The sequence below is a fragment of the Anguilla anguilla genome, chromosome 8 (genome assembly GCF_013347855.1).
Source record: "Anguilla anguilla isolate fAngAng1 chromosome 8, fAngAng1.pri, whole genome shotgun sequence".
NCBI lineage: Eukaryota > Metazoa > Chordata > Actinopteri > Anguilliformes > Anguillidae > Anguilla > Anguilla anguilla.
The window spans coordinates 54,871,663-54,931,662 of record NC_049208.1 but is presented as its reverse complement, the minus strand read 5'-3'; the positions used below and the strand labels follow the sequence as shown (position 1 = coordinate 54,931,662).

At 48.0% G+C, this 60,000-nt stretch overlaps 3 protein-coding genes across 3 annotated transcripts; all 3 read left to right on the top strand.

Moving 5' to 3' along the window:
- Nucleotides 1–26,612: 26,612 nt before the first annotated feature.
- nfe2l3 (nuclear factor, erythroid 2-like 3) lies at nt 26,613–35,552 on the top strand. Its single transcript, XM_035431218.1, has 4 exons — nt 26,613–27,545; nt 29,916–30,035; nt 31,651–31,773; nt 32,006–35,552. Exons 1-4 carry the CDS (start codon nt 27,015–27,017, stop codon nt 33,029–33,031), a joined length of 1,800 nt encoding a protein of 599 aa, XP_035287109.1. The 5' UTR covers nt 26,613–27,014; the 3' UTR covers nt 33,032–35,552.
- Nucleotides 35,553–37,795: 2,243 nt separating this feature from the next.
- cbx3a (chromobox homolog 3a (HP1 gamma homolog, Drosophila)) lies at nt 37,796–43,021 on the top strand. The gene is made up of 5 exons (XM_035427891.1): nt 37,796–38,127; nt 39,737–39,876; nt 40,656–40,839; nt 41,100–41,194; nt 42,212–43,021. Exons 2-5 carry the CDS (start codon nt 39,743–39,745, stop codon nt 42,336–42,338), a joined length of 540 nt encoding a protein of 179 aa, XP_035283782.1. The 5' UTR covers nt 37,796–38,127; nt 39,737–39,742; the 3' UTR covers nt 42,339–43,021.
- Nucleotides 43,022–46,472: 3,451 nt separating this feature from the next.
- On the top strand, nt 46,473–51,822 carry LOC118234320 (sorting nexin-10A-like). Its single transcript, XM_035430769.1, has 7 exons — nt 46,473–46,595; nt 48,342–48,390; nt 48,512–48,598; nt 49,096–49,196; nt 49,878–49,976; nt 50,355–50,537; nt 50,977–51,822. Exons 2-7 carry the CDS (start codon nt 48,352–48,354, stop codon nt 51,050–51,052), a joined length of 585 nt encoding a protein of 194 aa, XP_035286660.1. The 5' UTR covers nt 46,473–46,595; nt 48,342–48,351; the 3' UTR covers nt 51,053–51,822.
- Nucleotides 51,823–60,000: the final 8,178 nt, after the last annotated feature.

Here is a 60,000-nt window from a genome sequence, read left to right as displayed (position 1 = left end):
GACCGTAGACAGCAGGCTATTAGTGCGCTGACAAATGAAAACACCAGCGCAGAGCCCCCCCCCCCCACATCTCGTCAAACGCGACGCAGCTGTGCTCCTTTCCGGAAACGTCTGTGGCGACACCGGCAGCGGGACGCAGCGGCCATTAATGTCATTTTAGGGTTTGAGCCTGCGCCTCGTCCCGGAGCGGGCGGACCACCGTGAGCTCTGGGGGCCGGGGGGGGCCGGGGGGTGCTGTCCCGTAGGAGGGAGCAGAAACCAGCCATCACAAGCACTCAGCCTTCCCAAAACCCGCTCATCTGAGCCAGGAACACTGACTGAAACAAGCCGTCCCAAAGTCTCCGTTTTTAACAAGGACCAGCTGAGAATGGGAGCTTTGGGAGGGGAGGGGTGGGGGGCTTGTGGGTTTTTTTTTTCGAGGGGGGGAGGGTGGGGGGGGCACAGACAAGCCTGTGTCTGCCAGACCGTTCCCTGGCCCCTGCTAGAGCACGTTTCCTCAGACTCAGATCCACAACACGGCAGCTCACCAGGGGAAATCTCACTGGAATCTAAAAACAGCCCCAGCGCTCCCCCCCCCCCACCCCCCTGCCCCCCCTTACTCCCATACCCGCCCCCGCCCCCCCACTCTTACCCTCGGCCAAACACGCAGCTGTGAGTAATCAGTGCTGGGGAGCTCGGCCAGTAATACTCTCCAGATGGGGGCTTGATGGACCCCCTAATTGAAAGGGACAGTTTTGAGCTGGGACACAGTAAATCCAGTCCTGTTCTGACAGGAAAGGCCAGTGGAGGGAGAGAGAGGGGAGAGAGAGAGAGAGAGAGAGAGAGAGAGAGGGGAGCAAGAGAGAGAGGTAGAGAGAGTGAGAGAGAGAGGGAGGGAGGAGACAGGGAGGTACAAAAAAAGGGAGAGAGAGAGAGAGAGGACGGAGAGAGAGAGGGAGGGATTAAGGGGGGAGCGAGAGAGAGGGAGGAGACAGAGAGGCAAAAAGAAAGGGAGAAAGAGAGGGGGGAGCAAGAGAGTGAGGGAGAGGGAAAAAGAGAGACAGAAGTTTCTGAAAGGCCCCAGTATCGGGTTCTCCTCTGTTTCGGTTAATCAGAGCTGGTTATTTTGAACGGTGACGTTAAACAGAGTCTGGGTGGAATGCAGGCTTTGAAGGAGAGCAGGCCCAGTCTGTTTAACTCTCTGAGTCACAGAAACACTCGAACCCTGAGCACCAGCTCAGGCAAAAGCCTCACTTTACTTGTATGTTGTTTGTTATTGGAATTAAAACACAAATGTGGATAGAATAAAATGTTCTTGCTCAATTTTTTTGTTTCCTCCATCAGAGCAGTCCCCCAGCTGAGCTGCACAGTCGCTCTGCAGTCCCCCAGCCGAGCTGCGCAGTCGCTCTGCATTCCCCTAGCCGAGCTGCGCAGTCACTCTGCAGTCCCCCAGCAGAGCTGCGCAGTCGCTCTGCATTCCCCTAGCCGAGCTGCGCAGTCACTCTGCAGTCCCCCAGCTGAGCTGCGCAGTCGCTCTGCATTCCCCCAGCTGAGCTGCGCAGTCACTCTGCATTCCCCTAGCCGAGCTGCGCAGTCATTCTGCAGTTCCCCAGCTGAGCTGCGCAGTCACTCTGCAGTCCCCCAGCTGAGCTGCGCAGTCGCCCTGCCACTCGGCTGAAGTGTTCAATGGCTGTGCCCCACCTGGGACTCAAACCTGCAACCTTTACACACCCTGTCTGATTGTGTGTGTGTGTGTGAGAGTGTGTGTGTGAGTGTGGGGCGCGGGGGCTGTTTCACACATCAGTCACAATGACAGCCCCCCCACCTCATCAGACTCAAAACTTTCCATCTGCCCTGTCCCCCCCCCCCGCCCTCCCCCGCCCCTGCACTCTCCCCCCCCCCCCCCCCCCTCCCTGAACGCAGACCAAATGTGCTGAATTACTGAAGGCTAAGAGCAATTATGAAATTCTGCAGCTATGAAGTCATGGGCTATATGGACCCCAGCAGGTGGGGGGGGGGGGGGGGGGGGGGGGGGGGGTGACTGCTCTCAATCACTCTAACAGACCAGGTTCCACAGACCCAATTTAAAATAATGGCCACAATTAAGATTAATGATTAATCCTAACAGGTCACGGCCCCAGCACAGGTTTGGCACCCAAAAATCACACCAACATGTGTGTGTGTGTGTGTGTGTGTGTGTGTGTGTGTGTGTGTGAGAGAGAGTGTGTGTGTGTGTGTGTGTGTGGGTGTGTCTGTGTGTGTGTGTGTGAGTATGGGTGTGTCTGTCTGTCTGTCTGTGTGTGTGTGTGTGTCTGTGTGTGTGTGTGTGTGTGTGTGTGTCTGTGTGTGTGTGAATCCATCACAGAGAGGGAAGGAGAGCTGATCCAGGGTCAGTCTGCATGCTAAATCCATCACAGTCTGATCCAGTATGCCCCCCCCCCCCCGCCTTGGAGAGTAGGCAGAGTTCTGGTGATTTTTTTAGGGGAGGGGGGGCTTGTTCTGCAGGAGCCTCAGCTGTGAGTGCTTATCAGGCCTGTTCAGGCTCCTGAGGGGTTTTGGCACCAGGTGGCTTATGGGTAACTGTGGCAAACAGCAAGCTGTCAGCAGTAAGTGGCTGTGGGGGGGGGGGGGGGGGGGGGGTTTGGGGTTCGGGAATGGGGTGCCTGAGGAGATACAGTAACCCCAACCAGTCCAAATTCGCTCGCTACGTTCCCTCCATATGAAGTGGCGGGGGGAACGGAGGCCAGTAAAACAGCGGGCGGGAGGGAGGGAATCCAGGAAAAACAATGAACAACACAGACGGAGGGAGAGAGGGAGGCAGGGAGGGAGAGATGGAAGGATGGAGGGACGGAGAAAGGGAGAGATGGAGGGATGGAGGGACGGAGGAAGGGAGTGATGGAGGGATGGAGGGACAGAGGAAGGGAGAGATGGAGGGATGGAGGGATGGAGGAAGGGAGAGATGGAGGGATCTGTGGGGCTCCAACCCTCCAGTGAACACAGCTCTGGGTGTAAATCACAGGGCTTTTCTTTCATTTCTTTCATGCGGGGGGAGGTGGTGGGGGGTTCATTGGGGGGGGGCCTCCAAACAACGGCCATGCCATCGGTTGCCATGGTAACGAAAGTCGCACAGAGGCACATGTGGAGAAGCAAATCGTCTACCCTGTCTGCTCCTGTGGCTCGAATATTCAACTGCCTTTCAGGACCAGAGCACTGTGGCATGAAGAACATCACTGCTCTTCTGTTCTCCTTCTCTCTTTCCCTCTCTCACTCTCTCTTCCCCCCTCTCTCTCCCTCTCTCTCTCAGTTACTGTGGTCATTACAGAAACAGCGGAGAACACCCAAACAGTCGGCGAGGTTGGTCATTTGCGTTTAAAAACATGTCGGGGAGCCTGATCCTGCATTGAATGGCGGGGCGATGGCCAGGCCCTGAGGACGACCTGCAGCCGCGACAGACAGCCCAGCGATGGCCGGGCCCTGAGGACGTCCTGCAGCCGCGACAGACAGCCCAGCGATGGCCAGGCCCTGAGGACGACCTGCAGCCGCGACAGACAGCCCAGCGATGGCCGGGCCCTGAGGACGTCCTGCAGCCGCGACAGACAGCCCAGCGATGGACAGGCCCTGAGGACGTCCTGCAGCCGCGACAGACAGCCCAGCGATGGACAGGCCCTGAGGACGACCTGCAGCCGCGACAGACAGCCCAGCGATGGGCGGGCCCTGAGGACGACCTGCAGCCGCGACAGACAGCCCAGCGATGGCCAGGCCCTGAGGACGACCTGCAGCCGCGACAGACAGCCCAGCGATGGCCAGGCCCTGAGGACGACCTGCAGCCGCGACAGACAGCCCAGCGATGGACAGGCCCTGAGGACGACCTGCAGCCGCGACAGACAGCCCAGCGATGGCCGGGCCCTGAGGATGTCCTGCAGCCGCGACAGACAGCCCAGCGATGGCCGGGCCCTGAGGACGTCCTGCAGCCGCGACAGACAGCCCAGCGATGGCCAGGCCCTGAGGACGACCTGCAGCCGCGACAGACAGCCCAGCGATGGCCAGGCCCTGAGGACGACCTGCAGCCGCGACAGACAGCCCAGCGATGGCCGGGCCCTGAGGACGACCTGCAGCCGCGACAGACAGCCCAGCGATGGCCGGGCCCTGAGGACGTCCTGCAGCCGCGACAGACAGCCCAGCGATGGCCAGGCCCTGAGGACGTCCTGCAGCCTCGACAGACAGCCCAGCGATGGCCGGGCCCTGAGGACGTCCTGCAGCCGCGACAGACAGCCCAGCGATGGCCAGGCCCTGAGGACGTCCTGCAGCCGCGACAGACAGCCCAGCGATGGCCGGGCCCTGAGGACGTCCTGCAGCCGCGACAGACAGCCCAGCGATGGCCAGGCCCTGAGGACGACCTGCAGCCGCGACAGACAGCCCAGCGATGGGCGGCTGAGATGGACGTGGGCTGAGACCCCCGCTGACGGACACTCAGCCTCTCAGCCTTTCACCAGGATCTGTGGCTGCCCTCCAGCAGGGGACTGCCGATTGGCTAATATATATGGTCAGGAAGTGACATAGCACTGCGATTGGCTGGGCGGTGGTGTGAAGGTTCTTCTTATGAACAGGGCTGTGTGACAGGATCATGCACAGACACAGAGCAACTGCTGAAACACTGCCCTCAGCAATACAGTCTTTGCAATAACCCAACAGACCCAACCGAACCATGAGCAAACCAAAGAGTACCATGAACCAACCAAACAGAACCATACACAGAATCATGAACATACCTAACTGAACCATGAACAGACCCCACCGAACCATGAGCAAACCCAACAGAACCATAAGCAAGCCCAACCGAACCATGAACAGACCCAACAGAATCATAAGCAAACCCAACAGAACCATGAACAGACCCAACAGAACCATAAGCAAACCCAACAGAACCATGAACAGACCCAACAAAGCCATAAGCAAACCCAACAGAACCATGAACAGACCTAACAGAATCATAAGCAAACCCAACAGAACCATGAACAGACCCAACAGAACCATAAGCAAACCCAGGAGATGCCCAACCCTCTGAATCTCACAGCCAGAACCCGATCGAGAGCCCAGGCCAATCAGAAGAGTGCTATGCGTGGGGTTTAATGATTTGTTGTGTGTGAGGATGGAGAATCTCTCGCACGGACTTGTGCTGAGCTCAAAAGACCAGGAAATATCTGCGTAGATTTCAGCCGAATATAAACACACTCACACACAGACTCCATCTCTCTCTCTCTCTCACACACACACACACACCTCTCACACATACACTCCCACACAGACTCCATCTCTCTCTCTCTCTCTCACACACACACACACACACACACATACACTCGCACACAGACTCCATCTCACAACCACAGGCCTTCTAGGGACCTGCTCTGCTTTTGGATGGCAGAGAGAGATATATAGCTTTTTGGGCTGCATTATAACAGACATCTAAGGAGCTTAGCAGAGAGATGTTTAACAGCCAAACAGTGGAACCAGAAAAATGCCTCACGTTTTATTATTTTTAAATCTGTTAAATCACTCTATGGAAACAGCACCAGAGCTGCTCAGCGATAGGTTAAGAGGAGAGGAGAAGGTTTTAAGGAGAGGGGAGAGAGCTGATCTCAGCTTTTAACAGCCCCCATCCGCCCCCCCGCCCCAGGTGGCACATCTCTCTTTCACCACCAATTTCTTGGTCACCAATTTAACCAAAACACAGGCTCCCTCCTGCCGCCTGTCTCCGGCCAGCCCCCGCCCCCCGCCCCCCCCCCTCGTCTCTCGGAGTGTCCCCCCCCCCTGCCCGGCTCTCGCACTGTGTGTTTACTGTGTGTTTAACATCTGCTCTCCCAGCTCAGACCTTTCAGCAGCTCTCAGCGCCCAGACCACGAGGAGCCCAGGGCCCAAACGCAGCGCCCAGACCACGAGGAGCCCAGGGCCCAAACGCAGCGCCCAGACCACGAGGAGCCCAGGGCCCAAACGCAGCGCCCGCCGTGGGAACTGAGCACCGAGGCCCCGAGGTCCCGGAACACAGGAGGAGGAGGAGGAGGAGGAGGAGGAGGAGGGCCGAGAGGAGGAAGGGACTGGAGCTCTGGAGGACAGGAACAGAGCGTTAGAGGAGAGCAGAGTTCCTGGTGTCCCAGTTCGGCCGGCCAGGCCAGGGGGAACACCGTTTGGCGCTGGACGGACGGCTGACGGGCGGGGCGGGGCGGGTCGGGACGGGCCGGGGCGGGCCGGGGCGGGGCGGAGTGACACGTGTTGAGGCCCGTGAGTTGGCGGGTCTCTCCGGGTCTGTTATTATGGGATAATCGCTCCCATCTGGGCTGCCTGAGCGCACCTCACCTCCAACACAAACACATCCCCCTCATCTGCTCTGCTTACAGCACCGCCATCACACTCTCCTCCACCCTCACCATCGCACTCTCCTCCACCCTCACCATCGCACTCTCCTCCACCCTCACCCTCACACTCTCCTCCACCCTCACCATCGCCCTCTCCTCCACCCTCACCATCGCACTCTCCTCCACCCTCACCCTCACCCTCACACTCTCCTCCACCCTCACCATCGCACTCTCCTCCACCCTCACCATCACCCTCACCCTCACCCTCACACTCTCCTCCACCCTCACCATCGCCCTCTCCTCCACCCTCACACTCTCCTCCACCCTCACCCTCACCCTCACACTCTCCTCCACCCTCACCATCACCCTCACACTCTCCTCCACCCTCACCCTCACACTCTCCTCCACCCTCACCCTCACACTCTCCTCCACCCTCACCCTCACACTCTCCTCCACCCTCACCATCGCACTCTCCTCCACCCTCACCCTCTCCTCCACCCTCACCCTCACACTCTCCTCCACCCTCACCCTCACCCTCTCCTCCACCCTAGCATCGCACTCTCCTCCACCCTCACCCTCACCCTCTCCTCCACCCTCACCCTCACCCTCTCCTCTACCCTCACACTCTCCTCCACCCTCACCCTCACACTCTCCTCCACCCTCACCCTCACACTCTCCTCCACCCTCACCATCGCACTCTCCTCCACCCTCACCATCACCCTCTCCTCCACCCTCACCATCACACTCTCCTCCACCCTCACCATCACACTCTCCTCCACCCTCACCCTCACACTCTCCTCCACCCTCACATCACCCTCTCCTCCACCCCCACCATCGCCCTCTCCTCCACCCTCACCCTCACACTCTCCTCCACCCTAGCATCGCACTCTCCTCCACCCTCACCATCGCACTCTCCTCCACCCTCACCCTCACACTCTCCTCCACCCTAGCATCACCCTCTCCTCCACCCCCACCATCGCCCTCTCCTCCACCCTCACCCTCACACTCTCCTCCACCCTAGCATCGCACTCTCCTCCACCCTCACCATCGCACTCTCCTCCACCCTCACCCTCACCCTCTCCTCCACCCCCACCCTCACACTCTCCTCCACCCTAGCATCGCACTCTCCTCCACCCTCACCCTCACACTCTCCTCCACCCTCACCCTCACACTCTCCTCCACCCTCACCCTCACCCTCTCCTCCACCCTAGCATCGCACTCTCCTCCACCCTCACCATCGCCCTCTCCTCTACCCTCACACTCTCCTCCACCCTCACCCTCACACTCTCCTCCACCCTCACCCTCACACTCTCCTCCACCCTCACCATCACACTCTCCTCCACCCTCACCATCACCCTCTCCTCCACCCTCACCATCACACTCTCCTCCACCCTCACCATCACCCTCTCCTCCACCCTCACCCTCACACTCTCCTCCACCCTAGCATCGCACTCTCCTCCACCCTCACCCTCACACTCTCCTCCACCCTCACATCACCCTCTCCTCCACCCCCACCATCGCCCTCTCCTCCACCCTCACCCTCACACTCTCCTCCACCCTCACCCTCACACTCTCTTCCACCCTCACCCTCACACTCTCCTCCACCCTCACCCTCACACTCTCCTCCACCCTCACCATTGCACTCTCCTCCACCCTCACCATCGCACTCTCCTCCACCCTCACCCTCACCCTCTCCTCCACCCCCACCCTCACACTCTCCTCCACCCCCACCATCGCCCTCTCCTCCACCCTCACCATCACCCTCTCCTCCACCCTCACCATTCGGGCCTCTCCAGCATCTTCCATTTCCGCCCGTTTAGGGAAATTAATCCGCGCTGACGTGGAGACTTTTCACTCCAGGAAAATATGAACGCCAAGAAATAAGATCTGAGGAGAAATCACTAATTTTAGCTTTTACTTATTTATCTTTAGGCCACAATATTTAAAAACATATAAATCCCTTTAAGCAGCCTTGGTGGAATATTGTAATTCTCTTTCATTACCATGGCAACTCCTTCTGGCAGTAACTATTTAACACCCTACAGGTCACAGTACTACAGGAGAGCCATTGACTATTTTACACCCTACAGGCCACACAGTACTGCAGGAGAGCCAGTGACTATTTTACACCCTACAGGCCATACAGTGCTACAGGAGAGCCAGTGACTATTTTACACCCTACAGACCACACAGTACTACAGGAGAGCCCGTGACTATTTTACACCCTACAGGCCACACAGTGCTACAGGAGAGCCAGTGACTATTTTACACTCTACAGACCACACAGTACTACAGGAGAGTCAGTGACTATTTTACACCCTACAGGCCACACAGGAGCCCAAAAAAGGTTTTACACCCCCAGCCAGTTTAAACATGACCTGTTCAGCAGCACAGCATAAAGAGTTCACCTGAAAGAGTTTACTCGCAACTGAGACCATTCACCTGAGAGTGACCTTTCCAGAGGAACAGCCCTGAACCTGTGGCTCAGGTTCAGGTGAAGACCCTACTCACCCCCTCAAAGCCATTGGGTTACTAAGAGAAGAGAGAGTGAGCAAACCAGTCACCCCGCTTACCCCCCCCCCACCCCTGCAATCACACCCCCACACACCCCTACCCCTGACCACCCCCCCCCCCCCCCACACCCCCACACCCCCACCCCCGTTCCCTCCCTGACAGAGAAACGCGTTTAATTACTGCGTGCTGGTTTATTTTAGAAAGGCTCCTGTTAGCTTTCCATCTGTAAACATTATCAGCGTTCCTCTCCCTCGCCAACGGCCCGGCCAATCAGCAGTGCCCTGGAGCTGCGTTTAAAATACCGGCCGACACAGATAGAGCCGGGATAAGGGGGAGGGTGGGGGGGGGGGGGGGGGGGGGGGGGGAGAGGAGAGAGAGAGAGACAGAGGGAGAGAGCTAGCCCATATTCTGGAAGACTGCTCTGGTTGCTTTTATATTCTCTTTTCACATATAACTGCATGCAGCATGTATAAGCACATGGACCCTAAAGATCTGGACCTACAGAAGAGTGAGCAGGAAAAAAGAGTGAGCAGGAAAGAAGAGTGAGCAGGCGAAAAGGAGAGAGGGGGAGAAAAGGAGAGAGGGGGAGAGAAGGAGAGAGCAGGAGAAAAGGAGAGAGGGGGAGAAAAGGAGAGAGGGGGATCTAAGGCAGTTATTCCTAAACTGTTCAGTTAGGCTCTCGGTTTGGACTCATTTAATGACATCTGGAATCACATCTTTAAGTGCAGGGCTGGGTCTGACTCTGGGGAAGTAATCTGGTGTTGGTTTATTTCCAAATCACCCCACGAGTGACCACATTTACAAGGAAACAAACTAACATTAGCCAAAACAAAACAAAACTTTAGTCCAACTAATATTTTCCAAAATTGATTAAATCTGGTAAGATGGCCCACTTGAGATGAACAGAACAACTGCATTAGAAGGTAAAATCTAAAAAGCTTGAGCCCAGTGATATTATATGAATGAATTTTCCCCAATATTGGAACACAGGAAGCCATTTTCTCACTTCGATGCTGAAGTAAAAATATTCCTCTGCTGTATGCAGATGATCGGCTGCTTCTTTAAGCCACAAAAGATTTAAATCTCGATTTGCTGGAACAGTACTGCCAATAAGGACAAAAACCATCGTAATACTGACCTGAGAACAGTACTGCCAATCAGAACAAAAACCATCGTAATACTGACCTGAGAACAGCAGGCATTGCTCTACCTGCGACAACAAATATGCAACACACAACAAACTACACAAAACCTGGGGCTAATAATCAGCTCAACAGGAAAAGGAAGTGAGCAGGGAATTCTGGGCCACATTTAGGCCAGGCAATTCTGAATACGTATACTAGGCCTTAGCTATAAATGTTTAAATTAGATATTGGGCCAACTAAGCTGGTGTACTGGGTCGTACATTGCTTTCTGTTGTAGATTTTGTGCAATAGTTTATGTATGTGTGGGAGAGTGTGTATGTGTGAGTGTGTGTGTGGGTTGGGGGTGGGGGGGAGGGGGGGTGACAGCAGGCAGCCCAGTGACTGAACGCTGAACTGTGAACTCTGACTGAGCCCCTCCGGTCATGGGGGTGGGGGTGGAATTCTGGCACTTTTCAGATGTGACAAGGGTCAAGGGTCTAGGTTCAAAGGTCAGGCCCCCACACCAACAGAACAGAGAGAGAGAGGGAGAGGGAGGGTGAGAAACAGAGAGATGGGGGGGGGGGGTGCTGAAATTAGCCTAAAACTGCTTCTGTACAACAACAAAAAACTTATACAAAAAAAAAGACAAATTATAAATAATCACTTGGCCCAGGCGTACATGCCACCCATCCGTCAGGCAGGGGTGGTTCTCAGCCTTCTCTGTTGTTTGTTCAATGTGGTTTGATCCAAATTTGTTTACTTTTGCTCTGGTTCGTATAACTTAATTTAAGATTCAATCAGGCGGCCGAAAAGCTGTCAGTAGAGTCGTACTTGCAGTACTGGGACTGTGGTCCACCCCCCTCTGGGGAATCACTGCACTCCCATCACTGATATTTGGGCTTGTGTTCTTATTGTACGCCACCATGGATACGGGTAATTAAATACCAGTACTGAAACATAAGGGGTGTGTCCAGACGAAGCTCCTGTCACTCAAAGAAGAGAGCCAATCAGCACAGCTTTGGGCTGGTTTCTGCCCAGCCCCTCGGACTGTATGGTAAACTCCTGGCCTTGGATACACACTCAGGCCAACTGCACATTCAGCTGAGAGTGTGCGATAATTATGATTAAAATCAGAGTTTTAAAGATGACACAGTTCCTACCTCTCTCACACAGTTGCTGGCGACCCAGAGGGGATGCAGAGGAAGGGACCATGCAGACATGAAACATGTCTCAGTAAATATAATTTTTAAAAACTTTTGGTAAAGCCGTTAAAAGTTTTGTTTAACGTCTTGGTTTTTTTTCTTTTTTTTTTCGCTTTGAGTCCAGTTATGATAATTTCCCAGAATTCCCCTAACGCACTTCCTGTGACAGCTGTACTACCGGTCCTCAGGTCTGCCTGCAGGGCAGATTCAGAACAACCACATTCCCAATGACCACACCCAGTTCACTCTCAACCACACCCCCTTCATTCTCAACCTCATCCTCAATGACCACACCCCCTTCACTCTTAATCCCACCCCCTTCACTCTCAACCACACCCATCTACGACCAAAGAAAGAAAGAGATTAATAGAGAGGAGAGATAAAGAGAAAAGGATATTCACAGCATTGTCAAAGTAAATTGACGGACATTTTTACTGTTTTCCCCCAAATAAAATGAGGAACAGACCGCAGCCTGGCAAAGAGGCAAATTCTCAACCCCACCGCCCCCCCGGGCCAACAAACACCATCCCGCTGGCCATGCCTAATTTGGACAAAAACAGGGTGCGCACCAGGTGACTGTAACAGCAACGTTCCACAAACAGGTAAATCTGTCCTCTCCCTGTCGAGAGCGGCAAACGGCTGCCAGCCCACATCACCCCGCTGATATTAATCTGCACACCCGCAGAAGCACTCTTTCAGCAGGCAGGCCGTGAATATTTCACCAAATCATGTGGGGGGGGGGGGGGGGGGAGAGAAAGAACATTTTCCATCTGCTGAGTGTTATTCGAGGGTGCACGTTTTAAAAAATAAAAAAAATCTCTGTCCGAGTCACAGCTGCCCCGTTCTCGTCAGGGGGGTGGCGATTTTGCCTGTGCAAAGTCCAGACGGTAAATTAGGATCAAATTTCCCCTCTCCTCTGGATGCCGAGAAGCGGACGCAGTCTCACTCAGAGTAAGAACCCAGACAGCAAAATAAAATACGTCATTATGTCATAACTCCGCATAATTGAGTTATAACTCTAGACGAGCAGTGTTTGAGCTGACTGGGTTTCGTTACGTTTGTGCGGGAGGCAGGCCGACACCTCCGGAGCAGACGGACTCGTGTCTGTTATTGAGAGTCCCGTAAAGAGGCGCAGTGAAATTCGGCGGCCTCTGGCGGGCCGTTACCCGGACTGTGAAAAGCACTCGTTAAACGTGCTAAAGCAAGCTTTGGCCGGCGGCGACGGCTCAGCAGAAATAACAGGCGTGGGCACGACCGGCGGGCCTCTGGCCAAAACCCGGGCAGCAGGGTAGTATACTGGCGAAGGAGTTGGTCTTGTAACCTAAAGGTCGGAGGTTCGATTCCCCGGTAGGACACTGCCATTGTGCCCTTGAGCAAGGCGCTTAACCTGCATTGCTCCAGTATACCTGTATATCCAGCTGTATAAATGGATAAAATGCCTGTAATAATAAGAGCGGCGGGACCCCAGAGCAGAGGGACCCCAGAGCGACGGGACCCCAGAGCGACGGGACCCCAGAGCGGCGGGACCCCAGAGCGGCGGGACCCCAGCGGGACCCCAGAGCGACGGGACCCCAGAGCGACGGGACCACAGCGGGACCCCAGAGCAACGGGACCCCAGAGCGACGGGACCACAGCGGGACCCCAGAGCGACGGGACCACAGCGGGACCCCAGAGCGACGGGACCACAGCGGGACCCCAGAGCGACGGGACCCCAGAGCGACGGGACCCCAGAGCGGGGCGACCCCGGCCGTGCAATCCGCCCACGTGGAAAGAGCCGGTTCACCGACCCGCCTTTCCAAAGGAAACAGGACGGCGCTCCGAAACAGGACGGCACTCCGAAACACAGGGACGCAATCACATTTCATAAACATCTGCCAGCGATTAGGGATCAAGCCCCAGGCGGCACTATTTCCCTTTTGACCCCTGACCCCCCTCCCCCCCTCCCAAAAATCAGCCGAGGATCTGAGGTATTCTTCATCTCCCCCCGGAAGGTCTTCCTCTCGGGGGGGGTGTTGATTAATTTCCTTGTTTCGAACGCTGACAGAGATCACAGCCCTGCGGTTGGGTAATTAGACGCACAGAAACGCGAACGGCTTTGGGGCTCAAATCTGTTAATTGCAACGCGATGGCCTGGGATTGTGAGGCCACACCCTCAGGAAGAGGGGCCAATCCCTCAGGAGGAGTGACCACGCCCTCAGGAGGAGTGACCACGCCCTCAGGAGGAGGGGCCACGCCCTCAGGAGGAGTGACCACGCCCTCAGGAGGAGGGGCCAAGCCCTCAGGAGGAGGGGCCACGTGCTGGAGCTGCCGCATGAGCCTCATAAAGCTAAGGACAAGCAGCCCATCTCCATCTAACAATGTACACACACACACACACACACACACTCACACTCACACGCTCACGCTAGGGGGAGGGATAGCACCCCTCTGCACTTCCAGCCTACAGATGACCCCGTTGCTATGGCAACAGCTACTGCAGCCTGAGTGGTCCAGGGTCAGGAGGTCAGAGGTCACCGGTCAGGCAGTGGTGACAATACAGACCTCCTACATGCCCTCACACCCTGTTCCCCACAATGCACCTCTGCACAACCCCTGGTCCCCATAATGCACCTGTGCTTAACCCCTGGTCCCCATAAAGGACCTGTAAATACCCTCTGGTTCTCATAATGCACCCATGCAGTCATACACTGTGCAGATTTTGGATAGGATTGTGTGGTCTGATAGGATGTGTGTCTGTTTGTGTGTGTCTGTTTGTGTATCTGTGTGTGTGTGTATGTTTGTGAGTGAGTGTGTGTGTGTATCTGTGTGTGTGTGTGTCTGTTTGTGTGCATCTGTGTGTGTGTGTGTCTGTTTGTGTGTATCTGTGTGCGTGTGTGTATGTTTGGATGTGTGTGTGTGTATCTGTGTGTGTGTATGTTTGTGTGTGTGTGTGTATGTGTGTATCTGTGTGAGTGGGTGTGTGCGCGTGTGTGTATCTGGGTGTGTCTGTGTGTATCTGTGTGTGTGTGTGTGTGTGTGTGTATGGGTGTGTGCATGTGTAACTGTGTGTGTGTGTGTATGGGTGTGTGTGTATCTGTGTGTTTGTGTGTATCTGTGTGTGTGTGTGTGTGTGTGTGTGTGTGTGTATCTGTGTGTGTGTGTGTGTGTGTGTATCTGTTTGTGTGTATGTGTGTGTGTGTATGGGTGTGTGTGTGTGTGTGTATCTGTGTGTGTGTGTGTGTATCTGTGTGTGTATCTGTATCTGTGTGTGTGTGTGTGTATCAGGACAGAGCCCCACAGAGAGCCCATCGCTGGGTGCTTAGAGAGGAAGTGCCTTGTCAGCGCCCCAGCAGCCCACTGTGACTGCATTGTTCCACCCTAAGTGTCACAGTTCAAAGTTTTACTCCTGATGGAGAATTCTTTAACCTTCCGGGTCTATTTTGGGTTGAAGAATATTTGCGGGTCAGAAAGGCACTGCTTGTAATCAGCTCCGATCCCAGTCCTCCAGAAAATCGAGAAACTGTTTGGATAATAATATCGCGTTTCGTCCGCTTGTCTCTGGGGCGCGTGTGATGAATGCTGGGCACGCTGCCCGCGCGCTGTCCTCGCGCGCGGATTTATGCTTTTTCCCACAGCCAGTGTTCCATGCGACCCGCCACAGCAGTGAAAATGATGGATTGTGGGAAAGCTGACAGAGAGCCGGCGGTTAAGTGCAGGGTCGTGATTGAAAGGAATCCGGTCGGTGACGGATACGTTTCGTCCGACTGCCTGACAGTCGTAAATGCGCGGTATCGGAATTCTGCTGCCGTTATGTCAGAAAGCACATGCTTGTAATTAGGCGGAAAGTGAATGACACTAAGTACTATGTTAAACTAAGCAAAAAAAAATAACCCAAACTTTTTTTTTTTTGCCTGAGCTCTGTAGGTTTTCATAGTTAACCAATAAAAGCTTTCAGAACTCCCGATATTATGTATTTGCAAGACAGACACAGAAGTGTTCTCCCTAATCCAGGGGTGTCCAGACTTGTCTGAAAAGGGCCGGTGCGGGAGTAGGATTTTTTTGTTATAGCCCAACACTACGGCACCCGATTCAACTAATTAACTAATCGTGGCTTTTATTCAATAACGTGATAAGTTGAATCAGGTGTCTTAATACTGGACTAAAACAAACAACAACAAAAAACCTGCACCCACCCTAGCCCCGTTTTGCAAAAGGCTGGACACCCGAGCTCTAATCAAACAGTGTAATATACCTCACATTCAACCCACACTCCACTGCAAGTTTTCTGTGAAATTGGTTGGGCAGCGTCTCCTAGTGGACATACTATGCATTTCAGTTTGGACAAGAATCTGTCTGTTATGTAGGTCCCAAGCTATTTATGCTTTTAAATTGTGTATTTAAATAAACACTTTTTGAAATATATAAATGCCTGTATGCTTTGACTGCAAAGGCTCTGTTTTCCATGTAAATAATAGTCCTAGAGATTATATCAGTTAAAATAAATAAATTAACAACTGTACCAAAATGGAACATCAATATCGTTTTGAATATAAAAAAAACACCAAACCCTTGTTCGTGACCATGGAGAAAAACAAAGTAATTGCTGGACTGTTTTTGTGATCAAAAACCAGTTACAAAGTGAACGCAGTACAAAAATAAATTAAGGAAAAATGCAGCGGTTTGTGCTAGTCTATTTGTATTTACTGCGCTAAGCTGTTTTCCACTTCAAAATAGTTTCCATGTGTCTCCGCGACGGGGCGCCAAAGAGTATGCCAAAATGACGGAAATTAGCGTTTTTACCACGGACAAACGTGTAATTCCACTGGTGGGATTCACTCGTGACGTTTGGAGAAGTGAACCAATCAAACGTCGCGTCTTTCACAACATCTGTTGGATTGGCCAGAGTCAGCACGTCAATCAAAGCTCTGTTTTGGTTCTCGGAGGAAAAGTAAGGCAGTCGGTTGTTGGGAGCTCTGGAGGAAAGAAGTCCGTGCTTGAAAACTGGTCGCTGTGTTTAATTCATCATGCCAAATCTGATTATGAAACAAAATGGCTCTTTGCATCCGTCCACATACAAACACATTGATCCTGAATAATAAACCTGGTTGTTCTAAATATTTAGAATAAATGTCTTACGTATTTTGCGAATTTAGTAGCAAATACTTTACAGTATTAATATATACTTTACAAAAACACAGCAGAGACAAAACGACTATCATATATGGCTGCTACATTCGATTATTCATAGCTCCGTTAATAATAATAAAAACTCTAACCATTACAGAATATAATTTCTTATAGATTTTATCATTAGAAGACACAAAGCTGAAACATGTTGGCATTATTTAACAACAGCCTTTATTCTGACTGAAATGTTTTTGCCCATTGATACATATGCTGGAGGCAGTAATGATGTTCACGTACGCAGCAGTATCTGCATTGCAAATCTTGATCGTTTAGCCGTTTAAAATAAAAAAACTCCTAAAATAAAACTCCTGCAATTACACAAATTAATATTTAGCCAATCTGGGGGAAAAACACATTGACCTACGTGTGTATTTATCTAATTTAGATTCCCTCCCATCACAAAATTTGTTTTTGTAAGCACATTCCAATAAAAAAATAAAATTATAACTAGCAATTTAAAAAATGTAATATATAATATTACTGTATACTAATAATATAATATTTATTATTCTCTCTCTCTCACACACACACACACACAGACATATCATTTTAATTGCACATTACCGGAGCAATTAGACACAGGCGTTGTAATAGGACAAAGTACGAGTTGGCATTATGAGGCTTAATTGGCAAGCTTAATTAAGAAGCTGCAGTGCGGTATAAGAGAGAACTGGGTTTTTGTAATTCTAATGTTGGTACACTTCCAGGTGGATCGCTGCCATTGTACCCTTGAGCGAAGTACTTAACCTGAACTGGTTCAGTGAATTTCCAGCTGTTTAAATTTACTGCATGTAAAGAATGTAATCTATGCAAGTCACTCTGGACCTGAGCTCCTTTTAAATTCCTAAATGTAATGTAAATGTAAGAACATGATTAAAATATTTATGTTAACTGCATAAAAATGTATATATATATATATATATATATATATATACACATACACATATATAAAGTTATAGTGTGAAACATAAATAAAGTTGAGTTCTTGTATTTACAAATGTGTTCCTCAAAGTATGAGGCCTACCATTGATTTCTGCACGTTTGGGAGACTAGCGCTCCCAGACAGCCCATTCTGAGAAATGGATTCTACTTCCTTTCAACAACTCGCTAAGTTTGGATCCCAGCGTGCCTTGCGGCACGTCTCGGTTTTAGCGCATGCGTAGAAATGAACAGGCACGTCGGCCAGCCTAAGAAGCGTCACGGGTTTGTTGACCAATCCCTTTTTAATTATATGGGCCGGACTTCTGTAGTGATTTAAGGGACTGGCTGTAATAAATCTGTCCAGAACATCACGTTTGTGATTTAAGTTCGCTTTGTATCGTTATGAAAATACTTGTGGATTAATAAATGCCCGGCCGCAGGCTTTAGATCTACTTGCATGGATTATTTCTTCGCCAGATTTCAAAGAAACCGGAGGCGCTCTTCTGGAGGACTTTAAACTTGATCGCGCACTTAACACTCGAGACTGTTGTTTTTCGGAATCGGACTGTGTCATTGTGATGGGTTCTCCTGGTGCTTGTGGGGATGGAAAGATTATACTGGAAAACCAAGCGTCCTGCGTGTCTGCGTGCACGTAGGAGCTCTCCAGGTGAAAGGGTTTGCCGTGCGCGCGTGTCCGTGAGTGTTTGACAGTTGTTATGTTTGTGGCTGTTGCATCATTTCGCCGAAAAGAAAATTCGTTATGGATGCAAAAAAAAAAAATGAATAGGCTACTCTTCTGTGCGATAAATGTAACCTATCGCCACTGATGCTGTATAAATATTTAAGATTTGTCATTTAAATCCAGTGTTGAAAGGTCGGTGTGTTGTTGTTTGAATACTAAGCACGTAGCGACTGTCCCGGCAGTGTTTCTCTTAGGCCTATAAATCATTGTTTAATGCTGAAAAATGTGAGAAAATAGAGGCAGTTTAGATTCGTAACGGAGGATTCAGTCAGGATTAAATACATAACATGTTCCGCTATGTACATTCTTTAATGGCTCATATATCGTTAAAATTCTAAACTAGTCTGAATTCAGTAGCTAAAGCATATCTATAAACTGTCTATTTACCGTTGATTTAAGTAGGCTATATATGTCAACAACTTCCGTTAACGTCTTGTCCACAATGAATCAACAGAGCACGTGGGCTGTAGCTCAGTTACCGTAGCCACTGTGGAAAATCGCTTCCGTAATTATGATATGAAATTGATACGATAGGTAGCCTAATAAATGTCAAAACTGACGACAGATTGTTTTTTTTTTTTCAAAGTAAAGGATCTAAAGGAAGTCGGAAACACCGCATTGAGTTTGGAGTCTGAATATTAGCCCATTGTGTTAGAGCAACTTTTCAAACAAATGGATAATTCTTACGAACGGATCACTGATGACAGATGTGTTTTGAACTGTTTTCATTACTCATGAGCGCGAGAATCAAAGGGACATGACACTGAAACAAAAACAGGTAGCCTAAATGAAAAAATGGACCAAATTATTAATAGGCCAATTACACTCAATGTATTTAAAAATAATACATGTTAACACAATTGTCGGATTAGCTGAATTGATAGACTCCGGGACAATTTGTATGTAGGCTATTCAGTCCGAACAGGTTTTTTTTTGTGTTATATTTCACTCATCCAAAAGTAATTGCACAAACCTCGCCGGTTAAATTCAATTTATCTTTAACAACATAGATCTCAGGTGTTCAATCTGGTCCTGTTAAAATGCTGTAATTTCTGAGATGGCGATTCAATTATCAATTTATGCTCGTTTTACTAGTATTTAATAGTGTTTATTTTGCTAGAAGCGATACACAAAATGTTTTCCTGTGCACGCATATTTGTTGGTTTACACGTGCGCGTAGTCTGTCTGTATGTGTGCGTTTACCCAAAACAGATATTCTATAAAATATGGGCCTATCTTTTAAACGGAACCTAACATTAATAATCAATTTGATTCATCCAAGAGATGTTTTATAAGCATAATCATAAAACCTCCTGACAGCAAGCAATGGAATTATTGAAATAGCCTAGAACCACGCCTCAGGCACCGATTGAGGCGTGGAGTACATTTAAACCAATCAGATGAAAGGTTGCGAACGCACTCCGGGGTTAAGCTATTTGTCGAATCGCGTTCCTCCTCCTCTGTGATGTCATTTTTCAACAGCCCAATAGAAATCAGAACGAGAGAAAAAAAAGGTATCACGTGTCAGTGACGTTCTTTCCGTTTACGGAAAGGCCAACCCCTATTGTTGAAACCCGCCAATCAAGATATTTTCATGTAAATTTATATTGTCCTGTGCTGTTATTGGTTAAGACCCTAAAGGTATTAGTGTACAGTGCACGATAATAATACAAGAGCCCTGATTTGGATTAGATTTTTTATTAATATATCTTAAAAGCAAATGTGCAATTAAGTATATTATGCATATTATTATACTAAGCCTATATATTGTATGTAGGTTATATAATATTACAGATTGTGACAATTAGGTTAATTGTTGAAACAACCCTACTATTATTAATTTGCTTGAAAATAACTGCATAACTATTACACTGGAAACAGTTTCACCCAGTAATCCCATTTTAGCAGTAAGGATGTAGGCTGTGATTGTAATAAAAATATCCTGTATTTACGATAATACAGAATATCAAAAGTCGTAAAAATTCCATGATTAACTCCAGCAAACCCATATCCATACCTAGAAAATCTATTATTTTTGAATTACTCTAGTTAAACAGTTACTTTGTTTGACTAAACATTCATTATTTTTATTTTCTATATTTCTTCAGCGAACAATTTGCGGCTATAGCCTATTAAATTTGCTAGTTGCCTTTCTAGCTGTCTCATTAAAAAATAAATGGTCTAATTATTGTTCATTGGTGTTCTACTAATCATCCAACACTCTGAAATAAAGTAGTCTTCTGTACGGCCGTGGCTTACATGTTGAGACGTTTTGTATTCAAAACATTTTAAATGTAGCCTATATGTTGCTCAGATTGTTTAATTTCTATTTTAAACGTATTTAAAATCTGCATATATGAAGAGTGCTTGTTTTATGTACTGTATAATTTATTTTGGTTTATAAACCAATATTTAGTACAGAAGCAGACGCTAGCGTCTAGTTTTGACCTTGAACGAAATCGGTATTGGCATGAAAAATCGATTCGCATTTTTGCCTTTAAATTTATTTTTTATTTTTTAACCGAAAGCTGTCCTTCAGTCATTTGTTGACCACACTGTATTAATGAGCCAGTGTGATGGACACGGTTACTGTGACGTAATCGTCATATTGGACAGCAGGTCCTTTTCACGCAGCGGAAAGGGACAATTAGGAGGAGAACATTCCGAAGGGCTTTCCGCCATTTAATCGATATGTGGTTTAATTTATAGCGCATGGCCGCCTCCCCTTTAACACTGCACAGAGCACCCCGTTACAGACATCTATACGATATTTGAAACCCTGGAGCAGGATGTTCACTAAAGAGTGGACTGGAGTTAACCTATCAACCCGTCGGTCTCAGGTGCGTGGGACCGACAGTCTCTTTCCACCAGCAGAGGGCGCTGTGGTTATGATTTCCTGGTGCTTGGTTTACGCTAGTTGGACTAAAAAACTACTGGTATTAAATTGCGAGCGTGATTTCACACATTTTATTTTACTCTCTTTCTCTATACATACACATTCTGAATAGCTTATAAATAGCCATCATCCTACGTGCTTACTGTATGGGTGATGCACATTTAATCTTCAAAACAAAACTGTTCAATCAAACTGGAGACTTTCCAACCCAGTTGGCACAGAGGCGTCGATATGAAAATTGATTTACTGTCACAAACTGCATAGGACTGTTTCATCTGCACATGAATTAAACATTTTTTAAAAAGCAATTGATTCACAAGGTGAACGTGCAATATGAAAGTTAACCAGCAGATGGTGCTATGAACCTACACGAGCAGTATTCGTACAGTCTGTGTAAAAAAAACAAAAAACCTAATTTTGCATGATGTACATTAAAATGTACCATCATTCATTATTACGACCACGGCACTCCACTTAACATATATAATAACCTTAATATATATATATACATAGAATCACCATAGCCACAGGTCTATACAGGTTAAAATACATTGGACACAACTCCTACTAATACAACCAGTCAAAGGTAAATGAGAACTAGCCAACATCACACTCTTGCTGGCTCACACTGAGTACAGCAGGAGTGTACAACTCCAGTCCAGGAGGGCTGATCCGCATGCTGGGTTTTTGTTCCAACCAGTTACCTTAAGTTTGTTTTCTAACAGCTCTGTAAACTAGACTGGTTTACTCCGGTACAAGGGCGCAGTAAAATCTTTAGGGAACACGTGTAGCCTCTGGCTATAGCAGAACGGCTGTTTATGCAAGTTTCAGATCAAGATCATTGAGCTAATTAAATAGTTAAGAGAGAGTTAAGCACAAGAAGTTGGCACAAAATCCTGAAATGTACAGAGAAGGAGCTTAGAGCAAAACAGGGTGTATTCCTAGTTCATATTTCTTCCTGGAAAACATAGCTCGTGTTGCCTTAACTCTATGACAGCAGACTCATATCTCTGTACACACACACACACACACACACACACACACCTGTGTACATGTTTGTTCACTCACCTATGCACATCCTCCTCTGTACACGTAGCACTTACATCCCAGATCTTTAAATCATCAGAAGACTTTTGCAGACTGCCAACTGATTGGCATTTATTATCGAGATAGCAATGCATTTCTTGAGTGCTCAGATGCACTGTAATTAAGGAGTCTGGTATGAATTGCTCATGTCATGTATGGACTTATTCAGGTTGAGGTTATAATTACCATGACACCCAACTAATCCCCAAGTATTTATGTTTTCAAAAGGGTGTCTAATCCAACCAGAGGAGAAAGGCCAATCTGGCTCCAGGCTTTGGTCCAGCCCAGCACTGAAACACCTGATTCAACTCATCAAGGTCTTAAAGACCAGGGACTGAGTAAAACCCTGTATAGCACTTTATTTATTTATTTTTATTTTTTTACTTCAGTCCATGTTTCAGATTTGGGAGGGTTCCAGAATTTTCTAAATGCATTTATCCAGCTAACTCGGTCAGTCATGCATTGGTGAACTGGAGTAGTTTATTTGCTAAATCAGGTGCAGGTACTGGTCTAGAATAAAAACCTGCCCCGACGCTCAGATTGGACATCTGCGTGTTCAAGGAATGCTACCCCGGATCCAGCAGATGGCGACATAATCCCACAACAGCTGCACCATTATTACAATCTTTTTCTTGAACATCATGAATTACGATTTTATTTCTCGGAAGGGAGAACTGGTTCGTCACAATTTCATTCTCAAGAAAACATTCATGAAGACAAAGCAGAACCGGTAAATGCAACGTCACAATCACAGTCAGATGCAATTGTGACGTCATTTTTAAAATATATCACAGACCAGAAACACGTCGACAGTTGCATGAAACCCGTCACATAGCTGCATATAGTGAACATCTCAATTCACTTAGTTGAACACAGGGACATCTGAGAAATTCCTTCTACTGAGCCCCCGTACCTGCGATGCCCACGCGCTCAGGTGTCCCTGATAACAAAGTTCTGTAGTGCACTGACTTCTATAGTATTCAGAGTCCACGTGTTACAGAACTTTGCATTCAGAAACTAAATCATGCTTTGTGCGTTGCACCCTATTTTTATACAGTCTATGGTTGCACCGAACAGGCACATCGCAGCTCGCGCGAGTCTGACACGTTGCAAGAATAAGCAAGAAGCAATAAGTCAAGACGAACTGTAACAGCTGGGACAAGGGAATCACATTTTGATGGACACAACTGCAAAAAAGAGAGATTTTGTACTGATGCAGAATTTACTCTGCAGAAAATACATGTCAAAAGTGACATGTGCACGGAGGACACGTCATTCCATGTGCCACATAACCACTTTGCAGAAAATGAAGTTAATAAATAAAGCACGTTAGTAGCCTACACTCTACGTGATGCAAGATCGCAGCTCCCCATCTAGAACCAAAAAGCTACTAAAATGTGTTACAGTACGTAGCTTGTTTTCAGTCAAAAATTCACCCCAATTCACAAATACGTTCATTACATTACAGTACTGTCTACATAGACAATGGTACTTACGTCAACACAGCAATAGTTAGGCTACATTCGTATCATTTCACGTAAACACGAATCCTTTAAACATGCAAATGCAAAAATGATCTGTCAGTTTAACTGTAAAGAGCTACAGTTAGCTAGCTATCAAATAAAACAGACACTGCATTCTTTACATAACCCTATAGCTATCTGGAAATAGGCTATGCAACAGCTAGCCAAACTAGCTAGCTACTTTTCTGGAAGACAGGTTAGTCACGGATTCAGCGCACGTGCACGGAGGACTGTAGTATCCGCGTGGATAGCACGACGTAACCTGCACGGGCGTCAAGCGCGACAAGTTTTAAATCATGCCATTCGCCTTTTTTGCCGACGTGGAAATTCTGGGATCAGAAACGACCCACCATTTGATTGGTCGGTGAACGTCGGGGTTGAAGGTCATGACAGATGTTGGAGCATTTGGGTAGTCAACCCCCACAGATTAGTCCCCCTACACCCCCAGTATTCTCCACCGCGGACGGACTGAGTGTATAGAGCGACTGGATAGATGTGGCTGTGCAGTAGCCTACATCTGCCAGAATCTTGAATCTGCATTGTATACATTTTTTGTCCAGCAGTAAATTCTGCAATGTTCTATCAGCGCGAAATTCACTCTCTTCCAAGGGAAAAATAATAATGTATTATACGAACTCTACGTTATTGCGTTGTAAAAACGCAACAAAACAAAAAAAACTTTAATACAAACGATATTATCCCAAATGCAATTGGTAAGAGGAGCATTAAGCCATTTTGATTTGTCTGTCAATTATTCAACAAAATTAACTGCAAAAAAAAGAGCAAACTTTGCAATGAGCTTCACTAGAGAGACAACAGAATCAACGTAAGAGCTGTTTTATTCAAATGTTACACCAAAGCCCTGTTTTGTGCAAAAGAGAAAACTATGAATGCTGGGTGTACATTTATTATTATAAAGTGCAATTTTACAGAGCCAAACTGAGTGACTTAATTTAGCTTTTATATACACATTTGGTTAAAGTGCCAAAAACACTGGGCTTTCATACATTAGCATGTTAAAACTGAGCTGGAGTTAAGGCGTGGCTGTATTAGTGTTCTCTGCACAGGTGTAGGTACACAGACTGGGAGACCAGCAGTAACGGAACAGGGCTCACCTATGCTGTAGGAGAGGCAACAGCTGCTCTGGGTAACTGCGGGGACAAACTGCCACACGTCGTTACCTGCTCTTGCCCTGTGGAGTCTCTACCTGCCTGTGTCTGGGTCCTGCAGCTGGAGCTGATTGAGAACTTGATTACCTGATGCTTGATGATGTGCACCTGTGTCCACAGAACAGCCCAAAATGAACAAGAAAAATGCCTGAAGACTCTGCAGTTCTGAAGACTCCCTTTTTTATTATTATTTTTTTTTTTTTTAAAACCTCCCATAGCAGGCTTGCTTGTAGTTTTAGAAATGTAAGTTGCCATGTTTTGTTTTCAGTTTAAGTTTTGTGTTAGTGTGTTTTTCTGTTGTTAAAAAAGCAAAAGTGATCCAAGATTCACATTTTTCATCTGACTGCTTGATGAATACAGAACTTCACTACTCAACTGTACTCTGACTGCTTGATGAATACAGGACTTCACTACTCAACTGTACTCTGACTGCTTTATGAATACAGAACTTCACCACTCAACTGTACTCCGACTGCTTGATGAATACAGAACTTCACCACTCAACTGTACTCTGACTGCTTGATGAATACAGAACTTCACTACTCAACTGTACTCTGACTGCTTGATGAATACAGAACTTCACTACTCAACTGTACTTTGACTGCTTTATGAATACAGAACTTCACTACTCAACTGTACTCTGACTGCTTGATGAATACAGAACTTCACTACTCAACTGTACTTTGACTGCTTTATGAATACAGAACTTCACCACTCAACTGTACTCCGACTGCTTTATGAATACAGGACTACGATTCTACCCTAACCCGGTTGATTTTTTTATGATTACGGGACTCTACTAGTCTAATCTGTTACTTCAACTCTGACAGATAACATTTAACACATTGTATGTGCTAGAGCTGAATTAACACAGGACATTTTACTGTGTACTACTCTAATGTGGTTGCTTTATGAATACAGGACCAGACACTCTCAGAGTTCAGCTGACGGCCGGTCCAGGCTGGACCAGCCTCGGGTAAAATCAGGAGCCCGCAAACGGGTTCTGTTTCTAGGCCGCACTGGGTGGTCACGCTTGGTTTGAGTGGCAGTCAAAAGCACGTCCTTCTGGTCTTAAATCTGTTTCCACAATCCTGACATCGGCCGCCAAACTGTCTGTACCCTCTCACAACTACCACCCTGCGTGACTGTGCCCCTCCAGGAAATATCCTTTACCTTTCTGTAAACAGAATAATAATTCCCTTATTGGGAGTAAATGTTGACCAATATGTTTATTTTCCTTTCACATGGGAGAAACACTGATCAGTCATCTCACTCCTGCTTCAAAATATGTTACAGACAAGAAGCCTTTCAAGTATTATAGCTTTTTATAAGTGTTATAAACATTGGTTTTGAGGCAGGTATAGCCAACCTTACAGATCTGACCACGTTAGACCAGGTATGTGCACGTTTATTTGAAGAATGGTTGCCAAGGTTACCATAACCAGGACACAAAAAACACACAGGGGATATTTTCTGTCTCTCAAACGGATCCAGCACCTGTCGACCCAACTAAGATTCCAGTCTTACGTTATGTAAAAAAAACGGTTGCGCTTGGGGGCAACATTCCATCCCCCGTCTCAAATAGCCTACATATTTTACACCGCTTTGGGCACGTAGTCAGATATTCTATTATTTCTGTAGTTCGTCTTAAAAAAAAAAAAATATATATATATATATATATATATTATCCCACGGTGGAAAACCCTCACGGTGGGTTGACGGCTACTTTGACGGCTACAAGTTAGAGCCAGACAGAAACAAACGACTCCACCTCGTGTCGAATGGCTGTTACGGAACGAGCACGAATTTGTTCTCAGCGAATACGTCTGAACTCGATTATGATTGGTACACATGCATCACGTGGTCCACCATAGCCAATCGGCGTCCGGTGCGTTGAGCGTGGACTTCCACGGAGTGGTGAGCGAGGGCCATGGGAGTCGTTGCGGTTTATGCAAATCCATCCTCGAGTCTCCTCCTCAAGTCGCAGTGAGCAGAGGGGGCAGTTCGGGGATTTTTTTTTAGGAGTTACATATTTGAAAAGAGAAAGGGAAAGTATTGCTCTTGAAATGTGTTGATCGTTTCGAACACTCAGCTAAAATCTGAGCACTGCTTAGTCTACCAGCCTGAGCTGCGAAAAAAATGTGCTTGTCCGAAAAGCATGCCGCAGTGTGGAACTTGTAAAAAGCCGGTAGTCACACAGACATTCTGCCGGTTGGGGTTGTTCTCTTTGTCTGTCTGAGAGCGTGCTCTTTTGTCTGGGTTTTGCTCTTTGTTGCGGGGGAAAGCGGCGCTGACAGGTTGTATTTTTTTGGGGGTCGTCGCTGTATTTTCGCGTATTTAAAATGCTACACATTAAGAAATATTTAACGGAGGGACTTATTCAGTTTACAATTCTCTTGAGTTTAATTGGAGTTCGCGTGGATGTCGACACATACTTCAACGGCTATCTCTCGCCGCTCCTGGAGACAAATATTGGGCCGAGTTCAGCTTACATACAGACACATTTTCACAATTTGAGGGACACTTTGGATGGTTATAGCCTGCACCCGAAATGTCCCGATTTGGACTACTATTTCGCTAGCAGGAGGCTTCTGCACGAGGTGCGTGCGCTGGGCTCGCCCAGGTTCCCCACGCGACTCAGCGCGTGGCTGGTCCACTTGGTTCCTGCTGGTGCAGAATCGGGCGCCGCAGGCCAGAACAGCACCGGGGCCGCGCTGTCAGACAATGTTACCGACGGCGAGAACGGCACACAAACCGACGCGGAAGAGGAAGACAGCTGCACGTTCTACCGGAGAAGGCTGCTGGAAGACGGGAGCCAGTCTTCGGATCCCGAAAATGACACCAGGCCGTGCCCTAGCGAGGCAGGCAAAGAGGTACAAAATTACATCGTGGGGTGCATTTACTCAAATGATAAGTGTTATGTGTATCTGAAACACACTGCTCGGTCTTATCTTGCCGACCCACGCCCAGGGTGGTCTCAGTTTACGTTAGCCAGCTACCTGCGCAACATTCTGCCATAAAAATAGTTGTAGTTATCAAGTACCGCTTTCCGCTAACAAGGTTTCGCTTTCCGTTGTAGCCTACTTGTGAACTGACAGGCTTGTTATGCAACTTGCAAAGTTAGGACTTTCGCCAAGCAGTGCAATTCGAGGAACATGATTGTTTTGCCCCTGGCCCATAACTAGCGAATTCACAGTTAGCTAGCTAACGGTTCTGTTATTTTACATTTTTTTCAATCCACGGCGTTCCCCGCTACCAGTTATGCTTATCTTGGAATAGGCCGAAGTTATTTTTGATTTCACGTTTTCCGCTTTGTTAATTTTGCCCAATTTGTCGGTGCAAAGACCACGTTGGCTAGCCCTACTCTAAAACGCAGAAAAGGAGGAAGTTTGTTTGAAAAAACAGTCCGTGTCTTTGGCTGTCACTCCCGTTCCGGATCTGCACGCCATACAAGTTTCTTTATCGGCTGAACTGAGGATTGCGGCCGAGGTTAAATCCTGTGGAAGACAGAAAACAATAGATTTCAGTCGGTTGGCAGAGTCTGTCCGGAGCACCTGTTGTAAAAACCGTTGTCCTGGCAACAGCAGATGGGTTGACACTTGCTGGAGGTGACTCCGCACATCAACAGGATCAGGGGCTGGCTTTTTTGGGGAGGGGATATTTGATCTCATCCGTTGAACAGCTGTGGAACACCCGATGTATTCCTTCTGTCGATCTTTTTAAAGGCACAGGTGAATAAGCACCCACAGGTAAAATAGTCCTTTAGACTACCTTAATGATCTCTGGCTGGAACAGATGTAGCCTACACAAGACACCAATGAGTAACGGGTTTAACGAGATCTGGCGTCACCATCTGATACAGGCTACCGTCGCACACCTTAGTTTTTAGACTTTTGTGTGGGTTTTGGGTTTTGACGTTGGACTTGCAGGAGCGCAGGCCTCGCGCGTCGCGGTGATGTCATGGTTTGGGGCGGAGCTAAGCAGCTGTTACCTGTCAGCGGAGCCGCGGCTTCCGGAAACGAGCGACGCCCTAGCGGACGTCTCTGCGCAACAGTGCCTGTTTTTCCAGTTGGATAGCTGAGCTGAAATGACACTGCCCCCCCCCCCCATAAGCCTGTAGGGACAGAGGAGGAAAAGTACTGTTTCCCTGGAGACGGTCACAAAGGAGCAGAAGTCGAATTTTCCCTAATTTCCTTACATCCGGCTGTCAGTCATGATTTAGTGAAGCTCACTGTAGTGCCTTGGACTTCTGGTGAAACTGACGTGTCTTTGATGAAGCCGTGATGCTTGTCATCCCTGTCAGAAGGGGTGTGGACCACTGGTTCCACTGAAACGCACCAAGCAAAGCCCTTGAGATGTGTTAAGCCTTAAGGGCTTTTAAATTGGGTCAAATGGAGCAGGTTATGCAACCTGTCCTGTACTTGGATGTTTAATTTGCCATCTCCGACTGTTTGAACGGGTTGAGGCAGGTATTTCAAGCCTGTTAAATGATCCTTTCTTAATTTGTTTAAGCCTGTGTTGAAGTTGCATAACTTTACAGCACTGATTCAAAAGCCCTTTTGCCCAAAAATCTGTCCGAGCAGAAACCTCCGCTTGTGGGTGATGTTTAAAAAATTATTTCATCATCTTCCACGTGTGCACACACAGATACACACACACACACACACACACTTGTGCACACTATTAAAGCGCTCTGCTAACCCAGTGAGACGTTCCTGGCACACCCTTGATGCCACACCCTTTTGCACAGGTGATAATGCGCTCATGCAATCCAGGTGAGGCTGCTGTAGATGACTGCTTCAGCGCCCCAACATGATACTGATGCATGATGATCACAGTGTGTCACTGCTTAGTTAAACAAAAGCATGTACCCACACTGGTGCTTTCTGAATAAGGTTGAGGACCCCTGCTTTGTATTATGAAGTATTATCAACATTATTATTGTTGTTGTTGTTATTTTGCTTCTGGTGATTTCTGTGCATTCTAAGACACTCACACCTCGAGCAACTATGAAAATGGGACGGAAGAGTAGATGGATAGGGTTAATTAGATAAGTGGTATCTTCAGGAAGAGACGGTTAACAGGCGTGTCATCAGTAACAGTGAAGACAGCATCATTTTTGTAACGGAACATATTTTGTGGTGCATTTTGTACATCCCTGACAATATGCAGAATCTCAGGTACTAACCCCCCTCCCCCAAACTGTGCACCCCCCCCCCCCCCCCCCCCCCCCCCCCCACCAGGACACTGAGACGCTGGGAGCGTTGCTGTGGAGACGGGGGCAGGATGACCCCCCTGCTGTCGAGGGAGGGGTCACGGATGCGCCCCTGGGCCTGGACTGCAGTCTCACCCTGGACCCTGAGGTACAGAGATCCCATGGCAACGCTCTTACAAAAAATAATAAAGTAGAAATTTTTATTTAATTCTTTATTTTGCCAGGGAAGTCACATTGAGGTTTACGTCTCTTATACAAGTGAGCTCGGGCCAAGACATCAACGTACATAGTTACCACACTAAATTAACATAAAATATAGACGAGGCGATCAAATGACTTTAAAAAATGTGAACAAATTGATTAAAAGCAATTACGTTCCGTTTCCAGCAAATCTAAAATCATAAAATGAGCAACATCAACTAAATCATCAAGTTTCAAATCTGTTTGCAAGGTATTTCACGTATAAGGTGCAGCGTAACTAAAAGCAAACTTTCCAAACACCGTTCTTGTCTGTGGAACCTCACATTAAATCCTATTTTGTGATACTAAACTATGATATCCATTAGTGTATGGGGAAAGTAACATGCTCCATTAGCGTATGGGAAGAGTAACATGCTCAAGTAGGTTGGCCCAGAATAACCTTATATAAACATAATATCCACTGCATTTGCCACCTTGGTGCCAAAGAGGGCCATTCTAATAGCCAATAATAAGGAGAAATGATGACTGCGGGAACTAGAATTGGTGAAAAATCTTAAGTCAGCCTGGTATGATGTGTCATTATTGTGGAGACATGATGCTGGACTATTTAAATATCACATGATATTTATATCCCCATAATCTGAATGGTAATGGTAAACGTACTGCATTTATATAGCGCTTTTATCCGAAGCGCTTTACAATTGATGCCTCTCATTCACCCATTCACACACACACACACTCACACACCAACGGTGAAAGGCTGCCATGCAAGGTACCAATCAGCTCGTTGGGAGCAATTAGGGGTTAGGTGTCTTGCTCAGGGACACTTCGACATGCCCAGGGCAGGGGATCGAACCGGCAACCTTCCGACTGCCAGACAGCCGCTCTTACCCCCTGAGCTATATCGCCCCTTAATCTAATAAAGGAAGAGACATAGCCTCCATCAGTTTCCCTCTGGCATGAAAAGAAAAACAAGCTGTATTTCTATAATAAAAACCTAGTTTCAGTCTTTTCGATAAATATTGTATGTGTAATTTAAAAGAGGGATTCATTAGTATACGTAAATACTTATATGATGATGCCAACTCTTTGGGCTGTACTTGTAATGTGACCATCTGAGTAAAAACGAGAGCTTTTGAACTTGATCTGGAAGAAAAGACCATTGATTTTGTTTATTGTGCATTCATCTCAAGTTTCAGTTTCAAAAGATTATTCTGGAACACATTAAAAGCTCCTTGTAATTTCTGAAGTGTGTCATCTGAAGATGAAGCAGTGCTATAAATAATTGTGATCTGAAAGTATAGTCACGTGTGGATAAAAAACGGTCCAAGAATAGACCCCTGCAGTACTCCAGTGTTTATAGTAATACTCTTTGATGTCGCACAATCGACCTGTACTCATTGAGATCTACTGTTCATGGAAACCTTGAACCATTCAACAGTTTTATTTGAAATTATTTGTTTAAATTTGGTGATTGAGGAGAACAGCGAGCCGCGCGTTTTCAGCCCTCCATTTTTTGGGGATCCCGTGTGAAATGGCGGCCCGTGTCTTCTATGCGTCAGGGTCTCCATGGAGACGGCGTACCGCTGCTGGGTGAGCTGCCGTCCGGCCTCGAACCCCAGGCCTTCCCCGGCCGGGACGTGGACCAGCAGTGGCAGGACTTCCTGTCTCTGTCCGGATTCGACGTGAGTCACAGAAACTATACTACTATAGTAAATAGTTACCATGGTTACTCGTTAATATATAATATTAGTGTTGTATAGATTATAATACTGATTGCTGACCCCCTGTTCACCTTTCTGCAGCAGTGCTGAGATGAAACGTTACTGAAATGTTGCTGAAACATTGCTGTAATGTCGCTGTAATGTTGCTGAAATTCTGCTGTAATGTTGCTGAAACGTTGTGTTTGTGTTGCAGGACCTGGACGTGGACATCTCCAGTGCCATCAGCCAGGACGTGAGCCTGCAGGACGCCATGGTTGCGGGGGGCGGGGCCTCCGGAGCAGAGCCTCACAGTGGAGCCGGGGGCGGAGCCAGGCGGGTGTTCCGGCTGGAGTCCTCTGACTCCTCCCACTCGTACGGGACCCCGGGCGGGTCGGGCTTCCTGGACGAGGCGGTGTTTGAGCAGATCAACCTGCTGGGCCTGGAGGGCGTGGCCGAGCTGGAGGGCGTGGCCAGCCTGGAGGGGCGGGACTCAGACTCTGGCCTATCGCTGGGGTCGGACTCACGTAGCCCCGCCTCCCCGGACCCCTCGGAGGTGTCGCTGGGACAGTCAGGGCACGAGGGCGCAGCGGGGTGGAGCAGCGATGCCATGGCAACAGACGCCATGGCGACAGACGCGTGGTCGCCCCTGGCGAGGGCGGAGTCAGTCCAGCACAACCACACCTACCCGGCCCTCCCCCTGGCCTACCTGAGGGAGGTGAAGGAGGAGGTGCTGAGTGAGGAGGAGGAGGAGGAGGAGGAGGAGGAGGAAGGGGAGGTGAGCAGGGACGAGCGGCGTGCCCGGGCGCTCTGCATCCCCGTGTCGGTGCGGGAGATCGTGGGCATGCCCGTGGAGGACTTCCTGCAGCTGCTGGGGGGGCGTGGCCTAACGGAGCCGCAGGTGACCCTGCTGCGGGACATCCGCCGGCGCGGGAAGAACAAGCTGGCCGCGCGGAACTGCCGGCGGCGCAAGCTGGAGGCCATCGGCCGGCTGGAGGGGGAGGTGGGCCGGCTGGAGCGCCAGAGGGAGGGGCTCCTGCGGGAGCGCGCTCAGACCGCCCGGGCCCGGACCGGCCTGCTGCAGCGACTCGGCCTGCTCACCCAGCGAATCCTGGCCCAGCTTCGCCTTAGCCCCACCCACCACGCCCTGCACTGCTCCCCCGACGGCCAGGTCAGCGTGCTGCCCCGCGGCCACGCCCACACCCCCCGCAGGGACCGGAGGAAGAAGGACAGGAAGCGCTGACCCCCAAAAACTGCCCGCCCCCGCCCCGCTACGGGCAAGCACCTGCCCCTGTGCTGTGGGACCCCAGTTTGCTGTCCCAACAGTGCTCCACAATGCCCTGTGTGTGTGTGTGTATGTGTGTGTATGTGTGACAGAGAGATTACCTGTGTGTGTGTGAGAGGACCTGTGTGTGTGTGAGGGTGGGGGGGTGTACCTAAAACACTGGACTAAAAACTTTGTTAAAAAATTCTGTTAAAAAAAAAAAAGAAAAAAAAAGATTTCTGATCCAAATAGATTGTGTGATTATATCCTCATCAGCTGTACACCTGGGAGGCTTGGGAGGGAACGTGTGTGATGCAGCCGCTGAAAACCGTTTTTGAGGGCGGCAACGTTAGTTTCATTTTTTTTTTTAATAAAGTAAAAAAACTGAGAAAGAAAACCTTCCAAAAACGGACTCTGGGAGAGAGCACTGAAGCTCTGAAGGTCTCTTCTGCTGCTACGTTCTGATTCCTACACGTGGAATGGAACGTGCCGATCCCACCACCCCGATTGGTTCATTTTGTGTCCATGGTTACGGTTGCCTGCGTGCGATTGGTTCCTGCGTGTTAGCTCTGGTGGTGTGCAGTCGTTGGGGAGGAGGAATTTGAACCCGAGTGCGATGACAGATGGGCGGACAGGGGGCGCTGACGAGCACGTGCTGCGCTGCCCTGCTGCTTTTGATTGGACGGCAAGTCACATTCCCCTCGGGGTCAACCAATCAGGTGCAAGCTGTGGGTGGATTGCTTTTCTTTGCGATTGGTTTGTGCCATTCTTATACAGAGCAGCGTTGGGTGAGGTCTGTCCTGTTACGCTCCCAGGAAATGACACTGGCGAATAAGTGACCTTATTATGTTTGTTGAAGAGGCTGTGCGTTGTGTTTTTTTTCATTTTTTAAATGAATGGATGCATCTGTTATATGCACTGTAATGTACAAATTCATATTTTTGTATGCATTGTAATCTCGTGATAAAAGTATTTTATTCAAATTTGTAACCTTAAAACATCCGAAAGATCTTTTTTTGATTTTTAATTTATTATGGAAAAAGGAAATTGGTTTGTGTACATCGGTTTGTTTTAAAGCACAATAAACAGTTTCCCCACTGAGGTACCCTAAGGTGGGAGGTTTCTGATTGGCCCACACTGGGATTCAGTTTAGGCAGGCCACACTTCTGTTGGCTGTTCAAGGAGGACTGTTGCTTCCTATTGGTGAAAATGACATGGGCGTGTAATTCTATTGGTCCTCGTCCACTGACATCACAGATGTACGTGGAGATCTTTCTGGGGGGGCGAGATACTTCACCGTAAATGTTTGCGCATCAGAACTGTCCCAAAAAAGTCTGTCATCCAAAATCTACTCACTTCGGTCTCCTGCACTTTTTTTTTTTTTTAAAGGTTATCTGTCCAACCAGATTGTCCTATGATTGCTGTGATGTATATCTGTGTTTTCTGAACTAATAACACTGGTCGGTTGGCTTCCATTTCAGCTAGCCACTGAGCTAATTTTACCCAGCTTGCCCACTCGGCTGCTCTGTCCGAACACAGACTGGCATTGGGGTGTTAGCCGTGTTCCGGTGTTTCTGTGTGCTGATGACTGTCGTGGTTCACCTGAGGGAAAGGTGCTTCTCAGCTCTGATAGGCCGTACCTGACTGGAGGTGTTTCAGTAGCGCGTTGCGTTTACCAGGCGCGCTTTCATCCAGGAGGGACTTGCATATGCTGTCCTTTCACGCAGCCGGTATTTACTGAAGCTGCTCAGCTTGGGTACCTTTGCTCTGCGGTACAGTGAAGGGGCCCTGCCCACGGATCGGAGGCGAAACCTGTTCCCCACGAAAAGTGTTCTGGCAACACTGGGGCGACCTGTCCTGTGAAAGAAAAATTAAGTGGGGGAAAACGTTGCCTTTGATGTTGTATCTCGGGCATCGCTTTAAAACGATCACTTTAAAATGGCGGTTGGAGTTCCGATGTTTGGGAGGCTGTGTGTGCCCGTGGCCTGTGAATGCATGCGTTTGTGCATGATGAGGGTGTTTTAGCATTTAAAGGGGAGGGTCTTATCTGAGTGATATGAACTATTTAAACTGTTTGGACACAACTTGACTGTGACCCTCCGACATTGTTGATTTGACTGGTATGTTTATTTCTTTTGTTTGTATTTCTTTTTTTCCTTTGGGGGGGGGTGAGGGCTCTGAAGTAAGTTGTTTCTAATAAACCTCATTGTTCTTTTTTTTTTTGTACTTTATCAAACTGCAAATCTTTTGAGGTTAACTTTGATTTTCTTTAAAGTGGGTTTCATTTTCATGGGTAGGGTGAGGGCAGGATTTGGTGGAATGGGGGCGGGACTCAGTGATGCTCTGATGTGTGGATGGCTTATCCCATTGGCCGAGCCGGTGCATTTCCGATGAGGCCCAGTGGATCTGTGCGGATGTGACGTGCCCTCAGCCATGTTCCTGCCGTCCTGCTCATGTAACAGTGATGATGATTGGTCAGAATAAAAGAGAATAACAATAACCCGTGTATCTGAGCATTTCATTGGCTGGTCTTCCTGGGAATTCAGCGTGATTGCAAACCGCTCTCGTGCCCAACGTTTGGCTGCACAATTGCCTCCAACATTCAGTTTCACTGTTTAAACAAAAAAAGTTTATCTTCACAAGAAGGTGGAGATGTTTCAATCTCACACACAATATCAGCAATGCAGCAAAAGAAATGAATACATACATACATAAGGATCCTTCTGGAAACTACTTCACAGATCACCTGACTTTTGTCCTCAAACCCTGAAGGAGAGCATAGATCGGGACTGCATATGAGAAGAAAAGACAAAAACCTTGATTTTTTTTTTTTTCAAGCCTGTTCATTTATTCTAACAAATGTATCTCCTGTTTTGCAGTCCTGGGTGTGTTAAGTTCCACCCTCCACTTCATGCAGACAGTGTCAAAATCAGGGGTGTCAAGCTGAATCGCAAGGCGGCTGCAGTGTCTGCAGGTTTTTGTGGTTTCCTCTCAATCAGCTGCCAGTTAAAGCCTTGAGAACAAGGTGTTCAGATTCCTTAGCCAATCAATGACTTAAATGAAACACTTGTGCCAAGAACACCCAAAAACCAGTACAGCCCTCCAGGACTGGAGTTAAAAATGCAGAAACGGCTCCCCCTCCTGGACTGGAGTTAAACCTGCAGACACAGCGTCCCCTCCAGGGCTGGAGTTAAACCTGCAGACACAGCGCCCCCTCCAGGACTGGAGTTAAACCTGCAGACACAGCGCCCCCTCCAGGACTGAACACCAGTGCTCTGAACCTCTCAGACATCTTAACACAGTTATATGAAACATGGATTACTGTTTCTTGCAGAGGAGGAAAGTTGCCTTTGTGGACCAGGAGGGATACAGATCAAGGACTGGGCTGGGTGAGGCTGCAATTGCAAGGAACACCTATGGTTTTCGCCTACAATATTAGGCCTACACTAAAAGGTTTTCCAGGACAGCTAGTAGATTTTCAGGGCATTTTAGCAATTTTCACATTTTCCACGACTGGAACACTCTGGGAAAAAAACAGGATGTGTGGGAATCCTGTAAAGGATAAGGCCTACTTAATTTTATATTTTTCTCATGATTGATATCCTATGAAAAGACCAAAATCTGGGTTACAATTAAATTATCCCACCAACAAGTATTGTCCATCTAGCCAATGCCAGGTGTAGCCTAGCCAATATTCACACACTATTATTGTCCAAAAAATCTACTGAGTCAAAGACACATAATGTTGCTTTGGTCTGAATAATTCATCATTACATTGAACCAGACATTTGTACTTTTTACTGAAACAGCTTTATGAAGTGACAGTTATTCAGGTAGTTAGTTATTTATGAAGTGACAGTTATTTATGAATTGACATTTATGCCTTTTCTGATTTATTTTCGACTTGCTTATTCACTACCATGCCGAATGTGCAGTGCCTCCTTCCGGATTTCCTCTATTGCTGCATATTTGTCTCACTGAGTGGTTTCACATATTTACATAAAATGTAATATTGGACTAAGTGAAACTGCGTAAACATGATCATTTCATTTATTTAATGAAAAAAATTATCAAATAGCCATATCACCCATGTGAAAAAGTAATTGCCTCAGTTACTCGATCAACCAATTAACCAAATTGCATTGATAATTACATTTTGCATATTTGCAGCACAAATCTGTAAATGTTGTCACAAATCTGTTCACAATCAGATCTTTTGCTACAAAAATACCTTCATACTCACAATGCCCACCATACTCACTTATGCCACTGAATGTCACTTGATCTGCAAATGCATACTGAACACTTCCCAAGCCAATTTGACATTTCAGAATGTCTTTTTGCAAAAAATACATGTGAAAATTGGAAACATATTTTTGGTTTTAATTCACAAAGCATGATGTATCTGTGAAAAGAGGAAATATGTATTCAGTAATATGTATACAGTTGTACAAATCAGTGTACATCATTTAAATGACAATTTACAAGACACAAGTTAAAAGATATTTGTTTGTGAATAGTAGAACACATTTGTGACGCGTCTCTTATTTATGGATCACACGCAAATTTGTCAACAAAATTGAGACTAGTCTCTCCCCGTGGTACCTTTGCTAAATTACAATTTCTGGAATTTGGTCCATCGAGATATAATAGGACAAATAATGGACGCTCCAACTATAGACTCAATCTCCCATCAGCACTGTAAATATACATAGCCTACGTAACATAGGGGTGTGTCTTTGGCTACGTATATGCGCAAAGCAGTCGAGAAAATGTTGCTGAGAAGTCGCTAACTTGCTTCAATAGCTGGAAAGAAAGGAAAACATAAATACCAGCGTTACTTTGCGTAATCTAAGCAGTTGTGGAATATTTTCGTAAACATATTTATTTTTTATTTTAGTGCGTGGCTACTACGTGTCTTGCTTTACTGGTGAATAGGCAGGACGCGCGAGCTGGTTATCTTGCTATAAATAAAGAGGGTTTTTTTTTTTGGCGCGCGTGCAGACTCCGCTAGGCACGAGGAAAGTGGGTGGTTGCACGGTCTATTGTTAGGCATTTAAAATCCACATTCAAAGGTAAGTGACTTCTTAATAAAACTCCGTCAGCAAATTGTGTTTAAAATGACACGTTGCTCAGAAAGTTCAACGCCCATTGATTTTCCCTTGTAGCTTTGCCAGCGTTTTAAGTAGAAACAAACGTCTAGGTTTGGTACCCAACTAACGTTAGCTACACGAAACACGGGCCCTCCGGTTAGCTAGCAATTAATCTGGTTTACCTTGTGTTTCAGTTTTTGTGCGCTATAGCCGCTATTAATAAAACTGCATCGTTGCATCTGCAAAACTCTTGAACTTTCAAATATTTTGCAAAGGCTACACGCACAAATCAAACAAACAACAATTTAACACGTATACTGGCCAGCTAGCTAACTTAACTGGCTAATTTAGGGGCGAACTAAGTTACAATGAGCAGCGTTAGCAAAATTGGCTTTTTACAGAATTATTCGGATGAGCTCAGTTATTTGCTTTCGATAATACCTCAGAACTGTTTTATTAACGAACTATCGTCGTGCACAACGCAGCAAGGTTATCATTAGCCATACGTTATTTTTTTTGTTGTGAATAACGTTGCCCAACAATGAATCGGTTTTCTGTGTCTGCAAACAGTGTTGAGTTGGTTCTAGAGCCTAGTGGGCTGTAGCTAGCTAACACTGCATGAAATTGTATGGAGGTAACTAGCAAACTGTTGGAAATATATTTTACATTTCTTACGCAGGAATTGTTGACTAGCATTCAGTAACGTTAGGTCGTTGGTTGCCTCTATTTAGCTTGACTCTAGTGAAGGAGGGAAAACCCCTAACAAGGCAGTTTGGTAGGGAAGCTCACCCCTGCCGCTTTTGTTTGCAGGAAACCGGTGATTAGCGAACGTTATTTTGTTAGCTTACGAGCCGGCCGCCGCATCACGTAGCTAAGTGCATTATGAGCCTAAACTGTCAAGCCTACCGTGTTTACTTAAAATATACAGTAGGATTTTAAGGGCTACGCACGCATATTCTTCACGTTAATATCGCCAGTTCAGTGTTGCCGTTCACTGTGTTTGTTGGGGGCCTGTTGGTGGCTATGTTGTGGGGCCTTTGTCGAGTTCAGTCCATGGCGCTGATGGGAGATGGAGTCCACCGGGCAGGTGTAGGCCGCACACTCGCGGCGGCACGTGACCGCCCTATGGGATTGTGTGACTGTAATTTCTCCTCTTCAGGCTAAAACGGGAGATACAGTATGAAGGGGTTGTCACTTGCGCTACTTCTAGTGTGTTTGTTTTGGATGCCGATTGCCTTAATTTGAATAATTACTACTTTTGTGCTGGATGTTTTTTCATTTTTAACAACAGGTAATATAGATGGCTTATTTTAAAAACTGAGTCTGCAAGGATGTGATTGTTTGCATACAGGACTCAGACATGCTTTTTAGTGTACAGTGTTGCATGCAAAAGCATACAGGGTTTTTATTGTTTGTGGGTGAGTTCGATTTATCATGCTGCAGCAGCTCAGCTTGGTGCTGATCCTGGGAGCTCCCCCAGTGGTGTAGAGGTGGCACTGCGTGTCATTTGGGCTTCAGGGCTTTGGGAGTCGGTGATGGCGTGATGGTGTTTGGATGCAGCTGATTGGTTGTCTCTCTCCCTTGTTCCCAGCCTGCCATGGGGAAGAAACAGAATTCAAAGACCAAGAAAGAGACGGAGCCCGTGGAGGAGTTTGTGGTGGAGAAGGTGATGGACCAGCGCATCGTCAACGGGAAGGTGGAGTACTTCCTCAAGTGGAAAGGCTTCACAGAGTGAGTAAGCCCGCACAGCAGCGGCCCCCTCTAGGGGGCAGGCTGTCTCGGCGCAACGCTGGTCCCCAGTGCAGTGGGGTTCAGGGCTGCTCTGGGCGAGCCGCAGGGTCTGCTGGGTAATGGAGCTGAGAAACCAGACAGGTGATTTACCTGTAATAAACCACAGCGACTGATCAGTTAGATACCTGTAATAAAACTGTAATAAATCACAGTGATTGATTGGTTAAGTCCTTAGTTACAGCCCAAACCAGCAGCCCCAAGGGGTAGACTGAGTAACACTGAATATTGTGCAGCTGTTCTGTTGGGTAGCAGTAGTATTTGCTGCTATAGTGTTTAGTAGCAGTAGTATTGTGTAGCTGTAGTGTTGGGTAGGAGTAGTATTGTGTAGTTTTGTGTTGGGTAGCAGTAGTGTTGTGCTGCTGTAGTGTTTGGTAGTTTTGTGTTGGCTATCAGTGGTCTTGGGTAGTTTTTTGTTGGCTGGCAGTGGTGTGTAGTTTTGTCTTGACTAGCAGCAGTGTTAGGTTTTTTTGTGTTGGCTGGTTGTGATGTTGTGTTTGTGTGTAAAGCTGAGTAAGTAGTCTAGCCAGCTGGGTGTCTGTGACCTACCTGCCCTGACTGCACAGTGACTGCACAGTTCAGCTGGGTGTCTGTGACCTACCTGCCCTGACTGCACAGTGACTGCGCAGCTCAGCTGGCGGTTCAGACGGCCAGTCAGCGGCGCAGGGGGACTGCTCAGACGTTTTCGGCTGTTCTGATTGGCCCGTTCGCTGCCCCCTCAGTGCGGACAACACCTGGGAACCGGAGGAGAACCTGGACTGCCCCGAACTCATCCAGGCGTACCTGACCGCCAAGGGGGCCACTGCCGCCGAGGGTGACCCACCCACCCCTGAAGCCATCAAAAGGAAGAGCACCTCCGAGGAGCCCGAGCCCGACGCGGCCAAGGCCAAGAAGAAGAAGGAGCTGGTGAGCTGCCTTCTGATTGGCTGCTGCTGCAGTGAGCTGCTCCCTGATTGGCCGCCTGAGCGGGTGATGGCTGGCAGAGTGTCGTGTATGACGAGCTGTTAAACTGCACCTAATGTTAGCTGTTAACAGGGATTCAGTGGCGTTATGTCTTCTGATCTGTTGTGTCCCACTATGAATTTACGCGTGTGTGTTTGTGTGCGTGCGTGTGTGTGTGTGTGCGCGTGTTCGTGTGCGTGCGTGTGTGTGTGCGCGCGTGGCAGGTTGAGAAGCCACGGGGTTTCGCGCGTAACCTGGATCCAGAGCGGATTATTGGAGCCACAGACAGCAGCGGGGAGCTGATGTTTCTCATGAAGTGGTGAGTCTCACTCACCCACACATCCGTTGTGAGGGGTGGGTTTGGTGTGTGAGGGGTTGGGTGTGTGTGGTGTTTGGGGTGGGTCTGGTGTGTGAGGGGTTGGGTGTGTGGTGTTTGGTGTGTGAAGGGTTGGGTGTGTGTGGTGTTTGGGGTGGGTTTGGTGTGTGAGGGATTGGGTGTGTGGTGTTTGGGGTGGGTTTGGTGTGTGAGGGGTTTGGTGTGAGTGGTTTGGTGGGGGTGGGTTTACTGTGAAGGGTTGGGTGTGTGTGTGGTGTTTTGGGTGGGTTTGGTATGTGTGGGGTGTGGTGTGAGGGGTGGCGTGGGGCTGGGTTTGGTTTGTGAGGTGGCGTGGGTGTGGTGTTTAGTGTGTGATTTTGGTATGTGCTGGGTGTGGTGTTTAGGGTAGATTGGCGTGGGGTGGCTTTGGTGTGGTGTGTGTGTGTGGTGTGTGAGGGCTGGGTTTGGTGTGTGTGTGGTGTGGTGTGTGAGGGGTGGCTGGGTTTGGTGTGTGTGTGGTGTGGTGTGGTGTGTGAGGGGTGGCTGGGTTTGGTGTGTGTGTGTGTGGTGTGGTGTGTGAGGGGTGGCTGGGTTTGGTGTGTGTGTGTGTGGTGTGGTGTGTGAGGGGTGGCTGGGTTTGGTGTGTGTGTGTGTGGTGTGGTGTGTGAGGGGTGGCTGGGTTTGGTGTGTGTGTGGTGTGGTGTGTGAGGGGTGGCTGGGTTTGGTGTGTGTGGGGTGGCTGGGTTTGGTGTGTGAGGGGTGGCTGGGTTTGGTGTGTGAGGGGTGGCTGGGTTTGGTGTGTGAGGGGTGGCTGGGTTTGGTGTGTGTGTGGGGTGTGTGTGGGGTGGCTGGGTTTGGTGTGTGTGTGGTGTGTGAGGGGTGGCTGGGTTTGGTGTGTGTGTGGTGTGTGAGGGGTGGCTGGGTTTGGTGTGTGTGTGGTGTGTGAGGGATGGCTGGGTTTGGTGTGTGAGGGGTGGCTGGGTTTGGGTTTGGGTTCTGAGCCGTCTCTCCGGCCCGCAGGAAGGACTCTGACGAGGCCGATCTGGTTCCGGCGAAGGAGGCGAACACGCGCTGCCCCCAGGTGGTCATCGCCTTCTACGAGGAGCGCCTCACCTGGCACTCGTGCCCCGAGGACGAGCAGCAGTAGCCCCGCCCCTCCCCCCTGCCCCGCCCCCTCGCCGACCTTACGTTGTTTTGTAGCTTAAGTTTTTATTTCTTTTGGTTTGTTTCCGTTTCATCAGGGCACTTGTTCTTTGTTTTTTGTTTTTTGTTTTATTTTTAGAAGGTGCAGAGCAGCTTTTCCATTGGCTGGCTGCGTTTGTACATATTTTAGTGTTGGCATTTGCGTCTGGGGTCGTGGATGACTTGACAGGCAGGGAGATCGGGGGAGGGACACTGAGGTGGGCAGCTTTAGACTCTATTTCCCCAGAGAACTTGAGGAGAGAACCCAGACCTGCCCCATCCTGCCCTGTCCCGCCCCCTTTGTTACCCTCAGCAGGTCTGTGTCCGAACATCCGCACCCTGGTTACTATGGAGACACCAATAACAAAGATTCTGGTGGGCTTTTGGGGGTGGAGCCTGTGGGGGGACTCCTCCCACCACCGTGTTAGAGTCTCATAAAATCCTTGTTTAATCCTCAGTTATTTCAATACAAATCAGTTTTTATTTGGTCAGTATCTGCGCTGTATGAAGCTGGAGTGTGTGCCGGTTGTTTTTTGTTTTTGTTTTGTTTTTTCCCCTTGAATCCTGTTGAAACGGTGGCAGCTCTGTACGTTCACCCTGTAAATATTTTTGCAGCTGTTCAATAAAAGCTTTCTACTGCTGGTTTTATCCACGAGTTCCGCCTGCTTGCTTCCCCTCCGCCCCCTTTTTCACCAAAGAAAAATAAAAAATAATAACCTCGGTAATTTTTCAATTATTTCGCAGATCGGGTGATCGCATAATGCGCTGGCCTCTAAATCGACTATTGGTACGAGGGGGAAGATTTTTATTTTTAGAACGCATCTTGGCCGGGTGGCACAACTCTTAGAAAAATACACACACCCAAGATATGCATAACGATGCACGTCTGTACCAATGTGTCTCAATCATAACATTTTAATGCTTATCAATCAAATCGGTAAACACTGGGTGTGATGATGCAAAGAATTTTATTCTCAACTCACGAATACTCTGTGTCCACAAAACCAATATTCGATGGCTTGGCTGAATACGCAATTCTGATTGGCTCGAACGTGTACATTATTTTCCCATACACGCTCGGCTATGAAGTAGCGGCTGCAAAATTTCAATCGCAGTTCTGTGTTATGCACGTCGGTCTGATCGATAAATAGAGTCGGCAGGTTTGTAAGCTAGCAAGCCAACCGCTACAGTATTATGGCAGTGTAAGCTCAATGTCTACTTTAATACATTTCTTTTTTGACATACTTTATGATAGAACTTCGCTCCATTTATTAATCTAACATAGTCCTTCATGCATGGCCTTTATCGGAAAATTTGAAAAATCGAGTAGGCACGTATCTGAGAAGGAATCGATCGGTCCATGACTCGCATCCATTCCTAATAAATGCAGTGCCTGGCTGTGCCCCTGGAAGGGAGGTGTTTTACCACACGGGACCCCCCGGCCCTGGTCCCGGAGAGCCACAGGGTCCGTTGGGGATAACCCAAGCCAGTACTGGAATGGGCTTAACTCCGCTAAGCTTCTATGGAGGACTAACTGTGCCAAAATTAAATAAATAATTAACTAAATGTGGAATTATATAAGTAATAAAATTGGTCAATAATTGAATACTTAATTTATATTATATATGTATATATACAGTGCCTTCAGAAAGTATTCAGACCCCTTCACTTTTTCTACATTTTACATTACAGCCTAAAATCGATTAAATTAATTATTATTCACATCAGTCTACACACAATGCCCATAATGACAAAGCAAAATTTATTAAAAATATCACATTGTACCAAGCTGTTGAAAGACTTAAAAAACACTGGATATGCGAGCACCTAACAGCTCTGAAAGCTGAGCATTTTGACAAACCCGTCAGGTGACTGCTGACGGCCCCAGTCCACTTGTACCAATTTCCTTTGTAAATTGGTAGTGAATATGCACGGCTGAATTTTATTTTAATTATTGTCTAACCTTACAAAATGTAAAAGATTTCTGTACAGTTCATATGGCTGTTGAACTCTCTAACAACCGACAAATTGGAAATACAGTAAAAGGCCACTAACTTCAAAAAGATTGCATGGGTATAAATACACTGGCAAGTAGCTTATCAAGACATCTGGTCTTAAAGACGACGATGATAATGTTAATATTATTATACTTCATTCGGATAATTAATTCTATCAAATGATTTGGTATGTATTTGAAAATATTTTAAAATTTGTATTTCAATGTATTTTTAAAAGACTCTAAATACTATTTGAAAAGGCATTTGGTTTTCCAGAAAAGTATTTATTAAAAATAATGTATTTTTAAATACTATTTGTGAAAGTATTTGGTTTTCCATTGAAATAATTTATATAAACCAAATACAAAGTATTTCATGGGTAAATGTATTTGAAAATACTTCAAATATGTATTTACATACATTTTCGAATATAAATACAAACACGTATTTGTATTTCACCCAGGTCTGCACTTCAGTATACTTTTATAGTCCTTAAAGTATACTTACAAATAAACTTAAATGTACTGCCTTTTTTAAGAGTTAAGTGACCCCTGAAGTGACGATCTGTGCCTATGGAATGAAATCGACCCGCTAGAATAGTTCTGAGGCCAAAAGGCCAAAAGGCCAAAACGGAATTTCTGGAATTTTCTGAAAACCAGTTGAGCGGGCGGTTTCTCGAGAGATCCTTATCGCCCAGACAACCACGACGACCAGACTGCACCAGACACGTCACACAGAAGAAAAACAGAAACACGCGGTGCGCCAGTACTAATAAACAGCGCTAATGTTATGAGATTGATGTGGGCTGTCCAAACATCGATGTAGTCTTTTTTATTATTTTGGGGGAGGGGGGGCGGTGTATTTGGGGTCGGGGTCGACCAATTTGGTAGGCATTTTTCTATAATCAAGGTGATATTGGCTGCTTGAGCCGAGAAGTGGAGACAAGGCAGGGGGACAGGTAAAGACGGAATAACCTAGTACGTTTTAATACAATTACACTGTTAATCAATCGGCTATAATCCCCTGGTCATATTTGTTAATATAGGCCTATTCCAGTTTTTTTATATGACTCTGAGGAAGACGCAGTAGCGTCGAAACGCGTCACTTTTATTTTGCACTATTAAAGGGCTCCTTTTGCATCCGTGTGCTCCAGAATTTGACATTTGCAGTCTTATATTATATTTTATCTGAGAAGCACCGGGTTGCCCATTTGACTGGCTGATGCGCGATGACCTTCTTTTTTAATTATTCCAGTTTTTCTTTTTTGTTTTACATATTAACCCGTTTCTTCTCTTTTAATGCTATATATATTAGGATTTCTCAAATCTTCAATTGTATTTACTATTTAATGTAGGCTAATGTCCATTTTGAAACTCTGGTTAATTTATGGATAAATTCCATGTTCAATCTGCCTGCAAATACTGTCCTTCAGGGCAAAATTGTTTTTCTTGTTTTTTAAAAACGGGTTCACCTAAATGAGGCAAAACCGTGGAATCACTGTAAATTAAACTTTTACGCAGTCCACACTACGACGGCAATGACCCTTCACATTATTAGAACATTTAGACCGATTAGGAATTTGTAAGAGCGAAGAAGATTCTTAACATTTTGCGTGGTTAGAAAAGCGTTTTTTTACTTATCTCTTCAAAATGATTTCCATGGCAGATTAGATCCTATGAATGAACGCACTGTTGGTAGACTCGGAAATATGCTGTCGTCGCGTTGGCTATCACATAGATCAGACCTTTTCATTCAGTATTCTTACAGTAGCGAGCGCATAGTTATGTGGAAACTGGACTATGCCCTCCAATTTTTTTATATTTAGATTTTTACTTCTGTACATGGCGCAGATGCCACTAAATTATTCTCCTCGTGCATGGCAATACAAATCGCCTTTTACAAATTATTTTCCATTACCTTAAATCAAACATCAGATGTTGACCGAGATTCAGAGCTTCGCTGCATGCTGTGATGTCTCGCCAAGACAAGATTTGTTTACTGTATTTTTGCTAAATTTAAGGGTCATCCAAGAAATGTGATGTTTAATAGGCTATGTGCGTCACGTTTCAGGATTCATGTGAACTTGTTCTTCAGGCGCGCCCCGCAGCTCCCGTCTCGTGCACACCTAGGGATACGCAGCGCGCGTGATTGTGTCTGCATTAGCCGCACCTGGGACGCCGGAGTACTGATTTTCCTCCAAATCCATCTCCGAGAGTAGATCGAAGGTAAGTTTTTTGTTTATATCTTGGGGAAATATGGCTTACTGTTGACAAACAAAACCTACTATTTTGACCTAGTGCTACAGTTTGCTGGCGAGCTGTAAACATGTTATATATCCACGAATCGTCGCTCGCCGTAGCGGATCTCAGCATCGGTATTTTGATGGTAATGTTAAAGACGTATGCGTTCAAATAAAGCTCACATTACGCAATTCGTGGACAGTGCGCTAAAGTTTTGTTTGTTCACTGAGTTTTGCGTTGCGTGGATCGACCGTGTAGTCTGCGATTTGTGACCTCAGTACCGGGCTGCAGGTGATTGACACCAAGTTAAAAATATGTCTAGAAATACGAAGTAGGCCCGATTTAGAAAGTTCGGTCATTCTAATCTCGTAGAAGTTTCAGACGCGTGCATTAATTGATTCAGGATGTTACAGTAAGTGCCAACTTTAAGATGCAATTTTACATCAAACATTTATTAATCTCAGAGCTTTATGACTAGGCTATATTGTGGATTATTAAAAAATTGGCTGCGTTCTAACATGACCCTAAGCTTTATAACGTGTTTTTGGTGAATAAAAGATTGCTCTCAAGAAACTTTACATCTGCCATTCCAGAGAAGAGCCTTCGCTTCCTTTTTGAGTTTTAAGCATGTTTTTTCGGGTGGTCGCGAGGTCACACTAATGGATGCATGCCTAGACGTTTGAAGCGTCTGACGTCTGCCGACTTACTTTAAATGTCAGCGCCTAACGAGGTTTCACCCCCGACAGGAAACGGTCCTTTGCTGGCGTCTGCCTGTGAAAGCATCCTCCTGATTAAATATCGCCGTACAAATCTAATACTGTTTTTTCTGCTTCGAGGACGGAGTTTGGCCGGACACTGTCCATACTGTCTCTGCCGTGTGCTTTTGTTTTAATTTTAATGCTAGTATTACGAAACTTGGACTTTGCGGCGTGTTGAGCAGTGAAAGGTGTGTTCAAAGGATTGTTAGGCCGTTTAAATGGCTGTTGTGTGAAGTTTATTATTGACATTAATATTGTAAATGTTTTGTCACTGCTGCACTTTCCCTGTAAATGTGTAGATTTGAGAAGGATATGTGAAAGTTGTATCAGCATAGTGAAAATGTGTTCTAATGAATATTTTGGGAAGGTTATATTAGTGTAGTGAATGTGTTGTTTTGATAGCATTGTGCAGTGGTAGTGTAGTGAATGTGTTGTTTGCAGAGCATTGTGCAGTGGTAGTGTAGTGAATGTGTTGTTTTCAGAGCATTGTGCAGTGGTAGTGTAGTGAATGTGTTGTTTTGATAGCATTGTGCAGTGGTAGTGTAGTGAATGTGTTGTTTTCAGAGCATTGTGTAGTGAATGTGTTGTTTTCAGAGCATTGTGCAGTGGTAGTGTAGTGAATGTGTTGTTTGCAGAGCATTGTGCAGTGGTAGTGTAGTGAATGTGTTGTTTTGATAGCATTGTGCAGTGGTAGTGTAGTGAATGTGTTGTTTGCAGAGCACTGTGCAGTGGTAGTGTAGTGAATGTGTTGTTTTCAGAGCACTGTGCAGTGGTAGTGTAGTGAATGTGTTGTTTTCAGAGCACTGTGCAGTGGTAGTGTAGTGAATGTGTTGTTTTCAGAGCATTGTGCAGTGGTAGTGTAGTGAATGTGTTGTTTGCAGAGCATGGTTGTATTTGCTTATGGAAAGCCTGGCTTTCAGTATGTTGTGTGATGGTTGCGTTACCTGTGTGAAAATGCTGCTCGTGCCCTCAGGTTGGGTCATATGGAGGAGGAACGGACGTTTGACAGTCTGATGAAGCAGGTGTGTCTCCTCCTGTACACACGCGCCCACGCACGCACACACACACACACACACTCATTCACACAGACACACACACACACACACACACTCAGCTGAAAACTGTTTCTTTCTTCTCTTGCAGGAGTTCATCAGTGTGGTAGTGCAGGACCCGCAGTTTCACAGAGAGGATTTTTGGCATGCGCACTGCGATTACGAAATCCATCTGCACGTAAGTGGCGCACAGCGTGCACCGTAAACTGCCATTGTGTCCTCGAGCAAGGTGCTTAACCTGCAGTGCTTCAGTATACACCCAGCTGTATAAATGGATGCAGTGTGTAAATGCTGTGTAAAATGTGTGCTTGTGTAAGTCACTCTGGATAAGAGCGTCTGCTAAACGCCTGTAATGTAAACGTACTCTTACATCAAATAAAGCCAAATGGAATCAGGCGCTGGCATAATTTTACTGCTGGGTGCTCACAGACTTTCTTGTGTGGGTGGTAATTTAAACAAAGATTTTTGTTCTGCATAATTTTAGAAATATATATATTTTTTCAATCAAAAACTTAACCATTAAAACAACAGTCCAACCAAAAACATGATTCATTCTCCTGTTTACATGCTATGTTCTGAAGATAGATTTTTGTCCAGTTCGGAGGGCCAGTCGGTGGTGGTGTTCGGTAGTCATGTGACGGGCGATCCGATGACACGTTTCCTGTTCCTGTGCAGACCAACAGCATGTGTTTCCGGAAGAAGGTGTCGTGCGTGAGGAGACGCTACAGCGAGTTTGTGTGGCTTCGCCAGAGACTGCAGCACAACGCCGTGCTGATGTACGTATCCCAGGAGCTGTGTGTGTGTGTGAGCGAGAGAGTGTGTGTGTGTGTGTGTGTGTGTGAGCGAGAGAGTGTGTGTGTGTGTGTGAGCGAGAGAGTGTGTGTGTGTGTGTGCGTGTCTGTGTGTGTGAGCGAGAGAGTGTGTGTGTGTGTGTCTGTGTGTGTGTGTGAGAGAGTGTGTGTGCGTGTGTCTATGTGTGTGTGTGAGAGAGAGTGTGTGTGTGTGTGTGTGTGTGAGAGAGAGAGTGTGTGCGTGTGTGTGTGTGATGGAGAGAGTGTGTGTGTGTAAGTGATATAGAGCATGTTAGTGATATAGAGTGTCAGTGATAGTGTGTGTGTTATCCACTGTGTGTGTGTGTGTGTGTGTGTGTGTCAGTGATAGTGTGTGTGTTATCCAGTGTGTGTGTGTGTGTGTGTGTTATCCAGTGTGTGTGTGCGTGTGTTATCCAGTGTGTGTGTGTGAGTGATAGTGTGTGTGTGTGTGTTGTGATGGAGTCTGTGTGTGATGTGATGTGATGGATGTGACGGATGTGATGGAGTCTGTGTGTGATGTGATGGATGTGATAGATGTGATGGATGTGACAGATGTGATGGAGTCTGTGTGTGATGTGATGTGATGTGATGGAGTCTGTGTGTGATGTGATGGATGTGATGGAGTCTGTGCTGGTTCTCCTGCAGGGACCTGCCCAAACTGCCCCCCTGGAACCCGTTCTTCAGCGTGAGGAAGCCCCTGCAGCTCAAAGAGAGGATCGAGGGTCTGCAGAGCTTTCTGGAGATGTGAGTCTGTCCCTCAAACGGAACTCTCCCACCCTGCTGCTCTGGTACCTGCACACCACCCAGTGGCCAGCTGAGGGAACTGCATGCTTTTAATTCCTTGGACCCATGGGCCCTGTTTCACGAAGCTGGATTACTGTTAACTGGATTACTGCGCTGAGAAAAATCCTGGAACCCTACTAAATCTGGAACATGGACTGCAGTAAAAAGAGCGGTTCTGGGTTTTACTGGGCTGTAGTAGTCTTTAATATTATTATTTGTATTGGTCCCTACACTCAAAATGGACATGCAAATATTTATTTCCCTCCTCTCTCCTTCTCTCCCTCGCACTCCTCCCCTTCTCTCTCATCCCCCCCCCCCCCCGCCCCCCGCCCCTCTCAGAGTGTTGCAGACGCCACTCTTGCTCTCGGACAGCTGTCTGCATCTCTTCCTGCAGTCGGACCTCAGCGTATCTAAGATGGAGGCCTGCGCTTCTGGAAGGACCCGTTACTCCGTGGCTTATGCCATCCAGCACAGCGACTGTCGGCGGCATGCCTCCCCCTCCGATCACTCTGACGATGAGAGGTAGGGGCCCCTGCAGGACCCAGCCGCCTGGGGCTGCCCCGTTCTCTGCCTGTTTATAAATGTGCAGGACCCAGGTGCCTGGGGCTGCCCCGTCCTTTGCCTGTTTATCAATGTGCAGGACCCAGCTGCCTGAGGCTGCCCCGTCCTCTGCCTGTTTATAAATCTGCCGGACTCAGCCTGGGGCCACCCTGTCTCTGGGTTTATGGCACACCATTCAATATGGGGGGTGGGGGGCGGCAGGGGGGAGGAGGGTTGGAATGTCCATTACACCTGGGGCAAACAGTTTCCACTGGCTCCAGTTGAATTTTTTGTTGGAATGTTGTGGGTTTTAAAAGCAGTCAGATATGACCCCTCCCACCCCTATTCTGACAATAAATGCTTGAGGGCTGTGGTGAGTGGAATTGTGGGAACTCAGTCCTCCTGTGCCCCCCTCCCCCAGCACGACATCATCAGCGGGGCTGGACTACAGTAGTGAGGGAGGGATGCGTGGAAGCCACACCCCCAACAGGCAGTGATCCTGACTCCGCCCCCCGGCGCTGATCCTGACTCCGCCCCCCGGCGCTGATCCTGGCCCCGCCCCCGGCACTGATCCTGGCCCCGCCCCCGGCAGTGCCGGTGAGACTGTTTGCTGCTGCACTTACTCACTGATGGGAGCCCAGTGACCTTTGACCCCAGCAGGGACAACAATTCCGTTTTATCCCTGAGTTGGTCCGTTTACGTATTTCAGTTCTCTAGGACTACACAGTTTTTTTTCTTTTCTTTTTTTTTTTTTACCAGGTTATGTGTTTTTCTGACTCAAGCTGTGATGGAGGGAAACACTTTCACTTTTCTCCTCCTGTTTTTTCCCCTTTTCGTTTGGCAGATGATCTCTGAAGGCTTTTTCTTTTTTTCGTTCTTTGTTTGCTGCGGTGTGTAGCCTGTGAGGTCCTGAATGAAAATCACTACTTTGGAAGCAGTGTTTTGCTTGTGCTGTTTTTATATAATTAAAAAAAAGAGAAATATATTTATACTGGAAAGCATCACTGTTGTGTAACCAAGGAAGTGACAATTCCGACTCGCATTCCAGGAAGGAATCTTAATTATTTAGCCGTTATTTTAGCTGTCTTGTTTAATTTTTGACATTTAACATTTTGTGTTTTGTTAAGAGCCAGCGCTTGGTCACACCAGAAGCATGATGTGCCAGTTGGCTTTAGGCTGTATTTTAAATCAGGACTCCGGTTTAAAACCTTTTATGGTGACTTAGGTTGAGGATGAATTAACTGTGAAAATAAATGTCTTGGAAGAAGAAAACTGGTTTATTTTTTCAGCAAACGGAAGTGCCGTGATGACCGTCTCTGGTTCTCTTCATATCATTGTTTTTGGAAAGTGAATGTAATTGTGCTGAACGTGACTTTTTAATGTGGTTTTCAAACTGTGATTTCCATGGTGTGATCACTTGTGTGGCAGAAAGGCATCAACCCTGTTACTGGTAAAAATGTCAGAACTTATTTTTAACTGGGGAAATTCCAGCCTCCTGAACTCAGCCCTGTAGGATATCTGTCTAGAAGCACCAGCTCATAACAAAAACCTTCAAAATGAAGTAGAAAATTAGGGAAAAAAGTTACATGAAGTACTTATCCTGAGATTTAACATTGTTTTAAATCTGTTTGATCTTGACTTTTCTCTCTCTCACACACACACACACACACACACACACTATACTTAATTCTCTTTATTAAGTAAATTAGTAACGAGGGCTTTTGCCATAAAGCAGATTTTTGAAAAAGAAACGCAAGTTCTTTTTCTTCCTGTAATAATGATGAAGCAGTGGGAGATTAAAGCTTGTCTGAGCGTTAATGCCTTGCACAGACCCATCGGTGTCAGCCTTTCATTTACAGAAGCTGCTTCCTCCCATCACCCCATGAAAAATGAGTTTAATATGATATTATATATTTATCATATTAATGTATTAATCTTCAGGCTTTCAATAGGAAGACTCAGTCAGTGGAGGTGGAGTTAAATGGGTCTGTTCCTGACTTTGATGTCTCTCTCATTCCTTTGAATAGTAGGTTTGGGTTGAATTTTGGAATGTTTATTTTTTTTCTTCTCCAAAATTCTAAGTCAGTGTTCTAGAACTTCATTGCTTTCAGTTCCCAGTAGTGATTGTGACATCAGCGTTTGTTTCTAATTGATTATTTGTGATCTTGCACCTTAAAGGGTTAAAAAGATTTTTTTTTTTTTAATTTGGTTTAGTTTTGGTTTTAATTTGAGTCCCTTGGTATTTGCTGGTCACTTTTTTCACATGTGAGTATTTTTTTCCCCTGCAGAAATGGTGGTGTACTCAGTCCCCATCCTGCACAATCGCAGTTATTAGACAGAATAATTATTTTAATCTGATGCTGAAATGGCAGAATTATTTTATTCTGATGCAGGATCAATGTACTGAGATAAAACAAGCCTTACCAGCTGCTGTTTTATAGTGTGCTTAGACCGTTCTGACTTTCTACCCGTGTGTGCTCCACTCTTAATGTGGCCAGTAGTCATAAACTTCCTTTTCTAAAGCATCATTCGGTGCATTTAAGAACTGTGAAAAACCTACTCTAAAACTGGAAAATGATTTTTTAAAATTCCAGCGAGAATTTTCCCAAGTTGACGTCCCATTACTGCATGCCACTAGAGGGCAGTAGATACTGCTTTTGAAATGTTGAAAGCAGTTTAAAAAAAAAAAATCCGTTCACTTACATTCAGTGATCATATAAGATTACAACCTATATAAACTGCTTCCAAAAAACTGAAATTACTGTAATTATACTTGTGATTGTGCAGTTGTATAGAATGGACTGAAATGTTTAGATGGTGACAATTATGCTTTTTAAATTATTTTTTTAAACCTTTTTTAAATAATACCCTGTTAATACATACAGTATTTGTAAATTTATAATGGTAAAATGTTGCAGTGTTTCATGGGTTTTTTAAAACCCAATTATCAGGAATTACAGGACATTCAGACCGCATTTGGCAACATTATTGGCTCATTACCCTTTCCCACTGTAGAGCTGAACCAGGCTGGCTCATTATAGCCCTTTCCCACTGTAGAGCTGAACCAGGCTGGCTCATTATAGCCCTTTCCCACTGTAGAGCTGAACCAGGCTGGCTCATTATAGCCCTTTCCCACTGTAGAGCTGAACCAGGCTGGCTCATTATAGCCCTTTCCCACTGTAGAGCTGAACCAGGCTGGCTCATTATAGCCCTTTCCCACTGTAGAGCTGAACCAGGCTGGCTCATTATAGGCCTTTCCCACTGTAGAGCTGAACCAGGCTGGCTCATTATAGGCCTTTCCCACTGTAGAGCTGAACCAGGCTGGCTCATTATAGCCCTTTCCCACTGTAGTGCTGAACCAGGCTGGCTCATTATAGCCCTTTCCCACTGTAGAGCTGAACCAGGCTGGCTCATTATAGCCCTTTCCCACTGTAGAGCTGGAACCAGGCTGGCTCATTATAGCCCTTTCCCACTGTAGAGCTGAACCAGGCTGGCTCATTATAGCCCTTTCCCACTGTAGAGCTGAACCAGGCTGGCTCATTATAGCCCTTTCCCACTGTAGAGCTGAACCAGGCTGGCTCATTATAGCCCTTTCCCACTGTAGAGCTGGAACCAGGCTGGCTCATTATAGCCCTTTCGCACTGTAGAGCTGAACCAGGCTGGCTCATTACAGCCCTTTCCCACTGTAGAGCTGAACCAGGCTGGCTCATTACAGCCCTTTCCCACTGTAGAGCTGAACCAGGCTGGCTCATTATAGCCCTTTCCCACTGTAGAGCTGAACCAGGCTGGCTCATTATAGCCCTTTCCCACTGTAGAGGTACAGCTGGAAGCCGATTTCTGTATTGGTCAGTTTCCAGTTCACACAGCCAAAGTGGAGGCTTGCTCCTGCCATTGCAGATGTGTGGGGAATGCTCCGGCACAAAGTGGCTCCCACATGGAGCCCGGAGGAGCATTGAACAGTCTGTTCCTCACACTGTGTCTGTGTGTGCATCTGCGCGTGTGTGTGTGTGTGTGCGTGCACCTCTTTGTGTCGGTGCGTGTGTGTGTGTGTGTGTGTGTGTGCGTGTGTGTGTGTGTGTGTGTGTGCCCCTCTTTGTGTTGGTGTGTGTGTGTGTGTGTGTGTGTGTGCGTGCACCTCTTTGTGTTGGTGTGTGTGTGTGTGTGTGTGTGTGTGTGTGCAGGTGTGTGTATATGTGTGTGTGTGTGTGTGTGTGTGTGCATGCACGTGCGTGCACCTCTTGGTGTGTTGTCTCTGTTACAGTAGTTCTGCTAGCGCAGAGATGTTAGACTGCTTTGGCACTCTGGTGTGAGTTTGACCGCTTCGTCATATTAATTAGACTAGCGGCTCTAACCGCACAGCTCCGTGAGACTGACGGCGGCTCTAACCGCACAGCTCCGTGAGACTGACGGCTCTAACCGCACAGCTCCGTGAGACTGGCGGCTCTAACCGCACAGCTCCGTGAGACTGACGGCGGCTCTAACCGCACAGCTCTAACCGCACAGCTCCGTGAGACTGGCGGCGGCTCTAACTGCACAGCTCTAACCGCACAGCTCCGTGAGACTGGCGGCGGCTCTAACCGCACAGCTCCGTGAGACTGGCGGTGGCTCTAACCGCACAGCTCTAACCGCACAGCTCCGTGAGACTGGCGGTGGCTCTAACCGCACAGCTCTAACCGCACAGCTCTAACCGCACAGCTCTAACCGCACAGCTCCGTGAGACTGGCGGCGGCTCTAACCGCACAGCTCCGTGAGACTGGCGGCTCTAACCGCACAGCTCCGTGAGACTGGCGGCTCTAACCGCACAGCTCCGTGAGACTGGCGGCTCTAACCGCACAGCTCTAACCGCACAGCTCCGTGAGACTGGCGGCTCTAACCGCACAGCTCCGTGAGACTGGCGGCTCTAACCGCACAGCTCCGTGAGACTGGCGGCTCTAACCGCACAGCTCCGTGAGACTGGCGGCTCTAACCGCACAGCTCCGTGAGACTGGCGGCGGCTCTAACCGCACAGCTCCGTGAGACTGGCGGCTCTAACCGCACAGCTCTAACCGCACAGCTCCGTGAGACTGGCGGCTCTAACCGCACAGCTCCGTGAGACTGGCGGCTCTAACCGCACAGCTCTAACCGCACAGCTCCGTGAGACTGGCGGCTCTAACCGCACAGCTCCGTGAGACTGGCGGCTCTAACCGCACAGCTCCGTGAGACTGGCGGCTCTAACCGCACAGCTCCGTGAGACTGGCGGCTCTAACCGCACAGCTCCGTGAGACTGGCGGCTCTTACCGCTCGGCCGCACACTCCCGGCCGCGGGAACCGGACGTCGCGGCGACTCAGGTGCCGGAGGCCCGTTTCCCCGGTTACGGCTTATTAAACGGGACAAAGCTCGGTGGCTACGAGCCCCAGTCCGCCGGCCGCGGAGAGCCGTTAGCCGCTAGCGTGGCGTCATTTTTACACGCGGCGGTAATGAGCCTGGCAGCCCGCCGGGAGACGGCCGTGGCCTCGCATGCAAACGCTCTCGGCTGCATCGGCCGCGCGATGGGAAACCCCGCTCCTGTGATCCAATCAGCGGCAGCGGCGGCTTGGGTCTGAGGTCAGGGGTCAGCCGCCGTGTGCGACCGAGGCGGTCTAAGGAGACGGTTACCGTAACGACTGGGAGGTAGGACCAGTCCTGATGAAACACTTCGCTGTCTGTCTCAGTGCGTGTGTGTGTGTGAGGGTGTGTGTGTGGAGACTGGGTCCTCATAAAGCACCTTGCTGTCTGTGTGTGTGTGTGTGTGAGGGTGTATGGAGACGAGGTCCCTGTAAACACCGTGTGGGTGTGTTGGCATGTGCATGTCTGTGTTGAGTATGTATAATTGTTTTTCATAGATCTCATATGAAGCCTGCAAAGAAGAGCCTGTTCTGGCTGCATGTGCCGAAATATAACTCCCTTGTGTTTTTTTTTTTTTACCGTTGCCATGGAAACATCATTTCCACGCGTGATGGTGCCGCCTTTGGCTGTGTGAGCAGAGGTTGCTGGCTTAACTCCGGTCCTGGTCCCTTCGGCGCTCTGTCCCAGTCGTGCAGTTCTCCGTCTGAAAAAGCTTCAGAGGAGATAACTTGCTGAACGCCTCGCGGCCGTCGCCATGGCCACAGGTGCGTTCCGAGCCCAGCGTTCCGCACGACAGTGACTCATTTCAGCTAATTGGAATTTAATTTACTCTCCAGTTTGGTGGAGGCTACAAATTAAATGGAGGTTTGCTTGTAACCCGGAAACAGAGCAAACACCCCCCTCCCCGCTCCCCTCCCCTCCCCCCATGCAGAAACAACCCTGTCCAGCGGAGACCCAATCAGACCTGCGTGGGGGAGATTTAGAGGCCGGCCAATCGGACGTGACGGGGCAGGAGTGGCCCACGCTATTGGTTTAGACAAATCTGAAGGATGTTGTTGCTCTTGGATCTATCGGCTGATTACTGGAGTGTTCGATTTTTCGCCCTGTCGATTCATCAGTGTCTGGCAGGGCTGCCCCCCCCACCCTTTGCTCCCCCCAGTGCCCCTCAGCCTCCCCCCCGCCATGCCAACACCTTCAGTTTCCCGCATCCTGATTGCTGATCTCTGTCCCCCCAAATCAGGCTCCTGCAAACCCACCCCACAGTGCCCACCGCCCCCCTCCCCCTCCCCATCACCTCTGTCCCTGCAGGTTCAGTACCATCATCGAAAGCCGGGATCCCCAATCCCCCCCAGGGTCTGCTGGGGTCCCCAGGCCTGGTCCCAGAGAGCTGCAGGGTCTGCTGGGGTCCCCAGGCCTGGTCCCAGAGAGCCTCAGGGTCTGCTGGGGTCCCCGGCCCTGGTCCCAGAGAGCCTCAGGGTCTGCTGGGGTCCCCGGCCCTGGTCCCAGAGCCACAGGGGCTGCTGGGGTCCCCAGCCCTGGTCCCAGAGAGCTGCAGTGTCTGCTGGGGTCCCCAGGCCTGGTCCCAGAGAGCTGCAGGGTCTGCTGGGGTCCCCAGGCCTGGTCCCAGAGAGCCTCAGGGTCTGCTGGGGTCCCCGGCCCTGGTCCCAGAGAGCCTCAGGGTCTGCTGGGGTCCCCAGCCCTGGTCCCAGAGTCACAGGGCTTCATTGATCAGTTAACGCTGCTGATTACAGTGGCTCACCTCACCTGGACTCTGAGCTCTGAACTGGCCAGTGGAACCCTGGCCTAGTGTGAGTGTGGCTCAGTTACCGTGACAGTGAGTGACATCACAAGAAGTGAGACCTGAAGTACACACTGCCCCTACTCTTATAGTACACACTACCCTTACTCTTATAGTACACACTGTTCTTACTCCTGTAGTGCACACTGCCCTTACTCTTATAGTACACACTACCCTTACTCTTATAGTACACACTATCCTTACTCCTGTAGTACACACTGCCCTTACTCTTATAGTACACACTATCCTTACTCCTGTAGTACACACTACCCTTACTCCTGTAGTACACACTGCCCTTACTCCTGTAGTACACACACTGCCCCTACTCTTATAGTACACACTACCCTTACTCTTCTAGTACAAACTATCCTTACTCCTGTAGTACACACTACCCTTACTCAAACAGTGCACAGACAGGCACTCCGATGGCCAAGGGCACAGCTGCCCTGAGTCACGGTTCAGTCAGACCCCCCCCCCCCCCCGGTCACCTACAGATTCTCTCCCTTCAGCTCAGGCTGTTTGTATTTTGGAGAGTGTGCTGCCCCCCCCCCCGGTGCCCCCCCCCCCCAGGCCCCTGACACCCCCGGAGCAGCGAGTGCAGCTGAACTGCTCCTCTAATGGATTCTGAAGATTCCAATTTCCCCTCTGCCAGAGGAGACTAAAAACCCTCTTGAGTTCAATTATCTGAGTCCTACACCACATCGGAGAGAGAGAGAGAGAGAGAGAGAAAAGAGAGAGAGAGGTCCTATGCCATATCAGAGAGAGAGGGAGAGGCAGAGGAAGAGTGGGGGAGAGGGAGAGGAAGAGGGAAGGAGGAGAGAGAGAGAAAGGTGGAGGGAGAAGAGAGGGGGAGAGTGTGGAGAGAGAGGGAGAAAGAAAGAGAAAGAGAGGAGGGGCAAGGGGGAGGGGTGCAGAGATGGAGATAGAGAGTAGGGGTGGGGGGGCTCAGGGCAGAGTAAGAGAGTGGAAAGGGGCATAAAAACGAGAGAGGGAGAGGATGACAGTGAAGGTAGATAAAGAAGGGATGGGGCGAGGAATAAAGGAAAAAGCAGAGCGATGGAGGTGGGGAGAGAGAGACAAAAGGAGAGAAAAAAGAGAAAGGAGGGGAATGTACCGAGGAGGTGGGGCTGGGCGGGCAGCCCTCATTCTATACAATTAGCACGTTAGCACGAGGCTATAAATAACAGCCGCCATTACGAGGCGTCGATCTCGCGCCCCGGCTCTCAACCGCCAGGAAACAAAACACTTTAAATTATAGCTGGCTTCCCTCCCCGGCCCCCCCGCCCCTCTTAACAGGGCAATTACAGGTCTGCTCGTTTGGGCCGCGGCAGGGCGATCCGTCACCCTCAGCGCGAGCGCCCGGCCCCGCTGACAAACGTCTCCGAACCGCTAACGGCGGTTAGCGGCGCCGTCGGCGGGCCCCAGCGAAGCTCTTTACCGCGCGCTTTAGCGGTCTCTCCCTAAGTGCCCACGGCTTGGCGGAGGTGACACCGCGCCCGGGAACATCTATTATTCACCCCCCCCCCCCACCCCCCCTTCACCCCCCACCCCCCCGCGGAACGTCATTAAAAATAGGAAATCCATAGCGGAGACAAATGGCCTCTAAATGAAGCTCTGCAGATAGCGGAGGAGATGGCGGCCGTGTCAGGCCAGCTTTAATTGTCTTTCAGGCTGATGTGGAATTTATCATCGCCCACCAGCTGCGTAGCACGCGATCTGTCGGGACCCCGTTTGCTGCCCCCCCCCCCCCCCCCCCGGCCCTGTCCCGCCCCGCCCGACCCCACTCGGGATGCCCCCCCTTGCGTGGGGAGATCTGGACGGGGCGAATCGGGGCCAAACCCCGAAAATCACAGCGTCAGCGCTGGACGTGGAATCTCTCGCCTCGCCTGTGACTGCTGACAGTTCGGAACGGCCGCTCCTAATTTTTCCGTCCGCGGAAACTCTGTTTTTTGGGGGACAGAAATGGGTGTGAATCCCAGCCCATGGGAGATTAATTTAATGAGTAATTAATTCTAAAGATTGAAATATTTGACAAAATGATTAGGTCCTTTAATACTTCATGAGCCTAATTTTTTCCCCCCAAGATGATCAAATTAATTAGCGTCAGATTTTTTTCCACCTTCTCTGATTGGAAATGATTTTTTTTCAATTTATTACAGTATTCATTACAGGTGACCTCCACACTCTCTCTCTCTCTTTCTCTCTCCTCCCACCCCTCTCTCCCTGTTTCTCTCTCTGCCCTCTCTCTCCCCTCTCACCCTCCCTCTCTCTCTCTCCCCCCT

Excerpts from the sequence above, each read along its gene's own strand:
- nfe2l3 (XM_035431218.1), top strand. The coding sequence starts at position 27,015 with ATGCTACACATTAAGAAATATTTAACGGAGGGACTTATTCAGTTTACA. Across the intron at positions 27,546-29,915 it reads CTAGCGAGGCAGGCAAAGAG|GACACTGAGACGCTGGGAGC; the intron begins GTACAAAATTAC and ends CCCCCCCACCAG. Across the intron at positions 31,774-32,005 it reads TGTCTCTGTCCGGATTCGAC|GACCTGGACGTGGACATCTC; the intron begins GTGAGTCACAGA and ends TTTGTGTTGCAG.
- cbx3a (XM_035427891.1), top strand. The coding sequence starts at position 39,743 with ATGGGGAAGAAACAGAATTCAAAGACCAAGAAAGAGACGGAGCCCGTG. Across the intron at positions 39,877-40,655 it reads AAGTGGAAAGGCTTCACAGA|TGCGGACAACACCTGGGAAC; the intron begins GTGAGTAAGCCC and ends CTGCCCCCTCAG. Across the intron at positions 41,195-42,211 it reads CTGATGTTTCTCATGAAGTG|GAAGGACTCTGACGAGGCCG; the intron begins GTGAGTCTCACT and ends TCCGGCCCGCAG.
- LOC118234320 (XM_035430769.1), top strand. The coding sequence starts at position 48,352 with ATGGAGGAGGAACGGACGTTTGACAGTCTGATGAAGCAG. Across the intron at positions 48,599-49,095 it reads ATTACGAAATCCATCTGCAC|ACCAACAGCATGTGTTTCCG; the intron begins GTAAGTGGCGCA and ends GTTCCTGTGCAG. Across the intron at positions 49,977-50,354 it reads CTGCAGAGCTTTCTGGAGAT|AGTGTTGCAGACGCCACTCT; the intron begins GTGAGTCTGTCC and ends CGCCCCTCTCAG.